The sequence below is a fragment of the Leptidea sinapis genome, chromosome 24 (genome assembly GCF_905404315.1).
Source record: "Leptidea sinapis chromosome 24, ilLepSina1.1, whole genome shotgun sequence".
In the NCBI taxonomy this organism is placed as follows: Eukaryota; Metazoa; Arthropoda; class Insecta; order Lepidoptera; family Pieridae; genus Leptidea; species Leptidea sinapis.
The window spans coordinates 8,587,100-8,659,188 of NC_066288.1; the positions used below are offsets into that span (position 1 = coordinate 8,587,100).

Here is a 72,089-nt window from a genome sequence, read left to right on the forward strand (position 1 = left end):
TCCTGGAAGGTAGCCAGGAGAGATTGAGCTAAGAAAGGATTAGTTAAGAGAGTTACAATGAAATGTACAACTATAAGTAATATGTTAAGGACTGATGATTCTGTACGTTTAATAAACAATCTTGTAACCCCTACAGGTTTGATAAGTGAGTCTGATTTTCTGTCCATCTGTTACACTCAAAGAACATAAAATAATCTATATGAACCTAAAAGCATTACCTTCACGTTATGCTACTCTTACTACAAAGATCGCCCACTCATCTACTGCCCTATGGTACTACAGTTGTCTATCGTCAGCAGGTTTTAACATTCCACTAGATGGCTCCTTGCTCATTTTTCCATTTCTAATAAAAAATAGTCTATGTCAGCTTAGGGTCACAGGACAGAAGTTAAAGATTTATTTTAATTTAGTCTGTTCTTCTTCTTGGTTACACTCTTGGCAGAGCGGGCATCATCACGAAGTGACATCTTATGGGGCAGATGTGATTCGCCCCACGAGCATTCACCACTTTTCCTTGCTGGCCGACAGTCCGGTTCAATGGACCCACAGCAGACTTAATTTGGTTGGTCCATTAATTGGACCTTCTTCGCCCTCTGGTGCCCCCTTGCACGACAAGGCGCTCAATTAACTCACTATCGCGCCGGGAGACGTGTCCGAAGAACTTAAGAATGCGACACCGTAACTAATAATACCGAAAAGCGTTGTCTATACTAGTCAACATTTAAAATATCTGTTTATAACCGTGCATTAATTACTCTGGTAATATTTGCTCTGAATGTTCGAGCTCCCTTATCCGAATAGAAAATGCTTTATTGAAATTTTCATACAGTCTAGTGTGACAAGTTAAATTATGAGCACTTAAAATAAAAAATATTATTCTTGTGGGTATTCTATTAAAATGGTAAACTGGGGAGAGAGCTGATAAAGGTTGATTGATTGAGTTTACCAACGGATTGCTTTCGAAAACAGCCATCAATTAATAGCCTGTCTACATCCTATCATTGACAAAAAAACAGAGCGGCATTTAGACTAATTCTTATTATTTTGTGATTCTAAGCATCTTTGTAGCGAACGATGCATTAGAAGTTTCTGAACTTTATTATTTTTACTAGATTATGTCAGAACTCAAAAATATGCATGAGTTTTGAGAAATTCATAACAACTTCACGTTGGTACGTAAAGTGAGTATGTTGCCTGTAACTTTATTAAATCTATCTTTGACGTAAATACGTCTTCAAATTCGCGTTAATAATGAGAGGCAATCCAGGGGTGATGATAACAAGAAACGGGTTTGGTGCAGTTATAGTTAACTTGTTTCATCCACATACAAAGTTCAATTATACCAAACGATAGCCAAAGGCATAAATGACCTTCCTATTAGATGGCAGCAATGTATAGATAATAATGGTAGTTATTTTGATAAAATAAATATTTTAAATAAAAAAAAAACTAATTGCAATATTTTCACACTAACCCCTAATAATATTGACACACTATTACACATTTTATTTTGCCCTAAACTGGGCATAGCCTGAACAGTGGTTGTATTCGATATATTTAAAACGATGTACATAATTAAACTTAGAAATTGAAAGAAGAATTTCAGGCGCATGGAATAAATTCTGGAGTCTAAACTCTACTCTACGCATTAAGAACAAAATCAGATCCTGCCAACGAAGTATGGAGAGAAGTATGAAAATTGTGAGAAAAATACAAAAAATCCCACACAATATCATACGGGGAAAGACTAGTCACAGATGCGCTTAAATTCTCACAAATGTTAAAATGGCGCTGGGCTGGCCATGTAGCTAGGATGAGCGATGACCGATGGACTTCAAGACTGACGTTGTGGCGGGGCCCTACTGGTGTTAGAAAGAAAGGTAGGCCAGTAACTCGCTGGGATAACAATATTATAAAAATAGCTGGTAAAAATTGGAAGACAGTTGCCAAAGATAGAGACAAATGGAAAAGTCTGGAGGAGACCTTCACCCTCACATAAGAGGGGTTCTTGCATGCCTGCATGTTAAATTATAGGTACCTTTGTAAATATTATATTATATAATTTAAATTTTCAAGTAATTTAACAAAGATTATACACATTACTATACTTTACTATACTACCAAAAATCTAAGTGTAAATAATATAAGAAAGTATGTCTGTAATCTTTAACTATTTATAATGCGAGAAATAAAAGGCTTTTTATTTTTTTTATTTTTTATTTTATTTATTATTTATTTACATAATTAAACGTACATAAAAACATCCATGACTCGGAATGTTAATATTATACTCGTACTTATTCTACATAACGAGTATTTATCCACTAAATATCCTTGTTTTTTTTTTACGAAAATAAGGGACGAGACGTTGGTAATCGATACGCCCTGCCCATTACAATGCAGTGCCGGCATTCTGAACGGCATTACAATTACACTCGTCACCTTGAGACGAAGTCTCATTTGCCCAGTAATTTCACTAGCTACGGCGCCCTTCAGACTGAAACACAGTTGGCTTACACATCTCTGCTTCACGGCAGAAATAGGTGCCGTTGTGGTACCCATACTCTAGCCGGCGTCCTGTGCAAAGGAGCCTCCCACTGGTAAAATTATATTAGTCATTTAAAATAAACATAAATATTTTGTTTCACTTTCCATAGTTAATTGAAAGCTAATCGCCATGTTCATTCATTTAAACTTGACATGTCAACGACCTTACACTCAAGTTACAGAGCAGATTTAACAGTTTCTAATTGACTACCAGCTATCCCTAGCTCGTAAAGCTACGGATTGCTGTTTGTTATCGATTAGTTTGTCGTAGCTCGAGTCTTCACAGCTGTTCAAATATTATTATAATTTATACGACTCAATATGAAAGTTATTTGATATGAGAGTATATTAAGTATTTTCAAGAGTAATCAAGTGAATGGATTCTATTTAAAGTGAATTATTTTTCTTTGAATACTTAATTATTTCAAATCCTTTTCGCATTAACTGTTGAGTGTAATTTATATTTTATAAGTAATACTTAAAAATATTAAAAATGTTAAGTGATTTTTTTGTCGGAACGCCATCATAATTCCATAATTCTTCATCAAATTTCATTGTCTCAAACACCAATTCAAATTCAAATTCAAGCAGTAATGTGTAAACATTACTGTGTTTCGATCTGAAGGGCGCCGTAGTGGAATTACTGAAACTACTTAACATCTTATGTCTCATTTGCCCAGTACTTAGAATGTTGGGTATTTGAAGAATCCTGAGCGGCACTGCATTGTAATGGGCAGGGCATATCAGTTACCATCACGTGAACATCCTGCTCGTCTCAACCCTTATTTTCATAAAAAAACACACATGTTAAAAAGCTTCGTCTTGAGACACTGTGGTATTTGGGACGAGAAGATGTTACGGAACGCTGCCCATAAAATATATGTAACAATCGTAGTAGTAGTATTTTGTACTATTCAAAAAGTATCAGTTATTTTAACTTTAACACGTGAACCACATTATACTTTTATTTAAATTAATATGCTGTAATGGATTCTAAAATGTTTTGGGTGCAATAAAATTCTTATGCTATCATCATTTTTAATATTACTAAGTATTATTAACGTTTTAAAGTCGTAAGGAGTGGAGATTTTAATTAAGATTATTAAACTATTGATGATCTGCTCCCTCGCGCATCTCCTGTCTGTTCTAATGAACAAACCTTACTTTCATTGTAACTGTATTGGAAGTGTTTGAGCCTTTTGATTCTTGTCCAATTTAACCCCCAGAAGACTCAAGTTTGCGCGTTTACCACTAAAAAAACCCCGTTTGTCGTATAACCACTCTTCGACAACACTTCCCTTATAGCCTCGCCTAGTATCGGCCATCTGAAGGACAAAGCCAAATTGGCTTCGAAGAAACTGGGCGTCATCAATAGAGCACGGTAATACTTCAAGCCGGCCCACATTCTAGCGCTCTACAAAGCGCAGTTCCGGCCACACATGGAGTATTGCTGTTATCTCTGGTCTGGCGCACCCCAGTATCAGCTCGATCCATTTTGACCGCGTGCAACGCAGAGCAGCTTGAATTGTCGGGGACCCAGTGCTCTATGAACGGCTGGATCACTTGGCGTTGCGTAGAGACGTCGCTTCATTGTGTGTCTTCTACCGCATTTATCACGAAGCTGTTTAACCTGATTCCTGCCACCGAATTACACCTTCCATGCCACGCCACAAGTTAGGATATCATCCCCACCATCTGGATGTGTGGCGGTCCTCCTCAGTGCAGTTTTCAAGGAGCTTTCTTCCTCGTACTACAATGCTGTGGAATGAGCTTCCTTGTGCGGTGTTTCCGGGACGATACGACATGGGTACCTTCAAAAAAGCGCGTACACCTTCTCAAAGGCCGGCAACGCTCTTGTGATTCCTCTGGTGTTGCAAGAGAATGTGGGCGGCGGTGATCACTTAACACCAGGTGACCCGTACGCTCGTTTGTCCTCCTATTCCATAAAAAAAACTACCAGAAACCCAAACTCAATGATTTTTAACTTTCCTCATCAAAAACTTTTCAACAATATATTATGGAAATCTGTGCTTATTGTGGTTGCTGAAGAATAAAATGTACATCGCCGTATTTGATGAGATTAACTTATAGCAAACTAAAAACTTTTTTAACAAAATGAAATACGGGGGACGAAAATGCATTTGCTATTTGTATGCAACGTAACGTTCCACGGGAGACCAATTCACAACTGAGCAGCAAACAAAATATAAGTACATTTTCTCGGAATTCAGATCCAACTTTATCTTGTGTAATGAAGTAATGAATGAATGAATAGACGATGTTTTTATTCCAGCACACGAATGTGAAGAACGCTGTTTATTATTTATTATTTTTAGGCCAAGGAAATGAACAATTGGAATTGAAAATACTAGTGCCTACACAATAAGATCTCTACCAATCATTTGGGAATAATACAAGTAGTCATAGAGACGTGAAATGCTTAAGCTCTTAAATAGCGATGGTTAGTGTGAGTTTTTGTGTAATTGTACCAAATACTTAAACATATTTTTTTAAATTAAACTGAATACTTTCATTAGTAGCCAACGGAAACTTTTCATGTTATAGAAAGCTATAGATAAACTATTTATGTTAGCATTTGTGTGACGCTAAACTATCTCGCTTTATGCGCCTAAAGAAGTTTTCATCTAAATAATTTTTTCTCACGATTTCCAAAAAAGTTCTAAGCACGACAGGAGTTTACAAATCATAAACATTTAGGATGGATAGTAAACAAATAAAATAAATAATTCAACAGTACAAATAACATATTATATATATGTAATTTTAAGTTATATAAATCACGACGCCTGCAAAGATTACTTATAATAAAACAGTCATAAGCAAGTCTTATGATGCTATGGGGTAATCCAACGTAAACATTTTCTTTATAGTGTTATATTGACGAGGCAATTATCTATTGAAAATGTGAAATAATATATTAAAGGTTTGACCAAACCCTTAATAGCCTTAAATCCCACGTCCTTTGACGATGACTCGATATTTGAATGTAATAAAAATCACAGCCGATCTGTTTATTCTAGCAAGGTTATTCTTGTCTACGAATCTAAATGTACATTAATTATTCAAAAGGTCGCACATGGAATATTGATTGTTGGGGCTAGAGTAAATAAAAAGAGGCTTATATTCTGTACTTCATGGTGAAAGTTATTCAAATTAAAATTCAAATATTTTTATTCAAAACAGGATGTGACATCACTTATTGAAAGTCAATTACCCATTCCAAAAAGAATGCCGCAGACCTGAGAAGAATGGGCGCAACTAACTCAGCGGGTTTTTTTTTCATGAAAAAATATATCTGTTTACAAAGTAATGTCGTACAATTAAACTGATTATTTAATAGCCTGAGGGTGGTCGCTTCATTCCGAATCTGTGGTATCATTAAGAAAGTCATTTAAGTTACAGTAACATTTACCACACAAACGTTTTTTAACAATTCTTTTGAATATCGTAATACTTTTCATTTGAACATTTTCTGGGATCTTGTTGTAAAAGCATATACATCGCCCCACAAAAGATTTACTAACTCGACTTAGCCGAGTAATAGGCATTATAAGTTTATGTTTGTTCCTGGTGTTAACATTAAGATTATGACAGTTTCTAGCAAATTCACTTATGTGCCTATGTACATACGTTACATTATCAAGAATATATTGATAAACAACAGTCAAGATGTTAAATTCTTTAAATTTTGCTCCCAATGATTCTTTGGGACATAGGTTATAAATAACGCGAACAGCCCTCTTCTGCAGCAGAAATATTGTATTAATATCGGAAGCGTTGTCAATAGTTTAATTATTTAATTGTTTCCCATAGCAATATACCATAGGACATAATACTATGGAAATAACTAAACTAATCGCGCCCTATCATTATCTGTTAATTGTCTAATCTTTTTAACCGCGTATGCTGCAGAACTAAGTCTGTTCGCCAATCCTTCAATATGGTGTTATCATTATAATTTGGAATCCAGAGGTATGCCAATTTTATCACCTCTCCGTTTAACAAAATACTACACACTGATTTAGCCTTAATCTCAAAGAATGTTCAAGTCATCATTGTTAAGTGAGGAAGGCCTTTAGCTGTCTCGTTTTAATTTGCACATAAGGTTATTTTTGATAAGAGCTTTATGTAGACAAATAAATTATCTTTAGAAAATTAACATTTAGCACACATTTACCAGTGGAAGGCTCCTTTGCACTGGATGCCGGCTAGATAATGGGAACCACAACGGCGCCTATTTCTGCCGTGAAGCAGTAATGTGTTAGCATTACTATGTTTCGGTCTGAAGGGCGCCGTAGCTAGTGAAATTACTGGGCAAATGAAACTTAACATCTTATGTCTCAAGGTGACGAGCGGAGTTGTAGTGACGCTCAAACTTTCAAGACGCCAAAACTTTCAAGAATCCTGAGCGGCACTGCATTGTAATGGGCAGGGCGCATTCATAACCATCGGCTGAACGTCCTGCTCGTCTCGTCCCGTATTTTCATTAAAAAAACATTTTAATATTCTGATGATATTTCAATTATTTATATGCCTGACTGTCGGATAAATAGCATATGCTTGTATAGACTTTGGTATATTTAGAAAGCTACATTAACTTTCCATCCCAAATCCCTACTTTGCGTTTACAAATCCTGAACAGAATAAGCTTCTATTGGAGGAAAATGTCAATATTAAATCTCGTTATCTCTTTGAATATCTTACAAATTCTGTATTTTATTCCATTTGATCTAGAATATAGAATTTTGAGTTGACTAGAATCTAGAATTTTGAGTTGACTATGATCTCAATCTACTTTATACAATCATATTTTTATTCTCTGTACCTACCTATGAAGGAAAATGTTAGAAAAATTAATTCCATATTTACTAGATAAAAAAATTGATTAAACTAGCAAGTAATTAACTTTATTTAATCTTTTCAAAATAGTGTTCGATCGTATCTATAGATCGCTCCATCCGATGGAACTACCAAGTAAAGCACTTTTACCACTCGTCCTTAGGAGTCTCAGAGGCGGACTTTTGAAACACAGCCACAGCTGCTACAGCGTTAATAAAACGTTTCCCTCGAACTTTTTCTTTTATTTTCGGGAATAAATAAAAATCGCAAAGTGGTGGCTATAAGGCGGGTGACCTAGGATACACACGTGTAACGTCGCCATATAGTCGATCGTTCGCCTGGTGGTGTGCAACGAGGCGTTGTCGTGGTAAAGGGAGATTATACTACGGAGGTCATTTCTCCTGAACTTTTTCCAAGAAATAACAAACAATTGTTAGTGTTCAGGTTGTCAGTAACTGTTTATCGACCTATCCTTTGGAAGTATGAGGCCACCATCTTTTTTCCCACTCTTCGGCTCACACGCTTCATTCAGTTCAGTTCCTCGAAAGGAAACACCCACTGAATAAAGTGGGCACACTGTCTTTAGGTTTCAGCTTTCTCTAAGATAATTGCAGTAAATTCTCGGCAATACTTCAAGCCCACCCACATTCTACAGCTCTACAAAGCGCAGGTCCATCAGCTCGCTCCATTTGATCGCGTGCAACTCAGAGCAGCTCGAATTGTCGGGGACCCAATGCTTTGTGAATGGCTCGATCACTGGGCGTTGCCTAGAGACGTTGGTTCATTGTGTGTCTTCTACCGCTTTCATCACGAGGAGTGTTCCGAAGAGCTGTTTTATCTGATTTCTGCCGCCGAATTCAAACTTCGACACGGTACAAATAAGGATATCATCCCCACCATCTGGATGTGTGGCGGTCCTCCACAGTGCGGTTTACAAGGAGCTTTCTTCCACGTACTACAAAGCTGTGAAATTGGCTTCCTTATGCGGTGTTTCCCTGACGATACGACATGGGTACCTTCAAAAAAGCGCGTCCATCTTCCTTCAAGGCCGGCAACTCTTCTGTGATTCCTCTGGTGTTGCAAGAGAATGTGGGCGGCAGAGATCACTTAACATCAGGTGACCCGTACGTCCACCTCTTCACCCGAAAAGAAAGTCTATTCAATAAATCTAGGAAGGAAAATAACATGAAACCACCTTGAAAATTGAAACCCCACTGAATCATTTTTAAAGTTGACTGTTATAGAAATGTAAAATTGTTGAAGTGACAGCGTTATGTTAAATTATCATTATTAATCCAAGCCAGTGTCTTTGAAAAATCAGTGGTCTTAGGATTTAGCACTTCTATGTATACTTTCAGCTCACGATCAAACCAAAATCATTTTTAAATTGATTAACGAAATGGCATAGATAGTTTCGAAATTTTGTTTAATGTGGACGATTTTTTTCATCAAAAACAAAGAACTATTTTAGCAGTAATAAAGAGCAAAAGTATAGACTTTTTCGTAGTTTAAAGATCACTTAGTAAATATATATTTACAATTGATGTTATAGGTGGAAGGGTATGTCGCTAACATATTGTGAACCACGTTAATCCGCCACCATTAATTTATATCTAGCTTTAATTTTCAACACTAATGATCACCGAACAAAAGCTCATCCCATAAAACGTCACTATTCATCCCTCTCGGATGTTTGGTACAGTTGAGTCATAACAATCTGCGCATAAGTGAATCAGCCCCCATCCGTTCTACGGCAGTTAGGGTTACCGTGCGATACGAATAAGCCGTGCGCTACGAGCTTTCGTTTGCTACGAAATATTTGCTACGAAGCCTAACTAAGAACTTCAATATTCTGGATCTAATGTGCTATAGAATAAGTTTTTTATAGTGTGTGTGAATATTTAAAGTGTATGAGAAATTAGTGGCAATTAGATAGTGAACTTATAATTGTTATAAAATGAAGTTTAAAAGTATGTGTATGATATTTAGGATCTTACTTCTGTTTTCACCACAAGGTAATTACTGATTTTCTTTGTGTATTAACAGTTTTTGTGTTTGTATTTTTAAGGTTACTGAAACATCTAGATAACCTAATCGTTCCTTGTGTTTATCAATTACTCAAATCCTATTTTATAAAGAAATCTTGATTTGTTATTGTTAATACTGAATTCTCTATATTATAATGTCTGCCTATACCATTTTGTGAAGATGCGTCAAATCCTAATCGTTTATTATCAGAAGAATTAGTATGTAAGGTATGTGACAATTGGCATTCTGTCCTTTTTACCTACTCAAAGTTTCATAAGTGAAAACTCTAAGTATTTTTATCAGTTTCTTCTTCGGCGTTTACCGTTTATCTAAATACATAAAAATACTTAAAATGCGTTTAGTAATAACTCAATTATAATATGAAATGTTTTATTTATTTATTATATTCTATTTCAATAAAACTATTACTACGATAAGTGTACCTAGAATGCTGGCAGCATTTCCAGGTGAGATAGCTAGGCTGATTTATTGGCTGTCATAACTGACAGAGATTGGGTTTCCTGTTGTTCTATTGAGACGCGTTGATGGTATCATGTAAAATATCCGCGCCTCTGGGTCTCAAAGGAACAAGCGTGTCTTGACATCAAACAGCTAAAAGATGTAAAACTCACTGAGACCGATTTAATGTCGAAGCAGCCCCAGCACCAAAGCACCAACTGAAGTAACCTGGAAATGAGAAAGAGCCAGACGACCTACGTTGCATCCCACACCAGTATCTTTCCCCGTGTCCAAACAAATCATTTGGTATAATTAATATTTTTATTGAATTAGGCGTTACTTTGCGGAAATCCATAACTATACAAATGATTTAAGTTTTTTTTAGTGTTAATTCCGCCAATATTTGTTTATAAAAACAATTCGACACGTGTTTCGCCTACACGAGGCATCCTCAGGACGTGTTGTCTCGCCAAAATCTGGCACGAGACTACTTTAGTCTCAAATTAACACTAAAGAAAACTTAAATCAGTTGTATATTTAATATTATTTATTCATCTCAACGTTTCGTTAAATTTCCAATCATGGATGACTCTTCTGTGTTCATTGAAATGTTTATATTAAGCATTTAATACGTTTCCAAAGTATTTTATTTTAAGAACTTCGTAATTCTTCGTAATTCTCAAGAATTCAAAATGTTGATTTTTTCCTACATCATTATTATAATATTATTATAAGGTATCTCACGATTAATTTAATTGCAAGTTTCTTCGTGCCAAGTGATTTGCTTTGGCTAAATGTTAAAGAAAAAAGACGATACATAATTATTTCATATCTTAAATGTGACAAAACCTATAATATATATAAATATATTATTTAATGGGTAAACTTTTTCATTTTTATGTAAATTTGTCCACTTTTTCGCTATTGAAATCATCTGAGTGTCTGAGCGTTCTCTTATTTGGTGCATGCCATTTTCTGCATGAGACGCATGCCTTTATAAACGTATCCCTTTAGAAATAGCAGCCAAAACGAATTTAAAAATTCACAGGCTTTCTATTTATAAATGCTTGCTGGAGTTGCATTTAAAAGTTGTTCTTCAATACCGGAAATGAATCATTTTGGTAAAGGATACTGAATTTTATTTTTGAAGTTAATTCATTAATATAAAGAAGAAATTAATAATGATTAGTCTACTGGTAGAAGTGTTAAGAGTCCAAGGGTTGGGATACTTTTCAAATAATACACATACAAACTAATCTTTCCGCTGGTAGCGCTCTTCTATGATACAGCGCATATCACTTGTTCTTTTGGACAGTCTCTTTAATAGTATTTCCTTGTGAACTTTAATCTCCTATTTCATGCCCATATAGGTCAAGGTTTCAAAAATATTCGAACAAGTGTTTATAAATGATTTCTTATCAAGTGCTTAAATACAAAGTTTCAAGGTTTTTATCTTCGAAATACAAACTACCTTCCATCCCCTATTTCAATCCTATGCCTATGTCCTTTTTCAAGCTCTAGTCTATCTCTATACTAAATTTAATCAAAATCGGTTCGGGGGTTTAGGAAAGCGAAACAAATCGACGTACATTCACATTAAGTATTATCAGTTGAAATTAAGTCCAAATCTTGAATTGGACTTAAATTAAATTTGAATCCTCCCAAATATATTATTTTAATTGATATTATGTGAGGGTTAGACCACGTTAAGTTATTGGTGGATGATAAAAAATGGATTTATTTAATTGTCTTATTGAAACTCGTTGGTGTTAATAAGTAGGGACGTTTTCAATTTCAATTCGAGTTCATATAATAAATAGGCATGAAAACAAATTGATCCAGGCACAAACAAATCAACTTCAAATTAACAAAATATGTTGAACAAGTCAAAGACCATGGACACAAAGACAGAACATAAATTCCTATGCGTTATATATTATATTATAGATCAGGCATTTGTTATTTCTATATAATACATCGGGCAAAAAGTTTTTTGCATTTCATATGAAAACTCAAGAGCTTGTTTTTTCAAAGTTTATTTACATTTGATTACAGTATATAATATAACTAGCTGACTTGACAGACGTTGTTCTGTACATAATAAATAAAATACTGACTGAATTTGTCAACAATATTTCATAACATAAAGAATTATTTCATACAATACGCTCCCTCTTGTTATAATGAAATTGTTTCACAGCAGAACTGTCAAACCATGCGTCAATAAATTCTCCCACAGAAAAACTGTCCATACAAAACAAATATTGGAAATAAAAATAATTTTGGTTCCCAAATCGAAATAAAAACTATCCTATCTCTCAAGTTGGACTAAACTGCACTCCATGAAGTAATCCCCATTTATCCGTTCATTAGTTTAGGAGTCCATCGCGGACAAACAACGTGTCACGTAATTTATATATATTAAGATATTGCCATCCTGTTCGATGAATTTTTGCCATCTTGAAGGTAGTTGCACCACCACGTTGCTGCAGAAATTTTGGCACTTCTGATAAAAAAAATACTACTATATAGTTTTGACTACACTCACAATTCCGAAGTGATCCAAACAGGTGAAAATCTGATGGTGAACACCTCCCAGCAAAACTATCTTAATTTTTGCTGAGTGGCTAATTATGTTTGTGGTCTAGCGTTATCGTGATGAAAGACCACAATTCGAGAACTTTTCTTGAACTGAAACTGAAAAAATTCATTTTTAACCTGAGCGAATAAATGATATTTGGTTTGATTATTATATGTATCCTTAGATAATTTTTACGTCTAGATAGTCTGTGACAGCTGTTTTGTTGACTATAATGCACCTCACTCTGGTTACCATGTTACGGATAAATTGAACACCATTTTCGTGAAAGTGGAGCAATATCAATAATATCAGTAGTTCGGCATAGTTGAGGAACTGGGAATCAACTACAAAGTTGTTTTGACACGTTTGAAAAAAGTAACGTACATAAAAACTCTAAATATGGGTGCTACTCGAGCTCTCTGAAAGAAACCTAATGTATCGTATACACATTTGCGATTCTTTATTGAGACTTATTTCAAGATATTGATAACTCATGATGAACTGTTGCCTTATGAAGAAAGAATTGTTGCTCAGAGGGCAATGGAGAGGGCTATGCTCGGAGTTTCCCTGCGAGGTCGAATCAGAAATGAGGAGATCCGCAGGAGAACCAAAGTCACGAACATAGCCCAAATGATTGTAAAACTGAAGTGGCAGGGGGCAGGGCACATATATACAATAGTTCAATGGACAGACGGCCGGTGGGGCAGTAAAATCCTGAAATGGCGACCACGTACCGGAAGACACAGTGTTGGTAGGCCCCTTACAAGATTTACCGACGATCTGGTCAAGATCGCCGGAATACGTTGGACGATAGCAGCAAAGGACCGGTCGTCGTGGAGATCTTTGGGGGAGGCCTTTGTCCAGCAGTGGACGTCTTTTGGCTGATGATGATGATGATAAACTGTATCATGTACGAATCTCAGAAAAAGGCTTCACAGACTGGCAATAAGGTGATGCTGCTTGAATGGTGAGCTGCAGCAGTTACTGCCTGGCCACACACAACATTTGGATAAATTATAATGTTGTGTTTTTATCTGGCACAGAGCAACACACTATACTCATTATCTAAAGACATCTTGGTAATATAAAAATGCCGATAACGCGAACGGATTATATTTTCAGCTACCAAAGTAAACGTACCTCAACAATTGTTCACTATAAAAAAGAAAACAATTATGTAATGCGTGAAAAAACGGTTATTTCAATATTACAAACAGACACTCGAATTTTATTTATATATATGTATAAATTATACCTCATTAACTATAAATTATATCCATTTTAATTCTTCTAAAACTTATAACTATATTTACAATACTACGACTACATAAAATTAAAACTATCATTACGTGGAAGCGTACCAAGAATACTGGCAGCATTACCGCGTTGGATAGCAAGGCTGATCCGTTGACCGAAATAGCTGCCAGCGATTGGGTTTCTAGTAGCCTTATTGAGGCGCGAAGATAGTATTTTGAACATTCTCCGCGCCTCTGGGCCCCACGGGCCCAGTGTCTCGACACCAAACGGCACAATCTTTGTGCCTGTGTGTATGACTCACTGAGACCAACATATTTGCGACGCTTGCTGTCTTCGGCAGTCGAAGCAGCAGCCCCAGCACCAACTGACGTAACTTGGACATGAGAAGGAGCCAGAGTGTCGACGCAAGTAGCGTCCCACACCAGCGCCCTTCCCCGTGCCCAAGCCACCAGCGTCATTCCATCAGGACGCTTGCCATCGCAGCGGTAAATACCATTTGGCTCTAAAACAGCTGGTATATTAAGAGCAGCAAATGCCCTGCGGATGACTTCATTAATGCTGGCGTGACGACTGATACGGCCTGCCGATTTTAGGCAGGATAACCCGTGGCGTCCAAGAGCATCTACATGAACGCCACATCTACATTGATGTGGTTCATTCAGTTTTATACCTAGCCGGAGTGATACGCATATTGACAATGTCATATTGTCAAGTAGCGTTCCAATCGGCGCAAAAGGCAAGGCTTGTAACCAAAAGCTCGACTCATTTTGTGTCACGGCCAAAAGACGAGCACGCTCTGTTATGTCAGTAGATGAGATCAAAAGATCATCAAAGGCTGACTCACAAAGAAGTGCGTCCCATGCTTTTTGACACTTTAAATCGTCTGAAAAATTTTGAATGTTTGCAATATTTAGCCAAGCATTGTTAGCTTCGTTCAAATACACAATCTCTGAGTTACCTGGTACATGATTTACAATTCTAGTAACTAAAGGCTGCGCACTATGAACTGAAGATAGAAATGCTGGTAAGGCAACGCCCGAAACTTTGCGAGTACCCAAACCACCAAACCGTATCGGTAAAGAGGCTTGAGACCATGCACGATCTGTAAACGCGCAATTCAAAACGGTTTCTAAAATATTTTTAAGTGAAATATCAATCACATCAAGCAAATTTGGAAATTTCCATAACGGGCTAGATCTTAAGAGGTACGTAAATTTTGGATCAAATAAACAAGACCGAATAATAGTTAAGGCCATATGAGAATTAATTTTCAATAATCTGTCTGAAACGTTATTAATTTTTTTAATGTGATCGTTTAAGATCGTTGGAATTGAAACAGGAAATAATGGAGCTCCAAGAAGGTGAAGTGAATTCTTATCCAAAACTTTAATATTGGGGGCTAGAACATTAAATTTATTGGTAATATCAACCCGGTCTGAAATTTGGAAATTTTCGCCGATAAAAAGCTCGCATTTCGAAAAATTTAACTCAAGGCTGATTGAGCTAAAACTTTTTATTACAACTTTCAAATCATCTAAAACAGACTCCACTTCACCACCCAAAGTTCCATCATCCAAGTACCAAACATTAAATTTTGATTTTAGTTTTGTTATGGCGGAATGAATGGCAAGGCTAAATATTGCTGGACCAAGAGGGTCGCCTTGCTGACAGCCAACGGAAGACCAAATATTATGATTTTTGAATAATAATTTGGATGGTAACATTGCCAAATATAATGATAGATTGAAGGAATTGAATTTTTAACTTCTCTCAACAGAGCTCCCCTATCAACAGAGTTAAAAGCATTTTTCACATCTAATTTTAGAAAGACATCACCAGAGTTCCTCTCCAAAAAAGTTCGCACAGCGTGGACTGCAGCTTCGCAACCACTTTTGCAGCCGAAACCCAACTGAGTTGGAATGAAATTAGTTGATAGGAAAGGAGAAATATGTTTACAACAAATTTTAGAAACAAGGCGTCGAAATGTGCAGCCCACGGCTATAGGACGAATACCACCATTTTTTTTTCTTAAGAGCACATATATTCGCACCATATAAAATTTCGGTAATTTCGGTATTAACTTTTCCAGAAAGCATGAGATTTACTAAGAGAACAATGTCCTCAAGCAACGCTCTACCCGCATCCCCTGTGGAAGGACATACCAGATCTTTAAGATGCTGGGGTGTCAGTCCATCGAGGCCGCCGGCAGAACCAGAACCAATGCATGAAAATATTTTAAATATCCACAAATAAACATTACAATTTGGGACAAGTACATTTTTAATGATATTTCGAGATCTTCTCAGACCAGTGATTGGTGACCATGACATAATATTATGGTATTTCATATGTTAAAGTAGGTAAAGAGAATTAAATAAACCGTTGTCGCCCACCCAAAGTACAGGCTATACCTAGTTTCATGATAAATAATTTATGCAACAAGGTAAGAATACCAAATACATGAAAAAAATTATTGAAAATTCAAAATGGCGCTGTGCACACAATGAGAAGTGTTATTGAAAACTGGTCGATAATTATTGTATAGTGGTATTTAAGACAAGAAACAAAGAAAGGCAAGAGATCCGATGCGACGATAATCCAATAAAAGTAGCTGGTCTAACTTACAGACGGAAAATCTTGGACAGAGTACAGTGGAAAAATCTGAAGGAGACGTATGTCGAAAGGCAGAAGTAGAAAGCAAACGAATAATTTAAATAATATTATTTTTATGAATAATAACACCAGAGCTCATACCCATACACATTGAAGACCGTAAAATATAATTCTGATGTCATTCATATTGAGATTTAAATATAATTCAACGTCATTGAAACATTACAAAGTAAAAAAACGAAAGAAAGAATACAGCTGAATCCACATTTCCTTTGAATGATAAAATAGCATCCAAAGTAATTTAGTATTCAATGCAAAGTGCAGTAGCCAGCCAAAGCCTGGAAAAGCATGAATCTTTTCATTTTTAAAAATTACCTTATCTTTTAATTTGGCTGTATATTTTTTAAATAATCCAGCTATAATTTAAGCAAGCGACAATAGTTACATATCTTCCAGCTATTATAATAAATTTAACAAAATAGATAGCTCTCTTATCTGGCGAGTGAATTGATGATTTTGTCATATTAATAGGGGATAAGTATGAAATTGTCGTTTTTTGTAATAGGTACTTTGAATTGACATAAAACCTTAATGGTTTGAGATTTTTTTGAGAGAAACTTGGTCACATGGTACATATGTAGTAGTAATTCAAGTGATTTTTGAATACGAGTTCCGACGCGGAACTAACGTAGCAGAAACAGCTCGCAATATCAATGTTGCATTTTGAGAGGGGACTGCTAATGAATGCACCATGTGATTTTGGTTTAAACGCTTTCGTGATGGAAACTTTGTTTTAAAGAACAAACCACGTGGAAGACCACCCACACAGGTGAATAACAAATGATTGAACGAGACGGTGGAATCTATTTTTTTTTAAATTGATTTGCTTACAATTCTTTTTGATGTCATTTTTAATATACTAGATACTACTTATACGGAAACAGACATATATTTTGAATACAGCCTATTTTTTTTTTCAAAAAGTCTTTAAATTATTTTCAAATAGCTCTCTACTTTCAATTCAATCTTCAAAGACACGAATTATTGCATTCACAACCTTTCTATTTTCAATCACATAACATATAATTGAAATTGTAGTGTCTGTTTATAATATTGAAATAACCATTTTTTACTACATGTATATGAATATATATACGGTACATACACCAAAATAACATTTATTAGAATTTTTGTGTGTCAGACAGACGTCTGTTTGCTCCGGCTATTCTCTGAAATTGCTGGACCTATTTTCACTGGGACTTTTATTGGCAGGTAGCTGATGTAATAAGAAGTAACTTAAGCTACGTGTATTTTAGAAAAAATAAAGTAATGTTGCAATGTCCAAGAAACGGTTTAACTCTAAAAATAATTTATATGGCAAAACAACGTTTGCCGGGTCAGCTAGTATGAAATATAAGTATAGCAATTATATCGCTGTCACTGCTAGGCTCATGACCATTACTGAGTGAGCACGGGTAGTTGAATGCTGAGCTTCATTATAATAATTTGTCTGGAATCAAGAAGATTTTCACATTCATTCAAGAAAAGACGTTCAATGATAGGGGCTTTGTTATGTTGCTGTTATGTGCAGGAATAAATTATATTGCTCGTACGGAGTTAGACTTCATCGAAAACGGAACGCTCACCGGACATTAGTTCATATATTATTCTCATCTCATGCACAACCCGCATGGCCCGCTGTCGTGGAAACTTAATTGATTTGGTGCACAAGACTCGAGCCCACTGATCTGTTGATGTGGAAGCGTATATTTTAGAAGTAGAATTTTGATCATTGTATCAAATCCCTTAAGTCCCGACGTCAGTCCCATAGAGCATATCCGTAATGTTCTGAAGCTGAGAGCTAAGGAATGTAGTAATATCATTCATATATGCAAGAAATATAAGACATAATACCTACTCATGTATGCCCAGAGACTCTCTGATTTAAATACTCTATCCTGCTTTTTTGATCCAAAAAAACCGGCCAAGTGCCAGTCGGTCTCGCCCATGAAGGGTTCCGTAAAAAAGACTAGATTTCGTTCAAACCGTGGAGTTTTGCATGGTAATGTACATCATATATTTTTTAGTTTTATCATTCTCTTATTTTAGAAGAAACGGGGGGGGGGGACATTTTACCAATTTGGAAATGTCTCTCGCGCAAACTATTCAGTTTAGAAAAAATTGATACTAAAAACCTCTATATCATTTTTGACGACCTATCCATAGATACCACACCACAACCACGTTTGGGTTTGATTGAAAAATAATTTTGAGTTTTTGTTACATGTATGGAAAACCGCAAAATTTAGTAAATAGTTTCTATTTTACATAGCAATCTGTTACGTATATGTCGTAGGTATATTGTGAAAGCTGCGTTATTACATTTCACTAGTGATATTATAATAAAACGGTAGATTGTCAATTTAATGGCCTGGTTTTAGTGACATTGTAATGTCACGGGTACTCTGTAGTGATATTGTATGACAATGATATTTTGACAATCTTACGGGTCGTTAGTTTATAAGGCCGGCTCTGATTGGTCTGTTTCTTGTATTTATTGTATGATCATTATTTTGTAATTAATTTAAATATACAAACTTAATAATCTTGAGTCATGAAAGCCAAAATATTCAAATTAAAATTAATTTTAAATGTTGTAAATATCAGAGACATTTGTCGTGTCATTGTCACCATCTTTTTTTATCTAACGCGCATTACATAGCAGAATGTTACGACATAATCTCATTTAATAACGACAAAATAAATTTCACTGATATTTAAATTTTACGAAACATAGAGCAGTGTCGCGTTGCCACTATAGCTCAAATCCCAAGCGAGTAGCGGTCAACCGTACCTCTTTATTCATGCTTCGATAATTTTGTATTACGTAAATATGTTAACGTGAAGGATAATACGGCTGGATTAAATTATTTCTTGTCCCCTAAGCAGCTTCCCTATGGACTATTAAATTGTTTTCCCTTCTCGTAACGTCCACAAACCCCTGACACTAGCCGGAAGTATACACAGATAGCATCTTATATAATATCCGGCCTTTGTAGTTTAGCATTGTTTATTTTCACTGTTAAAATATTAAGTCTCGTTAGTTTTTGTTTGTACAAACTAAATAATATTTTGTCTGTTTTTTCTATTAGGCAACGTTATATTAATTTATTTTTTATAGAATTTTTGATGATAAATGATTACAACAACTGTCAGCTTTTTTAAAGGCTTTTAAAAAGGGATCATTCGCCATATGAAACAAACAATAAAAATATTTTGTTCACTTATGTCAAAAATGACATTATGATTGTCAAAGATACGTTTCGCGTTTTGGCCCATTCTGTAATCGCTCAAACAGCTCTCTTCTGCAGCACAAAATCAGAATTTGAGCAGCATTACTCTATAACAATATACCATACGAATTAATGCTGAGAAAGAAGCTAAATTACACTCATTAGTTTTAATGTCTTTTAGTGTTCGAATGTCCTTTATAAGAATATAATATATAATAATATTAAGTTTATCATTATTGGGTTGCACAATGATTGTCACTTGATTATCTTTTGATAAAGTGAATTTGATATTGCAATTGTGATTCCCTCAGAATATTGGGTTCAATCAAGAATCCTGAAGTTCATTGCATAATCGAATCACTTTCCATCATCCGTCATTCTCTTCCCGTAATTTTTTTTTATAAAAAAGGCCATAATCAAACATCAGTTGTTGAACATCCCTGTGTAAAACAAAACATGTGTGTAATAAATTATTATAGAGGAAATGATGGAGTATTTCTATAAATATATGCTATATATGCCTAATTTGGGGCAAGATAATTTTTGTAAAAAGTGTGTCATTATTATTATTATTATTATTATTTCATTCAAAATTAACTTTGCAAAATTTTTACTAAATTTGACAAGTTCAGATGTTGGTCTAGTTAATGAGGTAATTCTAGCAGGAGTACAATTGTACCATGTTTTGCTATGTTAAAATAATAGCCTTAGTAAATTCATATTAGCCTTTACAATAACTAAAGGCATAAAAGGCATTTATTTTCCCAAAATTGATTCCTTTAGAATTATTTCTGATGTTATTTCTAATATACCAGACTACTACCATTACGGAAACAAATGGCGCAAGAAAATCTCCCAGCATTTTTTTTGCGCTCTTTTCAATAAAACTATACAATATTGCACAGTAATTTCTATCGCTATAAAATAATCATAATCTAGTCCGAGGCTGTCCAATCACTGAGATATACAACTGTGGAGTTATAAATGAATGAAAGGGGAGAGAGAAGTCTTCAGGACATGATAAATCTCCTGAAGGTGACCGATCCTGACGACGTACCGTCTTTCGTGGCAAGGAACTTGAACAAGTTACCGCCCGTCACCTTCGACCATGTCGACGTCACCAGGTTGCTGAAGGACATCACAAACCTCAAGGCAGGTCTGGCAGAAGTAGTGTTGAAATTAGAGGCATCTCAGAACACCATCAGGGACCTGCAAGCTGAAGTTACGACTTTGCGCAACAATACTGTTGTAAGTAGGTCAATAGAGGCCAATAACATCAACACACGACGTGGGGCTTGCATTGCTTCGCCAGCGACTATTAAATCAGCAAAATTCGACTCGACACCAGCCTCTGCGCCCGCACGTGTAAGCCGTAGTGTACTTGCCGCCCGTCCCTCACCTCCTCCCCTCTCGGAGGTGTCGGCTGCTGTCGTTACGTCAACACCTCAACGTGACTATGCTGCTGCCATCCGCCAGCAACTCAGAAAGTGGACAGTGCTGAGGACAGAAAGTGGAAGCGGGCACGCGCGCAACGAACCCGCTTGTAGAGCTGTGTCGAAGGGTCTGACCGACTAGGATGGTTTCATTAAGGTGGAGCGGAAGAAGACGAGACCTCCTAGTCATAACCAATGTGGCACAGCACCGATAGGACAGAACCAGCTCCTGCGTCCCGTAATCCCAGCGACGTATATCTACGTCTCTCGCTTTCACCACACCACCAAGGCCTCCGACATTGTTCAGTACTTGGTGGAGAAGACAAGGTTCCGGTTTGGGGTCGAAAAGTTGGTGACGCGTCACGCAGTAGACTTCAACTCTTTTGTTGTTCGTGTCCCGACATAACATATCTCAACCTTCCTGGACGTGCAGCTGTGGCCGAAGGGGGTCGTGTTCCGCAAGTATCGCGGACGTCGCCGACCGCCGGAAACTACCGAACCCGCGCCTCACATCGCTGCGAAAATGTGACGTAGATTTAAGTTATATATCATATGTATGTTAGACTATAAGGTATTTATTTTATGGGCCATGTAGCCTGAAATAAAGGAATAATGATGATGATTATTATTATTATTATAATAGGATTTACGACAGAGCCATTTTTTTTATAAAACATTTAAACTTATTTATAGATAATGCCTGAAAAGTGGCTGGGACTTTATTATAAAAAGGTATACATTTACCCTTAAAGCTATTATGTATCTTATGAAGTCTACTAGAATTAGTTGCAATCCCTTATTTCTAGTGGTATAATAATGAAAATCACTATTAAGAGCAAGAAGGTGACGATTTTTGTGAACTTATATTACTTTTTTTTTATTTTATTTTCATAAATCTACTGACAATGAACAGTCACAATATTTATTCCTTTAAAGTTTTCTTTGAGAGATTGTCTATAACCAAGCTGAAATAAAACACGAACAGCTCTCTTTTGCAGAGCAAACACTATATCAATGTCAGCAGCATGACCCCACAGTAAAATACCGTACGTCATGATGCTGTGAAGATAACTGAAGTATACTAGTCTAGCGGTTGCAACATTCGTGTACTCTCTAATATCTCTAACATCATATGCCGCAGAGCTGAGTCTATCTGCTAGTTGGGCAATATGTGGACCCCACTGAAGCTTTTTATCTAACGTGATACCCAAGAAGACCATAGTGTCCACAAGTTTCAATCTCTGGTCATTTATAAGTACGCTGGTATGTACCTCCACTGTGTTTGGTGTAATGAACCGAAAACACTTTGTTTTTTACTGGTCAAGCGCAGATTATTCGTTTCAAACCAACGCACTATCTTTGACAGTGTATTATTTACCTCGTCATCAATATCTACACGTTAAAAATAAGTGAAGTACCATCAGCAAACAATACAATCTCATGGCTATCATCTACCACAAACGGTAAATCGTTAGTATATATAAGAAACAAGAAAGGACCGAGAATAATACCCTGTGGAACACATAGGTGTTGGAATAGTCCCACAGGTTTACCCGAAGACCGTTTGCCATTTACTTCGACTATCTGAACTTTTCTTACGTTTAAATATGATTTGAACAGATTGAGAGAGGGCTCTATTTCACTCCATAATGCTTTAGTTTTAGGGGTAAAGTTTCATGGTAGACGCAATCAAAAGCGTTGGACAAATCACAAAAAATGCCCAACGCATCCAGTGATTCTTCCCAGGCGTCAAAGATGTGCTCAATGAGTCTAGTACCTGCATTAATTGTTGATAACCCCTAGTGAAACCGAATTGATTTTTGTTTATTAATTTAATATATATTATAGTTAATAATATAATTATTATGTTTCTGGTGTAACAAGATTAGCAGATATGCTCCACAGATCAAAATAAATTTAGACTAATATCACATTTATGTATTTTATCATGCAGTAAATAGAGAGTGGAGGCAGATGATGAGTTCAATGATTTTGCTGTGGAAACAGATACTTTTGTAAAAATATTTTCAAGCATTTTGTTGAAAACTGGTAATCCGATTTCTGCCTGTTAATACTATGGAAGGAAGTTTATTTTGTTCTATGGACTTGATCCCGTGTCTCGGGTTCCCGAGACCACTATTATTAGACCACTCAGCCAGTTTGACTTGGAAGCAGTTGTTGAAAGTAATGATTAAATTTCTGGGACGGGGTCGTGATGGAAAATTCATTGAATTTTCGCCAAGCTCGTACCGTGCGATAAGGAACTTCGTTCCAAAAAAAATCCACACTTTGGTTGCACGTGAAAGAATATTCCTTGATAATCCATACGAAGTATCCTCGCCACGTCGTGTACCCAATGGAAATGTGTAAATTTTTCACAACTTTTTTTTAGAAAATATTTGAAAACCGCGTGTGTTACACATTTAAATAAAATACTTTTTAATGGATTCAAACTCAATAATTCTTTTTATTCTGTTGAAAACTACAACTTGATTCAAAACAGAATCTAACCTGCAGTAGCAAATTGTACAGTCGTATCACAAAGGGATTGCCTTTAGAATCTTTAACAAACTGTTCGTGCTTTCACTTCAAAAATAATATTACAAGAACGTTTGTTTCATATTTATAACTTGATGCTTTCATGCATATCTAGGTTATTTTTTGCCTGTTGGTTATATCTGACCAACAGGCAAAAGAAGAAGAAGAAGGAGAAGAACGCAGAAGGCTTACAATGATTTGTGTATTCAATATTATAATAACTCTTGGAGGATATTGTTGGGGCTGTCTCGTTTTTGTTGTGCCTCAGCAATGTTCGCGGAAGCAAGGGTGGATGAATTCTATGCCATCTTGCGGAAGCGATCGGCTTCATTGAGGCGTAGATTAAGTAGATCAGACAAATGATGGACCCTTTTTGGGACACTGGGTGAGTGGACTTGAGTGGTATTTATGCCCTACTATAAGAGCCTCTAGTATTAATTATTGTAATATAATTGTATACTAACCTAAATTTAAGTTATTTTACCAACATATCTTTTGTATGGATTTTTGTGTCTGATATAAATAAATTATTATTAATATATTATTATTATTAAAGGTTTAATTTCCTAATTTAGGTGTATCAGTTTGTCGAAAAAAGTCTGATATTTATCTAATTAACATTTGTAAAAAGCATTTATATTTTCAAAATGGATTTCTTTAGAATTAAGAAAATCAAGTTTAAGTTATTGAATATCAAAAATCCAGCTATGAATTGACCTTAAAATAATAGATACAACATTTTTTTATCTCTCTCGACCCACGCTTTACTAAGTTATGACTAGAACCAGTTAATATTTCAAGCTTATGCATTACATACAATCTTATCCCAGCTTAATAAGGGCTCTGACCTCGCTTGACCAAAAAGGGTCAGCTGATAACTTGTTACTTTCCTAACGATATCTGTTTATCTGCCTTTCCCAGAGCTCTGTATGATGATGATATTTTATTATAAATATATTAATGATTATGCTTTTTACATCATAGAACTATAATTAAATTATTTATTAATACGGCTTTACTCACGTTTTTGTCGGTGTCGCTACCGACTAGTTTCGGGGTGCACAGAATGTACTCACAATGTCTACTACGTGATCATCCGCACTATGGGTCTTATTGCGAGACGAATAATAATATTTTTTGTGTCAGCAAACAATTAAAAAGCAAATTGATATAAGGTGATTTCCCCTCGCTCATTATATTATAAGTAATGAGCTGCAAATCGAGTACTGGGGAGATTATCACAAACTCAAGTCTTTTAATGCAATTCACTTACAGATGTGTTGCAGTTAACGAATTATTACTGTTCTCAAAACTCTATTAATAATACAAAATCTCAGACGTAGATATGCAATATATAGGTATGCAATATTTTTGAAGACATCAAATAGCTGGAATTGTTAGAATCCTTTGCACATCCGTATTAGGTGCTAGATATATAGAAAGCACCTAATCTTCCGTTAATTTGTGGAGTGCAATTACCATTCTCTCGTATTCGAAGGACATTGTTTTTTTTTTATGAAAATAAGGGACGAGACGAGCAGCACGTTCAGCTGCTGGTAATTGATACGCCATGCCCATAACAATGCAGTGCCGCTCAGGATTCTTGAAAAACCCTATAAATTCTGAGCGGCACTACAACTGCGCTCGTCATCTTGAGACATAAGATGGTAAGCCTCATTTGCTCAGTAATTTCACTAGCTACGGCGCCCTTTAGACCGAAACACAGTAATGTTTACGCATTACGCTTCACGGGAGAAATAGGCGCCGTTGTGGTACCCATAATCTAGCCGACATCCTGTGCAAAGGAGCCAGTGGATGGCTCCATGACGTGGGTAGCGCTTATTAACACATTAAGAAATTAATATAATAATATTGCTGACAATAACTTATAAACCATAAATGTGTAAAACTAATTATTAATGAAGTAGCTATAAAAGTGGGTTAACGTGTATATTTAGAGCAGTGCATTGACTTAAACTAAATGCTACTGCCAGAACTTGCCCACATTATGTTACGAGTACGTATTTATTTCTAACTGGGTTAGTTACTTTGCGTGCCAACTACGGAAAGACTATTTAGGACCGTAATGGTGATTGGCGAGGGTTGAAATATTTAATAGCAGAATTATGTTTAGCCTCTTCAATTTAAATATATGACGTAATAAGGTTTTGAAAGTTTACCTAAGTCTGTGCTTATATTATGTTCTTACATACTTGTACTTCGCTCTGTCAAAATTAAATATTAAAAATTAAATAAATATAACGTAATATCCGAATGATCTCTACAATAAGTGACAATAACATACAAAAATAAGTTTCGTAGACTCCAATATTATTATAAGCTTGATGATAATCATTTTATACTTTCCATACCGGTACCGCCGCAACCGCTAACGGCCGTTCCCAATATACTATCTACAGAGATAAATTACTACCTTATACTGTCAGTAATTAGCTGTCAATAATCTGAAGCTGTCCCAATATACCCGATAAGTCATTCTTATCGCTTTATATAGGGCCGCGTGAATTGCAATTTCCATACAAACTTTATATCGTTGGTAAACTATACATCGTCCCATTTACAGACAGCATGAACACACCTTGAGTTTTTGTCGATAAGTTTATTGAGACAGAATAAAAAACTTCACCTCTACACGAGGCATCCTCAGGACGCGTTGTCTCGCCAAAATCTGGCACGAGACATGTCTCGTGTCAGCGCGTGTGGAGTTGTTTTAAAGACAAATATTGGCGGAATTAACACTAAAGAAGACTTAAATCATTTGTATGAGACAGAATAGTCAACGATAGTTACGATTTTTATCTCAAGTAAGAGATAGTCTGAATATTGGGAACAGCTCTAAGTCCCTGCATTTTAAATCTGTAATATCTTCGAATATATTCACATAAATTACATGCCATATTGATCTATATTAAATGCAAAATGTATATAATTTACGTAATTGGATAAAGTTTTCGTAAATAATCCACTATTTCTCTTAAAAAGTAAAGGATAAAAAATGGTTATTGTGGGTTATTCATAAGAGATAAACATAACTTTTTTGTAGACCTTTTTAAAGTGTACAATACTGTAGTACTTTACTTTAATTTATCTCATAGGTTTAAGGCAGCGTTCGAAATTAAGCGCAAAATGTGTTTATTGGCGACATTACATTAGAAACATCTGAAATTATCAGTTTCTCTACTACATTATGTATGTAAGCCTTCCTCTTAAATCACTCTTTCTACAAAAATCGCATCAAAATCCATTCTCTAGTTTTAAGCATACATAGGGACTGACAGCGGGAAAAACTTTGTTTTATACTATGTAGTGATATAGAATTTAAATTAAAATGGTAATGACGGTATATTATGTTGATTAAAATAATTATAAAGCTAACTTATATGTATGAAGAGAATCCCAATTTCAAAGCAAAAGTGTGATTCGTTATAAAACAATAAGAATTAAAATAAAATCATATCATTTAAAATGCAAATAGCTTATATAAAAACATATGTAATCTATATCTCCACAACACTGAAAACTTTAAAAAAATGCGTAGATATGTTTTTAGTTATTTTATTATTAATTTTGTGTATTGAGATACGTATATCTTTAAAACTATGTGGTAAGGAATATCTAAATCATATTTACCAATGGGAGGCTCATTTGCACGGAATGCCACAACGGCGTATTTTCCGCCCTCAAGGCGACGTAGCTAGTGAAATTACAAGGCAAATGAGACTTAATATCTTATGTCTCAAGGTGACGAGCGCATTTGTAGTGCCGCTCAGTCTTTTTGGGTTTTTGAAGAAACCTGAGCGGTACGTAATTGTAATATGCAGGGCGTATTAATCACCATCAGCTGGACGTCCTGCTCGTCTCCTCCTCATTGTCATAAAAATAATTTATAGTTATTATTGCTTCGAGTGCAACCAGTTGATAATATATAATAGTATTTTGTTCTCAGGTTTGATTTTATCACCACCAAATATACATTTAATTATAATAGTACAATGAAAATATGATAAAGCTACAACCAATGATTATAACTACGTAGAAACAGATCAATAATTGTCAGATGGAACGTGATATTACGCTCAACAAACAGCTCATTATAGCAGATAATTTCAATATTAATATCACCCACGACACGATATAATTAACATACGCTTGTTTATTATAGAGGTTCTCTGTCTGTTTTGTATATCGAAGCAAATCATCGTTAATTATAGAGTTATTATTTCAATAACTTACTTCTACATATAACCACACTGGAATTAATTACTACTACGAGTGCTACTACTGCTACTAACCGTAGGGCCAGCTACGATCCATGCGTAGTTACTTGCCTACGATAAGTTGCATTGATAATTTTTCCATTGCTTACATATTTCTTTGGTTTAGTGAAATATTACTTATTAAAGTTCAATAGTTTTTCAGTTTGTCCATTCCATACTCCCAAAAAATTAATCCTTTTTTCTTTTTAAGACTGAAACTTTGGATTCTAAGTCGCAATTGATGGAATACGTTTTTTTAATGAGAAAGAGAGACGCCCTAACAACTACCTACTACCTTATGGGCACATTAACATGTAGTGCAAAACCGAAAATCGTAGCGGCACTGTGCTTGCGCTCGTTACTCCGAACCATAATTCACTAGTCCAGTGGTTTCACAAGCTGCGGCGTCCAACATACACAAATACCACCTTTACCAGTGCGAGGGTCCTTTGGACCGGATGCCGGCTAGATTATGGGTACCACAAGGGCGCTAAGCATTACTGTGTTTCGGTCTGAAGGGGCCGTAGCTAGTGAAATTACTAGGCAAATGAGACTTGACAGCTTATGTCTCAAGGTGACGAGCGCAATTGTAGTGCGCCGCTGTGTTAATCCATTAATTAATTAATCCATCGTGCTATCAATGAAGTTTCCTATTAGAAAAAAAGAGTTATAAGCAAATCAAGTTACTAGACAAAAACTTTGCGTACAAGAAATATCAGAACACGAACATAATACATACTTATAATGTATGTGTGTGTTTGCGTCGTAGGTATATTGTCAAAGCCGTGATATTACAATTTCACTAGTGATATTATAATTAAACGGTAAATAGTCAATGGACTTCATTTCTTATTATTTAGCGGGCTGGTTTTAGTGACATTGTAATGTTACGGGTACACTTTAGTGATATTATAATTAAACGGTATACTATCAATCTACTTCATTTCTTATAATTTAACTGCCTGGTTTAGTGACATTGTAAGCCAATGATATTTTGACAGTTTTACTGGTTGTTAGTTTATATGGCCGTCTCTGATTGGTCTGTTTCTTGTATATATTGTATAGTCATAATTTTTTATTTATACATTGGTGTGATCAAGTAATTGTTATCTAAGCGAATTGGCCTTTGTTCACTTGTAGGTCGGTATTGGTACTTGGCGACACTGTATGTGTAATAAATATGTTATAGTCATTTGTTCAATCATTCAGTTCTGCATTGTGAAAAACAGATCTATTGCACAAGTACTAAACGAGTTTGTTCGAGGTCTGGCAATAATTTAAATATTGACAGGATTTTCTGAGTTTGAAACTTTTTGCTTTCCGTTCGAACACAGTTTTTTATGATGCAAAAACTTTTCATGCATAATCAAACACTTCACTTCACACAAATGTATCATGAAATGAAAGTTTTGTCATGTTTTTTTTTTTCATTTTTCTTTTTATTTTAAGAAAATAAGATAGGAAACGAGGAGGATGTTCAGCTGATGGTATAAGATACGCCCTGCCATTAAAATGCAGTGCCGCTTAGGGGTCTAGAAAAACCCAAAAAAATCTGAGCGGCACAACAAATACGCTCGTCACCTTGAGACGTAAGTCTCATTTGCACAGTGATTTCACTAGGTACCGTGCCCTTCAGATCGAATCACGGTAATGCTTGCACATTATTGCTTCACGGTAGATGTAGGCGCGGTTGTGGTACCCATAATCTAGCCGATATCCTGTGCAAAGGAGCCTCCCACTGATAAAACGGTCTATTCTTATCATATCTATTTCCTCTCGTCTTTGAAGATACCATATCGTAACATAATATGATACAAAACATTGATGAATGTGAGCATTACACATTTGAATTCATTACTTGTGATGTTAAAAGGCAACAAAACGTTGGGTTAAATAAATATGTAATTTTCACAAAACATATTATGTAAAAATTCATCGATAATTCCGTTAAAGAGTATTTTCTTTATTATGTTTGATCTTAAAAGGCAGTTAATATACAGAATAATTTTTGATATAAAAAACAATTTTATGATTTGTTAAATATATTTTTATTTTAGGGTCACTCAGTCTCCGCAACGTGTACATGGCAATACCAGAAGCCACCGAGCGAGGCAAGCCAGTAGCCATCAAATGTATGTACGACTTAGAAAACGAAGACCTGTACCAAGTGAAGTGGTATCGAGGTGATCGTGAGTTCTACCGGTATTCACCTCGAGACGTGCCGCCGTCGAAAGTTTTCCCTATCCATGGAATAGAAGTTGACGTGAGTTTTCAATATCCATTTTTATAAAAAAACTAGCTCACCCAGCAAACGTTGTATTGCCGATATTGAAATCGCGATACAAAAGTAACTGTTGATCGTAGATGGGTGAAAATTTGAAGTTGTATGTATTTTTAATGTCAACATTCATAATCAAACAAATTAAACAAAAAATGTCAAAAAAAAAATCGTGTGGACCACCCTTAACATTTAGGGGTATGAAAAAGAGATGTTGTCCGATTCTCAGACCTACCCAATATGCACTCAAAATTTCATGAGAATCGGTCAAGCCGTTTCGGAGGAGTTCAAAGTTTAACACCATGACACGAGAATTTTATATATTAGATATGATTTTTAATCAAACAAAACAAATCTTGTAACTACACTTACGATATTATTATTACATTAAATTAAAATTATCGTTACGCGGAAGTGTACCAAGAATACTGGCAGCATTTCCACGTTGGATAGCTAGGCTGATCCGTTGACCGAAATAGTTGCCAGCGCTCAATTCAAAATTTCTTTATTTGAACACAGTCATTTACGATTACATATGGAAACTATCCTGATAGATTTAGATAATCTGTGTTAGAAGAGAATCGTTCATTGGAAGTTAAACAAAACAAAATTAAAAACCTATAATAATGAAGTTATTGTAAGTTAGTTAGTATAGGAAGCTTTTGGAATTCTGTAAATATCAAGTCTTTTGTTATGCTTATTGTAAAGTTATACCGCTTAACAGTTTTTTTAATTTGGTTGTACTGGTAGGGCTCTGGCTGGGAATTAAAAATAAGTGACGGTGATCTTTGCGTAGGTAATTTAAATATAGTTTTAAGCGATTATTTATGAAGTTTTCTAGAATTTTACTTAGTACTGAAGTCCTGAAATCGGCCTGTTGTAATTGACAACGTCCCCATTACCAACCTTGTCAATTATATTAATTTTTTATTTTATCGTTTTAGTAAATAAAGATGAAAGTTAATTGAAGTTATCTTATATTTTCTTCTTATATATCTTATTATTACCTAAAAATCAAAATATAACAAATTGAGATCGATTTAATTACCAAACAAGTGTTTTTACATTAGTAAATAATACTTGTTTGTGACATCAAATCTTTTTAACGACTGTTAAAATGTATTCGAATAAATCAAATGTGCCTATTTTTACAAAGGAGTCTATAAATGCATCACACTCGGGACAGGGATTTTGACAGGTTTCAAAACAGGATATACATAGCTTATTGCCTCATTATCAATTCAAATAATTTAGTCGCGTAGTCCTGGAAATTCGATTGAACTTCTGTTTGGGTATACAGAGAAGTGTCATTGGAGATTATTGAGAATTATTGCTGTTATATATTCAGATCATTATCGAATCAAGTCTACAACGTACTAAAATAACAATTGCCAAAAAAGTGGTGTAAATTATTGTCATATATAAGCAAGGCCATGTTGTGTTTTAAAATAAAAGGCTAATATAGAAAAGGCTAATTTCACGCTGAGGAAAAAGCCGTTACAGATAATATGTCTTAAAACTGTAAAGACATGTTCCTGCGTTTAGGTAACAATAAGTTATGAGTGTTCCAATAACTACATCCATTCGTCGCCCAAACTAAAGCGTCAGAAGAAAATAGTTTGCCCTGTCTGCACTCCAAGAACAAGAACTAAAATAATAAATTTTCTCTCGCAATAGGAATATTGTGATAAATGACTGTGTCACAAATCTCGCGGGATTCTCCTTTGTTATTCATACTATGCGGATTGGAGATTTGACTTTTAGTTTTTTTTAAATAGTTACTTTAAACCTCTTAAGGATTTTACATCTTTATTTCCTACACGAACATTTTGCCTATTTTTCTGTCCATCAAATTTTTTATTAAGATCTTTTTTTAAACTTTTTTATACATACAAGGGCCTACAAAATATTGTAGAAAAAATATTTTATTTTTTCATTTTAATTACCTTAGATTTTACTTTTTAATTTAAAGAGACAAAAAATTTACGGGGATATCATAAAATACTTATAACTATGCATGTTTATATCTATAAAGCGCATTATTTTTTTCTTTGGATCATTTTAGTTTTTAATATAATTTATTTATTCAAACAAAGCAACTCCTATAACTTTTAAATTGAAAATGGATTTTTATACAGAATTCTCGCACTCACTCGGCCCAGTTGTCGCGTCAGACTGAAGGAACTTTCGAAGCGAAAACGCATAGTTTGAATACCATTCTGAATTTCATAATATGGTAATTTCATAATCATTTCATAAACAGAAATTTTTTATGTTAAAAATCCCACATAGAATATGTTATACAGTTAAATTAGTCAATCCTTACGATTTGGCCAGTCGGGTGTTTTTGGGGCGACAAACGGATCTAGGCTAGGTCACATCTCTGTGTAAACGTGTATCCTCGAGTTTCCATCTCGAGCGTAGCTCGGTCACTCAATATTCTTCTGATAAACATAGCTAAGAACAAAATCATGTGTTAGACAAAACAGAATGGTTCAATGATTATTTTAAAATAAGAATTTCAGCTTTTCAATAGAAGTTAGTTATTTTAGTATAGGAATAATATCTATATATATAAAAAAAAAGTCGTGTTAGTTACACCATTTATAACTCAAGAACGGCTAGACCATTTTTTCTGTTGTTTGATTTTTTGGGTTACTCTTAGTCCGGAATAGGATAATAAGTAATAAAATATCGAAAAAATCACATAAAAATATTATTAAAAAAACATTTATTTTCTCATACATTTTATATGGATTGACATTTTCATGACATCTCGAGAATAGAAAGAATTCAATGAAGTTTTTTGTTAGTTTCACGCTACATGAGTAATAAAATACAACTGACAGTGCACGTCATTTTATCCAAGTTGACTGGTGGGTGCAATGACGTAATATAACATTCTAAACATAAGATGTATAGAATATCATTGGGTGGGTGTGTTTCTTTCGAGTTTCTATTAGCTTATTGTGCCATCTTTCCCGACATAGACGTAATGCAACTAGGATTCGAAACATTGCGAATTGGACTGACGAAGAACAAGAAATTGCAGGTAAAAAGCACCGCATTAGTATGGGCTCGACGTTGTGTTTCTGAATCACAAGAGCAAAGCGAGTCAGTCAGTAAACCTCAGAGATCAACAACTAGATAATTTTCGACGCACAAGAAGAAGTTTATGAAGTACTGATTTGAATCGAGCAGCGTTTCGATACGATTGCAGTACTGATTACCGCTTGCATACTAGCGTTCACACTGGGTCGATTGACGTTGTTTGCAAGTATTTTCCGGAGAAACGCCAGGATTGTGCTGCCTTAGTGGGAAACTACCAAATCACGACATTTTCTAGCAAACACTCAAAAATACAACGTTTGTTTCCAAATGTTCTCATGGGGGGCAGACATTGTCTAAGAACGACGATTTAATCCGATATTCAGGGTATTAATTTATTGTTATTCCTACACACAATACAGTAGAAGAATAACATACCTACTTTACTTATTCCTATGTATTATGTATGCTAATTCTAAAAATAAGTGTTAACAAATCAGTAATACGGACTTTGCTTTTGATTTTGTAGATACAAGGACAGATTCACCATTGAATTGGATCATTGCAATCTCTCGAAGATGCACACCAAAAATTTTAACAATTATATTTCATAATAGCAATTCTTCATGATCTGCAGCAACTACTTCATGAACATTTTGCATGTCGAGTTAGCCCGCAAATCTTTAATTTCCGATTCATCTTGCATTCGCCATGACCTTTTGTGGTCTGAATCTAGAAAATCCATTTCCCATGGTCAAATATCTCTGGAACCATAAGGCGTAGAGACTTGAAATTTGGTAGGAATATTCCTTTCGTCGAGTAGAGTCAGCTAAGAACGGATTTTACGAAATTCCATCGGGGAGAGTTTTTTTTAACAGAACCACGTCTGTCGGGTCCGCTAGTTTAATAAAAGAATTAATTAGCACTGAATAAATATAAAGCATTATTATATATCTAGCTAGTTCGTTATCTATTATTGATATTCACCAGTCGGTTATTCACCTGTGTTTCGGTCTGAAGAGCGCCGTAGTTAGTGAAATTACTGGGCAAATGAGACTTAAAAATCTTATGTCTCAAGGTGACGAGCGCAATTGTAGTGCGACCCAGAATTTTGGTTTTTCAAGAATCCTGAGTGGCACTGCATTGTAATGGATAGGGCGTATCAATTACCATCAGCTGAACGTCCTGCTCGTCTCGGCCTTTATATTCATAAAAAATAAGCTAGAAAGTTTCTTTTGAGTATGTCTGTGAGCGTGCTAGGTGCCTTCTTTATTATTATAACTGTAGAGCTTACATTAATGATTATTTAATACAGCGTGACGAGAGTGATGCAATGCGGTTGACGATAAAGGCAGCGACGCAGGAAGTCAACGGGAGGTATACTTGCGAGGTGTCCGCAGACGCGCCCTCCTTCCTCACAGCTCAGGTGCACGGAACTCTGAGAGTCGTAGGTAAGTTTATCGTAGATTTATCAAAGTATGTAATTGGAAGTATGGATTGTCTGTATTCAAAAGGTGATGCTTCTTCTATATGGTAAGTGCTTCAGCCAAACGCGCTCGCCGAACATGTAGAGCACTCCGAATCCGATCCTATAGGGCCTGAAGGAGCTTTGATCTTAATAACTCCTAATAAAAATATAATTATAATAATGATCAATTACAAAAGGTATGCAAAAGTAAACAAAATGGACAAATCGTAAGTAGAGGTGCTATCAGGTATTTAGTGAGTATTGCTTAGTATGTAGATGTTCATTCATGTGTATATGATGACATTCATTGTTGTTATTTGGTTGAGTTCTGGTCCATGCTCGCTTTAAAGACACTTCTAAAATACATTATAAAAATAAGGTATCTGTACTTATAATATTTATTAAGAAATCGAACTTAACAAAAACATTATATAGCTACTATATACAATATTGTTCTGGGAGAAAGGCCAATAAACAAGTCTACCTGACAATCGTGTGAGTGGTAGACACTTGGCCGTTTACCCCTCTTATATTAAAAAAATGGGGGAACAAGTTAAATTCAATAGTCATGTCGATATTTTCATAAGCAACTCATAGCATTATAAATATAAAAAAATCAAAATATCCATATTGAATTAAATTAGAAGTAAACTCAAGGAGGTGTCCCAACTAAATACTTAAGTTTATTAGAAGCGATAAACGGACAAGTTGCTCAACGTATAGAAAGTTAGAACGTGTTCTATGGACATCCATAATAACAATTATTAAGAGATGCTTTACCGGACTTAAAATTGGCTGTATGCTATATGTTCAGTGATACCGCAGCATTTCAATAAACTAGCTGTCATCGTCATTTTAGCCGGAAGACGTCCGCTGCTGGACAAAGGCCGCCTCCAAAGATGATGATGTACCATGATGATCGGTCCTGCGCTGCCCTCATCCAACCTATTCCGGCGATCTTGATCAGATCATCGGTCCATCTGCCAACACTACGTCTTCCGGTACGTGGTCGTCATTCGAGGACTTTAGTGCCCCAACGGCCATCTGTCCATCGAGCTATGTGCCCTGCCCACTGCCATTTCAGTTTCGCAGCCACTGGGCTATGTTGGTGAATCTCCTCATTTCTGATTTGATCACGCTGGGACAGTCTGAGCAAAGCCCTCTCTATTGACCTCTAACCGACCATAAGGTTCCTCATAAGTTACTGACCACGTCTGTGTTCCTTATGTCACCACTAGCATAACATACACTGATTAAAAACTTTCGTCTTCAGACACTGGTATTATTATGCCACAAAGTGGCTGTGCCAGACAAGAATTTTCATGTAGAATGCCATTATTAAGTATTAATTATATTCAAATACAAATCAACATAAAAATCTAAAGTAAAGACCTTTAAGAAGTTGTTAATATAAAAGTTAAATGGAACTGTTGAACACATGCGTCTGAATGAGCCATAAATTAATTCTAATCTACTTAGCAATATAATGCAAGTCCCTAACGAAATTTTAATTTCGGCTTAAGTAGCAGATTATATTATCGTAAATAGTATTTTTTATATTCAACCATTGCTGTATTGAGACAATCAATACTTATAGTTCTACAATTTTTTTCTTCGTTAGATTTACTTCACTTAATGATCTGCAATTATCATAAGACTAACAACTTTAATGTCAACTGAAGAAAAAAACTTGTAAATATAATTTGCAAAGATGCTGCTAGGTATATGTGGTAATTTTCAATTTTCTTTTCTGCTTTTGCTTCTCACAACTGTGTTTTTTTGACGAAATTATAGTACGGTAAACAATGCTTTTATAGGCCGTAGAGTATAGACTTCATCAAAGACTCAATAAAGTCGTTTCCGACTCGTGGTCACACCTGTTTGTCACACCAGTGTGACTACGAGTAATTTTTAATTTTAAACATGAAAGTTTTAGTGCAGGCACTCCACTGCACACTAAACAAAATAATTAACAAAAATTGTGTGTCTTAAATGAGGACGTGCAAATTATTGGCATTGAAAAAAGCCCAAGGAAAAAGAGGCAAATTGAAAAAGATAAATTGTTTATTAATGCGTAAACGAAATATATATCTTTAGGCCATTTTTATGGAAATACTACGTTAGTTAAAATACTTATGTACAAATGTTATACATCTTGCCTATTTTGGCAGATTGTACTTATCACACCACTAACGTTAACATATAAAAAGTGTAGTGAAAACCGTGGTGTGAAGACGAGGAAAAAAACATTTTCCGTCCATAGTCATTCGTTATCTAAACTATCGAGAATGTCGAGATCATGAGAATATAAATTGACACATCACTTATATCAATTACCAATTATTATGATTTAATAACTCAGAACTGCTAAGTGAGACTTTTCTGTCGGCACTTACTAAGTGATCGCCTCTTTCCGCTTGTGCAACTTATGTATCGCAAACTTATTCTACTTATACATTTTTCACTTACTCTGCTCACGCATTTTTCGCTTAGCGTTAAAAATAGTAACGCGAATTCCATTCCATTACTATAAAATTCAAAAACTAAGCTTAATAATAAGAGTTTATCAAAAAATCATATATAATATGATAATATCCGGACGACCGAGTCTTGCTCGGATTTTTAAGAAAGCACAAAACTTGAACAAAAACAAAAACTAATAGGACATCTGGATTCGAACCGGGGTTTTCTGTTTTCTGGATCACCCAATGTCCTATCTGAGCTATTATAGCCTTGTACATAGTGGCAAAATTTACCTTTGCATTTTAATGTTATTGTAGCTGTTTCTCATTAAAACACGGTTAAAACCACATGTTTTAAAATTGAAACCTAGTATGATCGATTTTACGCCCCCGAAATCCCCTGTACACTAAATTTTATGAAAAGCATTGTAGCCGTTTCCGAGATTCAGATTATATAAATACAAGAATTGCTCGTTTAAAGATATAAGATGATCAAGATAAAATCATATGATTTCAAATTTAATTAATTCAAGTTATAAAAATATATGTGAAACATTTAGGACACGTGCCTTGGGAAGTTGCTTGTGGTTTAAAGGTTAGTCGACAGTTGTGAAATTTCGACAGCTGTGTACTAAGCAAACAATGCTTGTTGTGCAGAAGTTTTGTTTTTGTTTCGCTTGGACGTTAACCGAAGATTGTTCCTATAGTAAAGTTGTATAACAATTACGACATGCTGTTTAAAATGCAGCGTCATGTACCGAGTCGGCTTCTCTCTCCCTCAAATATATGCGAAGGGAACGATGGCTGGTCCATGTGTCAACTCTCTTCTCTGATCCGATTACAAATTATCACAGTCATCAAGTAACAGAGGACCATCATGATCACGAAGACACCTTACACAAACATTGAATTCAAACTCTAAAGATTGATGCATCCAATATACGATAATTTATATTTATATAGGCTATTCTTTATTACTTTTTATGAAATATTTGATATTTAAAATGGTTTTCACTTTGCACACGATTCATACACATATTGGATCAGCACCTTACCAACTAATTTGTTTCGTAAACTACTCTATTGATTGAAAAGAGTGGCCGTTGAGTTTATTATATGTCATCTCACGAGCTGTACTTTTTACAACATATGGTAGATTCAGTAATTTAAAATAAATATTTATAGTTACGATTCAAAGGGCTCAGTTTAAGCCTAATTGAATAAAATTTATTTTACTTTGACTTAAAATATAAAAAAAAAACAAAATATGTAATTTATAGTAATGTAGGAATAAAATTTAGCGCGCTTTTCTCTCGTCAATTGGTGTAATTGACTTTTAAACGACATTTATTTATTAGTCTATGCTACATTGCATGTTGTTTAATACAAAGATTTTGAAGCGATTTTTGGTTTCAGATCTTCCAAAAGGGGATCCAGAGTTGAACGGCTTAAAGCCAAGTTATCGGCCAGGGATGAAGCTCAAAGCAGAATGTATTAGTCGCGACTCCATGCCACCGGCTAATCTGTCATTCTTTGTGAATAATGAACCCGTAAGTATTGCAATAAAACTTCTTCTGGGATTAAGCAATTAAAATTGTAAAATACTAAAATTTACGAACCATAAGTACTCGAACGGCTGGCTCAGTTGGAAAGAGCGCTCTGACGGAACCCAAGAGATCGCGGATTTGAGTCTCACATCGTTTATAAATTTTGGTTTGAAATTTAATTTGTATCTTTTTGGGATGTTTTGAATTGGTTTTTATGAAACGAAAACGTATAATAGTAAAAACAGACAACTAATAACGACAAATAAATGTATTGATAGATGATATGCGTTTCTATATAGTTTCCCTATCCTTCGTCTCCTTTTTGTGCTATCCCTAGGTCACTGGTTCTAACCCGGCTTGAAGGACCACTTTCATGTTTGTTTTTTCTTAATCTCTGTAGTCACTGAGGGTGCACTGACTACATTAAATTAGTTTTTTCACTGTATAACATGATTGAAATAAAGATGGCCAAGGCAGAAGTCAACGAGGTTGTAAAAACTATGTAATACCGAAAGTGTGCGATTTTCGATAAGCATATAACAATAAACAGTTTGTAGCGTCCTTACAGTCTACAGTCGTATTTGGACCAAAAGCAAAATTTTTTGGCATTTATGTTTCGGTTCAGAAATACAGCAGGCTCGGCTTTGCGAGGTAATTAATGTATCTAGCGAAACGTGCAGGGAGTGCAAGTTCGCATTTTTGTGTAATTACCGGTGGTGTCTGCTACTGGTATTAACGAGAACAACTCCTGTAAGTAACGCTGAGTGGGGTAGTGGGCTTGATTAACTGCACGCCTTTGAAACACCAGAAGAAACACAGAAACATACGTCATCCGCCTTTAAGTAAGTTAATAAAGTAAAGGTACTGACAATGAACATATAAGTATGTTTATGTAAATTCCGAGTTCCCTAAGAATTTCCTCCAGCAAACCACCCAGGCCTTTGGTGGTGCGATTTCTACGCCGTGAAACCCGTGAACAATTCTATAAATCTGCTAAGTCAAGACGATTATCGACCGCGGATGTTGGTGTTACTGGTTCACCCAAAAATATATATGTGAATGAGCGATTGACAAAAGCCAACCGAATCTTATTTCGTGAATGCAGAAAACGCTTTAAGGATGCTGGATTTAAATATTGTTGGACAAAAGGAGGCTCTATTTTGGTTAAGAAGATTGAAGGTAAAGGCAAAGGCTCCGAAGTCATTAATATTAAAATAATCGAAGATATTGATCGCGTTCTCGGTTCTCAGAATTTGCTTCCAGACCAACAGCAACAAACTACACAGTAAGCAGTGTATTTCCCTGACATCATTGAATAAGTTCTTCGTGATCTCTTTATGTACTTTTGATTTGCAAAGTTTATTTTTGGCTTTTTATTTTGTTAATTACTTTTTCAATACAAACTATACACGAAACACACCCACAACATATAACACAACACAAAACACTCACGCTACCTTCCAAACACCAACTGTTTTATCACATTTAAATATTCACTTCACCTGCTATATCTCTCATAAATACTTAACCGAACTAGTAAATTTAAGTAAATTACATATTATATATTATACTACATCTGGACTATCTTGGTTCAGTATGGATATTTTTCAAAATCTTATGATTGATAACCATGACAATGGCTAATTCGGAAATTCTTAGAGAACTCGATACGCCCGATGACTTTTGCCATATTGCACATAGTCCTGACTGTTGTAGAACTCTTGTTAACACTAAATTTGATATTAAAATTCTGACCTTTAATATCAGAAGTATCCAACGTAATTTCGATAGCTTTTTGGTGACCCTGTCTAGATTTAGTATGCTCTTTGACGTTATAGTATTGACCGAATGCTGGATACATGAGGACACTACCATACCCCAAATAGAGGGATACAATTTTTTTAGAACTAATAAATACATAAATAGAGCAGGAGGCGTAGTTGCTTATGTAAATGAACGTTGGTCACCGCAAGTTGATGAGCCCGTTTTTGAAGATTCAAATTGCTTAAAAATTACTTTAAAAAATCAACTTGTCGTACTAGCCCTATATCGATCGCCGTCATTTATAAATACATCGCCTTTTCTAGATTCTCTAGCTACAGTAATCCAAGATATTAAAGATGCTCGTTGTGTAATTGTTGCTGGGGATATTAATATTAATATTTGCTCTAATGATGATAGTCAAATGGCTACTTGCGCGAAATATCTGTGTTTGTTAGCAGAGCTAAACCTTCAGCCTATCGTAAATAAACCGATACGAATTAATTCGTGCCTAGATCACATTCACGTAACTTCTAAGTACCACTCGGAGTCAGTTATTTACAAATCAGATATTACAGATCATGATATTGTAATTGCCGGAATAGTAACTAAAGATACCAAGAGCTAGAGCGCATTGTAGAAGAATTAAGACAGGCTGACTGGACAGAAGTCTATAATAGCATTGATATAAACAAAGCAGTATCTGTTTTTGATACTATTCTAACAAACATTATAAGCAAACATTTAGAAGAGAAACGAATAAGTCGATCCAGAATTACTTTCAAGCCTTGGATGACGCCTGGTCTAATTAGGTGTGCTAGGCACAAAGATCGCTTACATTTACACTTACGTAAGAATCCCAACAATAACACGGTCAAACTCATTTACACACGTTATCGAAATTTTTACTATGATCTTTTGCGAAAACTAAAACACAAACATGAGTCATTTGAATTGGAAAAAAACAAACACGACCCTAAAAAGCTCTGGAAGAGTATAAGAACAATTTCCCACACCAAGAAAATAAATCAAGTACCACTAGAACTCACCAATATTAAAGATACTGTAACGGAATCTCTGGATTATTCCAATGAATATTTTGCAGGCATAGGTAAAACTCTTGCAAACAAGATACTCACAGCATGCAATGAAACAGAAGTTTCACTCGCTAGTAAGATAATACTCGAAAATACTCCAACGCAATCATTTTTCTTAGGACCCACTGATGAACGAGAAATTGAATCCTTGATAAGTAACTCTAATCTTGACAGTGCTCCTGGACTGGATGGAATATCAAACCGCCTTTTGAATATTAGCAAAAAATATATTACTCCCCCCCTGACGAGCATATGTTTTAATCTAAGTTTATCTCAAGGCATTTTTCCTACTGCCTGGAAAATGGCTGCAATTGTTTCTATTCATAAGTCGGGTAACAAATTGAATCCTACGAACTATAGACCGATTTCTTTATTAGGATCATTCTCAAAAATTTTGGAAAAACTAGTACACAAGCGATTGACAAGTTTTCTTGACGCACATAAAATAATATCTGACAGACATTTCGGGTTTCGCACTAAAAAATCAACGGAAAACGCTGTAGACTTAGTAACAAAAATTATTTCTTCCAAACTAGATAAGCAGCAAGCATGTATCGGTGTATTTTTATACCTCGCGAAGGCTTTTGATACAGTCTGTATTCCTATACTTTTACGAAAACTTGAGCTCCTAGGTATTCGAGGTAATTGCCTGAACTGGTTCAAAAGCTATTTAATGTGCCGAACTCAGTGTGTTATAGTGGATCATAAGAAAAGCAATCCAAGTACAATAGATTTTGGCGTCCCCCAAGGAAGTATATTAGGCCCCACGTTATTCCTTTTGTATGTAAATGACATCAAAACTAAAGTATCCAGCTCTGACGTCATCTGTTATGCCGATGATACAGCTCTTTTATTTTACGGGAAAAACTGGGATACTGCACTACACACAGCGGAACAAGGAATGAGGAATATTGCAACTTGGCTACAAAATAATCTTCTCACTTTAAATCTCACTAAAACACAGTACATCTGTTTCCATAAAACGAAAACTTCATCCCCTTCCCACATTTTTGATATTAAAGTCCACACATGTCCTGTTGCTCTATCTGGCCCTTGCTCTTGCAATAGTTTAAGTAGAACTACTCATATAAAATACTTAGGAGTCGTCATGGACGAAAACTTAAACTTTAAGCAACATCTTAATACAACAGCGAAAAGAGTCCGCAAGCTGATCTATATTTTTAAGAACTTACGCGCTTCGGCATCTTTAAATCTGCTAAAAACCATTTATTTTGCAATCGGTCAATCTGTATTATCTTATTATCACCGTATGGGGAGGGGCGGCTACTTCACACATGATACTCTTAGAAAGAGCACAGAGAGCTGTCCTTAAAGTGATTTTTAAAAAACCTATTAGATACCCAACACATAAACTATATAAAGACTTAGAACTTCTTTCTGTCCGAGGTATATTTATCTTGCGTGTTATGACAAGCATGCATAAGGAGGTCTTGAATTTGCCTAATTATAAAAACCTACTAGATAGCCGTTCGTACAAGATTCCAACACCAATAATAAATACAACATTTGCAAGTAGATTTAGCCCATTCTTACATACATATATATACAACAAGGTAAATTTAAAATGTTCTATTAAAAATTTCTCGGTCCATCAGGTCAAATTTAAAATAAAGAGATGGTTACACACACTCACTTATGCAGACATGGAAGCTATTCTTAAAGTGATAGCTTAGCATTCATATAATGTTAATACTTTGTAACATGATTAATCAGATACTCACACTCACTCACACCCACCCTCACACACACACACACACACACACATACACACACACTCAGAGACACACACGTGTACACACACACATATACAGAGTGCACTTTTTGACCTTTCGGTACATATTGTTAACCTTAGGATGTAAATTGGTTGCCTACAGGACAGGCTACGCCTAGTGTAGGGACCAAATATAATGTAATATTATGTGATAAAGTGTCTGTATATAATAAATAAATAAATAAACTATAGATAAATAAATTAAAATAAATAAATATATCGTTGTACCCATAGCACAGGCTATGCCTAATTTGGGGCAATATAATTTGAAGAAAAGTGTGTCAATATTATTATTATTATAAGTCGAAGTCAGTATTATTAGAATAAAACCGCTGATTATAATATTCCATCGCAATCGTTAACTTTAAATTGTTAAATTGTTATTTTAATCCATCTATGATTGATTTACGGCCATTTTCAATTACCTATCTATCCTTAGTTTAACTTACTAGAGGAAGACAAATCTATCCTTTTACGCTTACTTACGGCCGTTCCCAATATTCAGTCTATCTCTTACTTGAGATAAAAATCGTAACCATCGTTGACTTTTCTGTCCCAATAAACTTATCTACGGTAACATACCTTATTCGTACACCCTGTCTGTCGATGGGATGACGTATAGCTTACCAGCGATAGAAGTTTGTATGGAAATTGCAATTCACGCGTCACAATATAAGGCGATAAGAATGACTTATTGGGTATATTGGGACAACTTCAGATTATTGACAGCTAATTACTGACAGTAGAAGGTAGTATTTTATCTCTATCTGTAGGTAGTATATTGGGAACGGCTGTTACATTTTAATAACCTATCGACAGATAGCATTGGACTATAACTAATAACAAACTATATTGGACATAACTATGGATAGATAAGATCTTGTCATTAAGCGATAATAGCAATCTATCCGTAACTAGAGATACGTTATCGAAAACGGCCGCTATGGAATGTATAATAATTAGTGATCTCTTTTTTTACCATTTATGGATAGCTATATTTATGCTTGAAATTGATTTCTGTACATCTTCATGGGTCTATAGATTGAGGAAATAGGCATAAATATTCATCTTCGGAATCTTTTGTCATCATTCTCAATACTTATGAATATTATGTTACCACGAATCACACAAATAAATTTCATTTCACTACTTTTTTAAGATGCCCTAGATCTGAAATCCAATCAGGATTTCATTCTTACTGTTTGTTTGACAATCTTAAAAGAAACTTTAATGATCATTGCATTTTTTTATTTTAATTCATAAAGTAAAACAAGCTATTGTTAAATGTAAATTGTTACTCGTTTCAGATTTTTGTGTTATTTATTTTTTATGATTGTTAATTAGAGTGATACAAACTGCCAGTGTACCAACAGAGGTTACGCAATGTTTTTAGCGAAAAGCTCGACTCTCGATGTTTCACGGCCTATATTTTCATTGATTGTAATACTTTCATGAAACTATTTTTTGTTGACAAATTATTTAAATTTACATACAAAACTTTATCCAAATGTTGTGAGCACCTTTGAATGTTTAAACCGCTAAGATTTGTCTTTTAATCAAAATGACACTCGTGTCATGCCAGAGTTTAGTGAGTCAACATCTCCTGATGCCTCGTGTAGAGGCGAAACTCGATTGAGAGCTCACAATATTTGGATAGTTATGGTTTTCCGCAAGATAACGTCTAAAAAAATGCACAAAACTTTTGTAAACAAACTAATACGGAAACAATATGTTATGATTTTTTTTAAAGTGATAACCCTCACTTCTAGGATTAATACACAAATAAAATTTGAAAAACAAAATTTTATGAACGATGCGGGATTCGAACCCACGACCTCCGGCGTTCCGTGCGGTGCTCTAACCAATTGAGCTAACCGTTCGAGTACCGCCTCGTTATAAAATTCTGTTTGCTTTGTTCAACTCTCAGGCTGTGGCTTGAAAGAGTTGAACCTGAGAGTTAGCTCAACCGGCACGGAACGCCGGAGGTCGTCGGTTCGAATCCCGCATCGTTCATAAAATTTTGTTTTTCAAAAACTAATACGTGTGCTAATATAAAAAAATAATTTAATAGACTTATTAAAATGTGATTTAATTTGCAGTTTAAAATGATAAATGCGATAGTAAAATTTTTATGAAAAGTTTTATGCCCACTGCTTCATTTTGCTCTTATGTAAAACCAGACGGTTCGCCAATTTTATTTCGTACTAAATCCTTAACGTCACATGACAAAAAAAATTAAAACTTCATCAATGCGAGGTTAATAATACGAAATTCTTATGTTTTCAGAAAGTTTAGAAGTTTACAGAAAAATATTTATATAAATATTATTGTATAAATGATTCTGGTACTTTTTGCTTTGATTGATCACGGTCTTTTAGTCGATCTGAGCTGACTTTACCAAGCGTTGAATAGCGAAGTGTGATAGCTCGTGACAAATCGGAGTGGGAGGCTTCTTTACATAGGATGCCGGCTAGATTATGGGTACCACAACGACGCCTTTTTCTGCCATGAAGCAGTAATGTGTGAACATTATTGTGTTTCGGTCTGATGGGCGCCGTAGCTAGTGAAATTACTGGGCAAATGAAACTTAACATCTTATGTCTCAAGGGATAAGAGCGCAGTTGTAGTGCCGCTCAGAATTTTTGTGTTTTTCAAGAATCCTGAGCGGCACTGCATTATAATGGGCAGGACGTATCACTAACTATCAGCTGAAAGTCCCGCTTCTCAGGTCCTTTACTGTCATAAAAGAAATTCAATAACCACAAAATAAAGTAAAAAAAAATTTCGTGAGCGTGAAAATTCTGTATTAGCTAAATATTGCAGAAAAGTGCTAGAAATTATTGAATTAGAACATTGCGTCTTGTTTTCCCCGTGTGTTCAAAGTTAGAGCGCTTTCGCACTACGCCCGATCTGAATACGATCTGTACCCGTGAAAATACGGTCGGGTGTAGTCTACGGATGACGGACGAAATCGGATGATGGAAGCCAGATCTAGTGCGTAAACTACCATAGAAATAGTTCTACGACTACATCGGACCGTTTTTTCACGAATAAGGATCGAAATCGCATCGGATTCGGATTGGACTTAGTGCAAAAGCGCTCTTACACTTTTTTGTGTGACAGGCACTCTCTCAACACGTGTGGCATCGCGTGGGGGCGGGCGATAATGGAAGCTTGTGGACCGCCTACAGTACAATACAGTTTGTTGTACAGAAACACCACTTCATTAGGGGCAAAATTAAGGTAATGTTTAATTTACCACCTATCTTAAAATAATATTATCTATGTATTAGCGCGTGCGTAGGAAAACATATGATATTAAAATTGCAAGTCAGTTATGGATAAACCAATCCTGAGCCACAAATACATTTCAATTATTTCTAGTTCTAAATAAATTTCTTTTTTTAAAAGTTCGTTTTTAATATTCCGTCTAACAGCACGAACTGTGTTGCTTGGTGACAATTTTGGTTACTGGGCAAGAGCCAATTGGCCTTAGATTAGCCACTCACATACCAATGCGTCTGTTGTGTATGGGTACGTTATAGGTTATCACGGGCTACTCCGCAACTCGACGACTACAGAGCGCCTAATTTGCATGGTGAGGTGGGCGGCTAATCCTGCCAGACCAGCTCCTTAAGGTAGTGTATCAGACCTCTGATGTCAACCATGACCTCGGGGAGAGTCCTCTGTCACCCTAGGTGTTTGGCCCGGTATGTGGCCACACTCCCACACTCTGTAATGAAGGTGCGGTTGATTCTTCTGCCTCCATGCAGGCTCAGCGCAGTGAACTGTCGGTGACACCTAGGGCCGACCCGTTAATACATGAGTTATTTTACGTAACCTAGGTCGTGGAAGTTTAACCAGCTTGCGAGAGAGCTTGGAGTCTGTTTGAGGTAGAGCTTCTTCTGCTTGTCTACACCCACTCACTTCAATCTAGTACTTATTATGTAGTTCCCTGGTGTGTTGACGTATGATCGTTGCAGGCCAACTAGACAGGAGAGGGATAGTTGGTTCTGGTCCTGTTGCTGTCATCGCTGAGACCCTCCCGGCCAATTCATCAGTGGCATCGTTATTATGGGTATCTCTCTATGTTTTTTTTTTCTACAGGAAACGTCTGCATTATCATTTGCCTTAGCAAAATTACAAGAAAAGTGAATAGATAATTGTGGCGCATCCAATCTATATTATATTATTATATCTCCAAAATTATTATTTATCACTGTGACAAATTCATTCGTTCTTTTCTTAGTATTATTTACTGTATGTGTATCTACAGTTATCTGATCAACTAAAACTTTTCCAGTACAGATTGCCTATTTCGTGTTATGAATTCTCGATTTTGTATATATAATTTTTTTGTGGTGTTCAATAAAGATATATTTAATTTCATTTCATAATATATCTCATAATCTCCACATCACTAAACAACACAAAAGACAGTATATTTTTAAATCAAAAATTCTTTTTATTATGTTTTATTCAATTACGTAAAAAAATGTTGAATAGTAAATTCGTCAAAAAAGCTTTTCTCATGAATAATCTTATTTAAGAATATTATTTTTATAATATCCTTAAGTATTAGATTTATACTGTGTTATTACAAAATAAGTAAACATGTGTTGAACACTTGTTTTAAACAAGTTCTTTTACAAATCTGTGTCATTCTGTTGTTTAGAGTTAAGTATCTTTAGATATTGCTTATATTTATAAATAAACACGAGTCAAAGCTTGTCTAAGGTGTGTGTAGCGGATCGATCATATTCATATGGAAGATTTAGATTATATGATGACAGATAACAGCTGACATAAAGTTAGTTCCGTACCTTAAATTAGTCCTGTACACTTCAGTCTATGTTGTGTAACGACGTTTTAGTTAAAGCTAATACTGTTTTGTAGTAGAAAAGATAAAGTCCATTTTAGATGTTATTAAAATATGTTATAATAAGTTTACTGTTTAACTAAACACGTGTCTAACCCCTGTTTAGATTATTTTTTGTAAAAACTCCGTAAAAATTAGATATTAATACAATAGTTTAAAACTTAATTTAAATTTAAACTCTATTGTATCGATAAAATAGTTAAGAAAAAATAATAAGAAAAATTATATGTATCTTCCGAGGTGTGAGATTGATTTGACGAGCCTGCGTTTTAATGAATTTAATAATGATAATGTAATTTAAAACTGTAGTCAGACTCACCCACAGAGGGTTCCGTATAGGAACGTATTATATATAGAACGTTTTTAGCGGCCTTAAACGGCCATTTTTTTACATTGACTTAGAAGTTTGATTTTTTTTCCAGCTTCAAGAGACTATAGTCTTATATATATATCGTTTTAATTTTAACTCGATACCTTTACGCGTTCCCGAGATAAAGGATCTCAACCGACAGATGAACGGACGGAAAGTCAACAAAGTGATCCTAAAGTTGTGCCGATGTTTTCGGTAGCTTGCACGCCAACCGAACAGAATGCCTGGCGGATGCGCGTAAAGTCATTCAATGGCGTAAGATATTTTTGTTGTTGACGGATCGCAATAAATTTATTTTTTTTTTTATTTAATCAGTCTTTTTTTTCATAATAAATCATTTAAAAAGTTAAACTACCTAAGGCCAAGTGCTTTGAAACAAAGAATACAGGCCAATAATTTGTTTATTTGTAAATATTATTTAGGAAAGAGTACCTATTTCAAGCGAAATGGCCAATACGTATTTCAACCTACTTTTATTGAATAAGGAAAAGTTATGATAAAAAAAAAATTTGAGTAGAGGCATTTCGAATCAACGAAAGTTACAAGATAAATTAAGCTCATTATTAAAACTTGAAACCCTTTTATGTGTGTAAAGTAGACTTCATTGTTAGCAAAAGCTCCATTTTGACGGCGAAATCTTACAAATTCTTGCCATTTCAATTCATTGTACACAGAAATAATTAATTATGTAAATTAATTGCTTTCATCGTAGATTATATTTTAAGGCCCACGATATCTGGATGCCTTTATTATAGATACAATAAATTTAGCAATAAGAATATTAATTTCACTCTAACTTTCAAAATCTTTGAAAATGTGTGTTTTTTATTTCTAAATATTATGACTGTTCATTGTCAGTTTATGAAAATTTTATATACGTTCACAAAAATCGTCACCTTTTTGCTCTTAAAAGTGATTTTCATTATTATAACACTAGAAATAAGGGATTGCTTGTAACTAGTTCTAGTAGGCTTTATAAGATACATAATAGCTTTAAGGGTAAATGTGTACACTTTTATAATAAAGTCCCAGCCACTGTTCAGGTATTTTCTATAAATAAATTTAAATGTAAATCTTTGTTTTATAAAGATATGTACTGTCGTAAATCCTATTACTTCACAGCTAAACATCTAAGTGATCGGACAGCCTGGGAATAGATTATGATTATTTTATAGCGATAGAAATGACTGTAGAATATTGTATATTTTTATTAAAAAGAGCGCAAAAAAAGAATTTTTGGAGAGTTTCTTGCGCCGCTTCTTCTCTCTCAGAGTGCCATTTGTTTCCGAAGCGGTAGTAGTATCTAGTATATTAGAAATGACATCAAAAGAATTCTAAAGGAATCAATTTTGAGAAAGTAAATGCCTTTTATGCCTTTTATAACCGTTGTATTGCCTACAGATCCGGTGTGCAGCGTATATATTCTCCGTGTACTTCAGGAGTTACGAGAAGTCGGCTCTAGAGGAAGAGATGATGACGACAACCATATCAGCATTGCCTGAGACGAAAGAAGCCATTGTGTATCCCATTCATCGTATATCTGACAATAGTGAGCACAGATATAGCTTTTTTCTTAATTTATGTCCACATTATTAAAAGAATTGTATTACGAAATGAATGGAGCGATCGTCCTCACGCTTTTAAATAATAAGTTTTATTGTACTTTGTAACCATATTTTTAATGAAAATAAAAATATGCCCGCTGAGTTTTGTCGCCCGTTCCTCTCTGGTCTGAGGCATAATTTTTTCGAATGGGTGAGTGATATTATATCTTATTTTGAATAAAAATATTTGAATGTGAATTTAAAATTACCGTGGAGCGACCTCCAGTAGGGCGATGTAACGCAACACGTCTCTGGGTACCACGCTCCACAGTTAAGTGTAGATTGTCTCGACGAACTCTATTTCACATTCGGACTTATACCAGTATGTATAAGTATACTAAAAATAAATAAACAAGGGTGGCATATAATAATATGAAAATTCCTTTAATACATCGACGATTATATTTTGAAGTTACAAAAAAAGCAGTGGGAGGTTCCTTTGCACAGGATGCCAGCCAGATTATGGGTACCACAACGGCGCCTATTTCTGCCATGAAGCAGTAATGTGTAAGCATTACTGTGTTTCAATCTGAAGGGCACCGTAGCTAGTGAAATTACTGGGCAAATGAGACTTAACATCTTATGTCTCAAGGTGACGAGCGAAGTTGTAGTGCCATTCAGAATTTTTGGGGGCACTCCATTGTAATGGGCAGGGCGTATCAATTACCATCGGCTGAAAGTCCTGCTCGTCCCTTATTTTCATTAAAAAAAGTGAGTTGAATTTAATTGTGGGCTGTATAATAATCAAAGAAGAATATAAAAACAATAGCACACAGAAATAAAGGAATTTTTCTTCAATAAAAAATCAGAAATGATCTGTAGGAGAACTAAAGTCACCGATATAGCCCAAATGATTGCGAAACTGAAGTGGCAGTGGGCAGGCCACATATTTCGACGGACAGATGGCCGTTGGCGCAGTAAAGTCCTCGACCACGTATCGGAAGACGTAGTGTTGGTACGCCCCCCTCAAGATGGACCGACGATCTGGTCAAAATCTCCGGAATACGAGTACGTTAAGGCAGCGCAGGACCAATGGTCGGAATCTTTGGGGAAGGCCTTTGTCCAGCGGCGGTCGTCTTCCGGCTGATGATGATGATGGAGGAGGGGGTGTTACTAGGCTGATTCATCAGTAAATTTTATTGTATTGATTTTTTTTTTAAAACACCGATCAGTTACCATGAGGCATATATTTTCGAATGGGTTATACAATGACGTTCTATACATATGGACATATCACTCGCAGTCTGATAACGGAACGGCAAAAGTGTGCTTAAAGACAATATAAGCACACTTTTCTCCTCAGTCGTGTGTCAATTGTGTGTCAATCAACAAGCCTGAATGTCTATAAAAAGTGCTTAAATAATACATTAACGACTCAAAAAAAAGATGGTGTGACTTATCAACGGTAAGGTTATTTTATTTATATAAGATTATATGCAAAAAGCGGAAGTAATTTAATAAAACGGATATTTTTTCATTGAATATGGTACAATATTATTGACAAGCCCCAGAATGGGACAGATGAAAGGAAGATTCAGAAGGCAGTCAAAAATGAAAACATAGAGTCGCTCTTTTTAACCGACTTCAAAAAAGGAGGAGGTTCTCAATTCGTTACCTCAGTGCTTCGACTGGGTGAACAGATTTCATGAATCTTTTGAAGTGAAAATTTTATTTGAAAGTTGTTGCTTCCCATAGCAATTTGGTCCAGATCTGATACTGGCAATCACGAGAAAACCACCAACCATAAGTCTTAAATTCGCAACAAATTTACGAATAACTCAATATCGCGCCGGCCGATATCGATAATTATTTTTTATTGGAAAGGATATAATTATAATGAAATGAAATATAGTTTGATGATAGTTTTATAATTTTTTAAAAATAATAAAAGTATTTGATGATTAATCGAACTCCTTAACGACTTACAGTAAGGGTGCGATCTGTGGCAGAATTTTCTGTCTGTAATAAAATTACAATGCGCGTACGTTTTTTGCTGCATTGCAAAATTTAGTAGATCTACACAGGTTTAGACAAATTATTAGTTACTGTACTACAGACTCACTAGAAATCTAAAAATAAAAAAAGTAACAAAAAACAACCGACTTCAAAAACACTACTCCAAAACAATAGATGCAATATGCACTTAAAATTATAAAAATAATTATGTATTTCTATACAATATATTTAATTAATCGAATTCTAGTAACGATTTATGTTATTTTTGGAGTCAGTTGTTTTTTTGTTAATTTTTTTTTAAAGGCCTCGTGAACAATGATTAGCGATATTGTATTTTGTGTAATGTGAACGGCTTACAATACGTGAATTACATACTAGTGCTATTCACACGTTATAACAGAAGTATCGTTACCTAGTGATAATTGATACTTATTTACATCGCAAATATGTAAAATCTACAATTTTTCAGCTTTCCCGTACACGATATAATGAAAGAGAATTGGCGCCAGTTGGAAGCAAGAGAGAGATGTGAAGAAAAATTTACAAACCAAATAATCATATTTATATTTCACCACTAAAGGATTTAAGTGTTCTTGGATTTAACCAAATTTAAAATTTGACAAAAGCTGTCATACAAATATATGTTAATGTATATGAGAAAGTGTGTACATTGCTGTTTATTGACTAATAAAATTTTAAAAACTGGAGTAAACGCAGAAATGTATAAACATAGCAGTTGAAGCTTATTATGGTGTCATTTGTAGCATGTGCCAGATTTCGGCTCTCATTTTGTATAAAGTGCATTGTCTATATGTATAGAACGTTTTTGGGATTATAGATTAATTACTTAAAATCCTTTTTGAATAAAAAAATATTTGAATTTGAAAACAATTGAACACATACCTGTTTTAATATTATTTCTCTTTTCAGGTGTACCTGGTAATAACGGAATATTACCGCAGGTGATAAATAGCTGTCTAGGAATTATTCTAATTATTAGCTATGTTATTAGATAAGTAGAATGATATAAACTGGAACAACTTACCTGTCTAATCTCAATGTACATATACAAAGCCCTCAATTTTTGATGCATTCTTTAACTTCTGGTTTACATAACAAAATAACGCCATGTAAAGATTAATACTAAAGGAATTCGTTATGAATTTTTTTTTAACATGATTTGTAATTGAAACGGAAAATGTGTAAATATTGTTTATTAATAAAGGAATTTTTATTTTCATTGATTACTTATTATTCTCCTTTTTCGTCTGTCTCTCAAGATCTATTATCAATAACGTAAAAATAAAATTAAACAGGAAAAAATCGTTAATGTTTCATTTAAAATAGTCTATCGAATTGTTTACTGTCTATATAGAATACTATAGCATAAGAAATATTTAGAGATAAATTATATTTTTATAAATAATGTTGCTACTTAATTTTAATTTGATTTAAAGAAACACTTCTTTGTATGTGAATTCAGTCTTATATATAAACCATACCATATAAAGTACTTTAAGGCAAAATTAATATTCTCACTGTACAGACGAACACTTTGTATTATATTTGAAACTAGCGACCCGCTCAGGTTCGCATGCATAATATGCATATATTATACAGATATCTACCCCTTCCTCTTGAATCACTCTATATGTTGTTGAATACTGCACTAAAATCCGTTAAATATATTGAAAGATATAAGCTAACAGACAGCGGAAGCGACTTCATTTTATAATATGTAAAGATTCGTACCGAGTATAATACTTTTAAAAACATTCAACCGTGCACTTATAACTATTTTCGGATCAGATGTTTTCTAAAAACACATTTTATTGAAGTAGTAGCTCTTTAATAGACGCTAAGTGCTTTATTGGTTGAGTATCTTATGAGACTGAGCAGTCACGCTTGTTCATGTAAATTCGGTACAACTTGAATAACTGTATTGTCAAACACAAATGCGAACCGAAAGTGAAGCGTTGCGGGACGCCACTAGTCTCAAAGTTTTCTAAATAAACACAACCGTCTCGCTTTACTCTTGCTTCGCGTGTCTGTGTGATGTGATGCATATGTCGTAGGTATATTGTCAAAGCCGTGATATTATTACAGTACACAGAAAGATTAATATTTTGTTTCGAATGCTCGACGACTGCTAACTTAATTTGTAATACAATAGATTTATTATAATATGTAGTATACTCGTGACATTACAATGTCACAAAAACCAGCTCGTTAAATTGTAAGAAATGATGTCGATGAATATACCATTTAATTAAAATATCACTAGTGAAGTTGTAATAACACCGCTTTGACAATATATCTGTGACACATACCAAGCCAGCTTATACAACTGTCTCGCTCACGCCTTGCTTCGCGCGCTCGATTTTGATTTGTCATGGCGTGACACGACTTTCGGTTCGCCACGTATTCGGTTTGAGTTCGCTTTTCTATGTGACTAGATTCAAACGAGACTATACGGTTCGCTGTCTGTTTGACAATAGCTTAACGGATCGCGGTAAGTCAGATTACAATTTAATAGAGTAATTTAAACACTATAATTTTATTCATTGAACGTTATGAATATAGAATAAAAAATTATTGATCTTCGTATCACTAACCTCATATTGATGAAATTTACAGTTTAGTGATTGATGAGTTAAGCCAAAATGCCAGATATCTTCACTTTAAAAATTTCGTTGTTTGCAATCTCTAAAATTTCTGGACTGATTGTTAAATTTTACTAAAAGAACAATACGTTTACAGGATGGAGCATGATTTACATTGTGTATAAAATTGGAATCTCTTTGTAATATTTATATTTTTTATATCAATTATCAATGGATGTGTTATGAAACTTCCATTGATGGTGGTGATCCCCGTATAATTTATATTTTATATAATCCACTATCCATCGCATTAAAAAAAACTGCTTTACATTATGCTAAGTAAGTTTTATCCGATAACTTTTACCCTCTTTTGTTATGCCGCTGATGTGCATATCGTAGCGATTATTTGCTACAACTACGCGGTTTGTAGCAAGTTGCTACGAGCTACACTACACTTTACGTTATGCTTGTATAATTATTATGAGTGAAGTTATTATTCAATTTAGTAAAACACAAGTTTTAAATGCTTCATTGAATTAATTTCTATGTTATACTTATGGCGAATCTTTTAGTTCTCCAATGTTAACATGTTCATCATTTTATATATTTATTTTTTTATATTAGAGGGGTAAAAGGGTGAGTGGCTTATCTAATGGCAAGTCAACAAACCAGGAGCCCATGGACATCATAAATACCAGCGGTCTTGAGTTTGCGGCTTTTGAAGTCTAACTCCTCTAAGGTTTAAAGCGTTTCAGGAATACTGCAGTGAGACGATTCCACAAAAAGGCTGTGGAAAGCAAATTGTTTCTTGTGTGCGGTTAAAGAACGCGAGACTTCAGCGTGAAGCGGGTAAAACTTCACATTAATTTAAGTGCCTCTTCAGTCATGAAGTTGGATATTAACTTGTAACGATGTAGACCCCGTCTACTTCCGGATGTTCGGTAGCCAGGACTTCCTTAGTCCAGAAAATGACTTTTCGTTCTCCTTTAAGTCGAGACGAGTTGTCTTCCCACCCCCTACGTGAGGGCGGAAGGAGAGAGGGTATCAGGGCTGAGCCCTATGCCCTGGTTCTTCTTCTCCGAATACGTTGGACAGTCATTGGCTTCATCTCTAACTCGCAATAAACACAAAATATGTTTTTTTTGCAGTTGTGTCATAGCTTTGTCAGTCAGTCTGTATGTCAGGAGGGATTGTTGTTCTCCTCTTCTATGTATTCTCGCGATTATGCCTTTGGCTTCCTTATTCATCCGATTCCTTCTTCATTCGGGGATCTCGCGTGTAGTCGGGTGATCCTTTCCCATCATAAAGAGTTTAAGTAGCTTATAATATTATGTATCTATCGTACCTGAATACACCTCTGTAATACTACATCTAGCGCGATTTAATACACAGCATTTTTATTTTCTGAAAATAAGGACTTATGAACACGTTGAAGTACGGTTTATTTCCTAACCTTTGACGTTCAGATAGTGCGTTCTGTGGAATAATTCCACAGAACTTCTTTACAGAGGCCTACACACTCATATAGTGACCCTTTTCAAAGTTCACACTTGTATTACAACGGGCCAAATATAACAATGAATTATTCTCTAATCTTAATGTGCGTTAAGAAATCTATGTTATATGTATCAGTAGCGTTCTTTTCTGTGTGCGAAGCCGTATTAATATAAATTCTATACTACCTAATGTATATATAACAAAAAGCAAGTTAACATATTTTTCATCAAAGATACATGTTCACTTTTGTAAATTAATTACATTTAGTTTCTTAAAGAAATACCTGTAAGAAGTGCTCCTTATCTTTGTAACCATCCGAAAATATAGAAGCGTATTTTTCAGGGGGATACTAATATTATTCATATTATTATCTGAATTCAGAAACTGTCGGCATGATTTTAAAGAAAAACAAAAATTGGGATATATATATTGTGATTATTTTTAACCTCTATTGTTTGTCTTGAATTTAAATGTTATATTTTATTAACTAAATATTAAATTTTTACTCGCAAATGATAAAATCTATTGAAAAAATAGGTACGCAATATTTATGTTAAGAATTATAATCAATGTTGATATTTCCATTGTCTTATATATTGAGACGCGAACTTTATATATATAATGTTAAAAAAAAAATTTCTTCATTTCATGGTTTGTTGAAGCTTACCTTCATAAACTCGATACTATATTACCAACATAGGTCATTTCATCGATTACCTATATATACTAAATACAAACTGAAATTGAACCAGACATATTAAGGAACACTTCTAAATCATTTTCTATTATTTAAATATTCAAATTCATAACATACTCTCAAGCTCTTTGCTCAAAAATGCCTTAATAAGAGAAAAAAAAAATGTTTAATTTAATGTTTGTTATTTGAATGTAATATTGTATTTTACTTGCACTTAGCTATAATTAATATTTTATTATAAAAATGGAAAACACGTAATTCAATACAAAAGTTATTAGTTACCTTAATTCAATTGTAAGTATATAAAATGATTGTTGGCAAGTCTGTGTTGAATTCGTTATTAATAATATTATGTATCAATTTTTAATATTATATATATTTAAGAACTTCATTAATGCGTTTATTTATTACTTCTAATGTACTATAATTATTCTCGAAACAATTGTGAGTTAATATAAATAAAATACAACGCCGTTTATCAAATGCAGTCACTTTGTTAATGACAATAATAAATGCATTATGTAAAAAATATTGTTTAATTTAGTAGCTGTATGTGTTATAATATAGGTCCAATTTCGCGGAAGAAGTCACTCGTCAAATCCAACTTGGATGGGCAACGTTCGGGAAGCTCCGTAATATCTTCTCGTCCCAAATACCACTGTGTCTGAAAACGAAGGTTTTCAACCAGTGTGTGTTGCCAGTGATGTCTTGACGCAGACGTGGTCGCTAACTATGGGCCTTATGAGAAAGCTCATGGTCGCTCATAGGGCTATGCTCGGAGTTTCGCTCCGAGATCGAATCAGAAATGAGGAAATCCGTAGGAGAACCAAAGTAGCCCAAATGATTGCGAAAGTGAAATGGAAGTGGGCAGGCCACATAGTTTGACGGACAAATGGCCTATGGGGCAGTAAAGTCCTCGAATGAATGGTGACCACGTACCGGAAGACGCAGTGTTGGTAGGACCCCCACAGGATGGACTGACGATCTGTTTAAGATTGCTGGAATACGTTGGATGAGGGCAACGTAGGACCAATCGTTGTCGGAATCTTTGGGGGAGGCCTTTGTGAAGCAGTAGACGTCTTCCGGCTGATGATGATGATATTGATGGTGTGTTATTAGCATTACGTGTTTAGAAACATTTGAATCCGCCCTGAGTATAATATTGTGTGTGCATATATTTTGTTATAATTTTTAATACCATTAACGTATAAGTGTAACTTAAATTGATGGTAGCCGTTTCACGATTTTCCAGATGATGTTGTCAATGTTATGCATTAATTTTTGACCTTATACTTTAACTAGGAACGAGGGAACTCAGAAACGATGTCATTCTCACCCGCAGAGTATTGACAATCGCAATCGCGGGTGGCAATGTCCTACTTATCTCACGAGGAGCGTATATGAATTTTTCCCATCTCGATGAAAAGATCGCCTTTAGTCATTGGTACGAGGGACAAAAGTCTTCTTGCCGGGAGAGAATCGGCTACTTTTCTCCCTGGTACCAAGACTGAAAGTGAGCTTTTCATCGAGGTGGGAAAAAAAAATTGTATACGAATACATAGACAAACCTTTACTAATAACTCTACAGAATAGGGACCAACGCTCTCATATATTTCACAATCACGTATCGAGCGATGCCTTGGCATGGACTTAAAAGAAGATAAATATTTGAAATCAAAATAACTGTCAAAATGTCAAAATTTTAATAACGAAGTGTAAGTACTTCAAATCAAAATAACACATTTCAGGAGTCATATTATACTATCATGATGATGGTGAAAACAATTTAAACTCTGATACTATTTAAAGCGTCATTTAACTAGTTTTATGGCAAGGGGTTTTAATAAATATATTATTTATTAAGAAGTAAGAAGAAAGGTGCCTCCTTAATTCAACTTCTTTTCAAATTGGCTGGCACATGTCACCTCGACGTCTGCGCGGCGGTCCAGTCACCAATTTTTTTCAACTGTTTTCTTTTTCTCATACTGTAGGACGATTTTGACGCTTGCGGGAGACGCTGGGTGAAGCTAGAAAAGCAATTTTGAGTTGCCGTAAGTCAATTCGATTAATCTATGTTTTTAGTGTTAGCTCCCACTGATAGCTTCATTCTTTAATTTCTTTAAGTGTCTGTTTTAAGACCGCCGTAGCAAGCGAAATTGCTGGGCTAATTAAGTGTAACATCTCAAATTGGCGAGCGCAATTGCGATGCACCGCATTGTAATGGGCATTTGTCTCATTTCTACTCATAAAATAATCTTTACTTATGCCTAACGGCCTAATTTAAGTATATTTTAGTATTGATACAAAAATTTCAATACCAAATTCAAATATATTATTAAACATTTCAATCTTTCCAAAAATGCAACCGTTACAAAAATTAAAACTATTTTTAGCACAGCCTTCCCAAACTATTGCAGTTTCGCACAAAAGTATTATGTCTAGTACAACAATAATTTTCGGAGTGCTATTTATGTAACGATAAAAGATCCCCATGAAAAATGTTCGGCGGAGGGTGGACCCCTTCGCAGTTACGATGTATTAAATTAAAGCAATTTATAAGTCAGCTTACTCGTACCCTCAACGTTGAACCGCAATGCGACGCGGTTATAAGTCGGGTTTCACCTAATTTGGTTTGGATTCGGAAGATTTGTACATAACCACATTATTTAAAGAGGCACCATTCATATAAATTTAAAAGCTCGAGATAAAATTAATTATTCTCATTCAAATACCTATATTATTATTACGTACTCCTACAACTTTCTTGATTCACGTGGATATAAACAATTAACAATAAAATAGTATGCAATGATAGAAATATTCGGACAGTTAATTAAAGTTAAAAAATAAATCTTATTTAGCTAACAATAGTATTTATTGAATATAATGATGATATATGAAAAGGTAAAGCATATCTAACATTGACTATAAATCCTGTTACAATTTACAATAGACAATTACATTTGTATCTTAACTTGTCATTCTCTTATGAATATTTATTGCTCTATCTCTTTTGTTTTATATATAACTGTGATATTAAAATAATATATCGTTAATGTCAAATTGACCTCGTTAAAACTTTATTTGACATTTCCGTATAATTTCAAAGTTCATTTTATGTTAAAAACGTGTACTTTGAGATTCATGCATATTTCAATAGCATGAAAAACTGTTAGGTACGTTAAATCCTTAGATCATTTAATACGTCTAGATAGACTATGACAGCGTCGATAAAACTTGAATTAAGAATTTAGAGCTCTATTTTGAGCAATTCACGCACACTAACACAAAGTGTCATACAAATTGCGGGAGTAAGACGTAGCTTGTCACGCACACTAAACTAATATTCCTGGCATGTGCACCCCAGTATCAGCTCGATCCATTTGACCGCGTGCAACGCAGAGCAGCTCGTATTGTTGGGGACCTAGTGCTCTGTGAACGGCTGGATCACTTGGCGTTGAGTAGAGTCGTCGCTTCATTGTGTGTCTTCTACCGCATTTAGCTAAGAGCTGTTTAACCTGATTACTGCCGCCGAATTCCACCTTCGCACGACACGCCACAAGTTAGGATATCATCCCCACCATCTGGATGTGTGGCGGTCCTCCACAGTGTGGTTTTCAAGGAGCTTTCTTCCTCGTACTACAAAGCTGTGGAATGAGCTTCCCTTTGCGGTGTTTCCGGGACGATACGACATGGGTACCTTCAAAAAAAGCGCGTACACCTTCCTTAAAGGCCGGCAACGCTCTTGTGATTCCTCTTATGTTGCAAGAGAATGTGGGCGGCGGTGATCACTTAACACCAGGTGGCCCGTACGCTCGTTTGTCCTCCTATTCCATAAAAAAAAATGTCATAATGGTCCGACTTTATTTAAACATAGCTGTTGTTACAATCAGTATCAATAAATAAATATAAAAATAGCCATATGTTTTGTTTGATTGTTGCATTGTATAATAATATACTCCGCCTGGTATTCTCTTCCTTATAGCTGGGTCATGTGATTGGTCTAAGAATACGTCATCAGATGGGAATAGTTAATAATTTATTTTATTTTCATTATCTCACTGAGAACTTCCCTAAATTTAGTGAAAAGTACACATCAATGGTTACACATATTGTGACGTAATGTTAGGCCATTCTGGGAAAAGAATACCAGGTGGAGTATATTATATATTATTATACCATGGATTGTTGGACCTTTCCTTCATCACGAATTTATATCTCACCAGTGGTTGGTTTATTTTCTTTGAAAAGTCATAAAAAAAGCAAGAAAACTTTCCCCGATAAAGTCTAACTTTCCGTCGATTTTGCAACGCACAAGTTTTTTGTATGCAAATTGGTATTTCTCCTTCGAATTCGCTGGCATATTTTCAATCAATAATTTCGCTTCCTTTTGAATATCCGGCAATGCTTGTGTGTGTGTGTGTTGAAATGAAGGATTCGTCGCGTGATGAGATTATTTATTGTAAATTTTTTTTAATATCGAAAATTTATGGAATATAATTAGACTAATAATAAAATATTTCACCGCATTTTTTGTATTAAAAAGTCCTTTATTTACTGAGCACTTTATTTTGTGGGAATTGAATGAGTTTGAATGAATTCAGCTGAACTTTATCAGAGTAATTCATGTACAATTATAAATTAAGTACCTATATTGTATATGTGAATACTTTATGAATATCGAACAAAAAATTGTTGTATTTCATATTATAACCTCGCCTAGCACACACACGCCTCCGGGATGTGGATAGCCAAATCCCGTCTTTATTAGATCTTCTGCTGACTACAAATCCCGATAGTTACCAGGACTCTGTCGACGCCCCTCTTAGGATATCATCCGCACTATCCGATGTGTGGTAGTCCTCCACGGTGCGGTTTTCAAGCAACTACTACACAGCTGTGGAATGAGCTTCCTTGTGCGGTGTTTCCGGGACAATACGATATGGGTATCTTAAAAAAAAGCGCATACACCTTCCTTAAAGGCCGGCAACGCTCCTGTGATCTTTGGTTGCAAGAGAATGTGGGCGGCCGTGATCAATTAACACCAGGTGACCCGTACGTTGGTATGTCCTCCATTTCCTTAAAAAAGCACGTCGTTTGTTTAACTGCCTGTACTAGATAAGGCAATACAGCAAAATTCCGAAAAAAAAAATTTTGTAACTGATAGTTTATGAAATGAAACTTAACAGTAAGTAGATTATTAGCATTAAAGTAAATATTAATTCGTTAATGAAAGAAGTTGCATGAAATTAAAAAAAATTGTATTTGAGTGTCGTGGAAAGGTCATAAAGGTTCTTAAAGAAGGTTATTATTATTATGACCACAATACAATCATTTTTGAGTTAAGGTAATTAGTATTGAATTATAGGTTATTATAAATCTCTGCTATGCTAACACGTCCGTTAATTATCTATCTGTACTCTGTGGTATAAATAAATGTCTGCTCGTATTTTTATTTCGTTCAAGAGTCATGTGATAGTGAAAATAGTATTTAAATATTCTTCTTATATTATAATAAATCATTTAGTTCAGGCTACAAGGTCCATAATATAAATACTAAGGTATTTACACATTTTCGCGGCGATGTGAGGCGTGGGTTCGGTAACTTCCGGCGGTCGGCGACTGCCGCGATACTTGCGAAAAACGAGCCCATTTGGCCACAGCTTCACGTCCAGGATGGTCACTATATGTTCTGTCGGGACACGAACAACAAAATATTTAATATCTACTGCGTGACGCATCACCAAATTTTCGACCCCCGACCGGAACCTTGTCTTCTCTACCAAGTATTGAACAATGTCGGAGACCTTGGTGGTGTAGTGAAAGCGAGAGACGTAGATATACGTCGATGGGATTACCGGACGGGGGAGCTGGTTCTGTCCTATCGGTTGTTGTGCCACATTGATTACGACTAGGAGGTTTCCTCTTCTCTCGCTCCACCTTAATGAAGCCATCCTTTTCGGCCTGGATGGGTGTATCCGCTTCCACTTTGTGTCCTCAGCACTGTCCGCTTTCTGGGTTGCTGGCGGATGGCAGCAGATCCTAGTCACGTTGAGGCGTTAACATAACGATAGCAGGCGACACCTCCGAGATGGGAGGAGGTGAGGTACGGGCGGCAGGTACATTACCACTTACACGTGTGGGGACAGCAGCCGGTGTCGAGTCGAATTTCTCTGATTCAAAACTCGATGGCGAAGCAATGCACCACGTCACGTGTTGATGTTATTGGCCTCTGTTGACCTACAGTTGTGAACTGTATTGATGCACAACGTCACTGCTTCTCTCTCCCCTTCCATCCCTCCTGTGGGACGGCATCTGGTCTGTGTTCTTCGAAACCTCATACAGCAGCGTCTTGGCGCGATCTCCTCACTTGTGAAATGACGTGAGTGATGCACAGATCTGGATAATACTGATCTCGTCCATACTATCAATTGCATGCTGAAGGAATGCCAGTAATTGGCTATGACTTTTTAGAATATAAATTACATATGTTCAGTGAGCATGTACGTTACCGAGCGCACACGGAACTGAGGTTATTGTATTTTGGTTTGAGCTGATGGTCTTGTTACCAATACTCAAAATAAATAAAACATAAATCAACAATCATGACACAATATCGGTGTTTACATAAACATATAATTTTGATTTCAAACACATTAAAAACAGCTACTCCACCATTTCTGTTTAATACGCCCATAACTTTTTAAGTATTTATAAAAACGTTTATGACCTTCTAAGTCTACGTACAATGAATGTCTTATTTCTTTATCTTGTATGTACTATGCACACATTTCGTGTGTATATATATCTAGATTAAGATGTCGCAGTATAAAAATATTAAATTAACTTTCATTAGTATTGTAAGCTGATTCTTTATACATGATTTAAACACATTGTACGAGTATTAAGTTATTACTTTTCAACAGCCGTCAAGATTGCAGTGAGTTTGTTTTATTTTTATTTCACAGATCAATTATGTATAAGCCAATCTTAAAAGTATAAACAACAGCTATTGATATTTGAATATAGTGATTGTGTACACTTTTTGTGGTAGATGACAGCTATGAGATTGTATTGTTTGCTAATAATACTTCACTTATTTTAAAGTGAAGCGACGTGCCGATATTGATGACGAGGTAAACAATGCACTCTCAAAGATAGTGCGTGCGTTTGAGACAAATAATCTTCACTTATACAGTAAAAAACAAAGTGTTTACGGTTCATTATACCAAAAACAGTGGAGGTACAAACCAACGTACCAACGTACTTATAAATGACTAGAGATTGGGAACTTGTGAACACTACAGTCTTATTGGATAACACGTTACTTAAAAAACGTCAGTGGTTCCACATATTGCCCAACCAGTACATAACAGACTCAGCTCTGCGGCATATGCCGTTAGAAAGATTACACGAATGTTGCGACCGCTAGATTAGTTATACTTCAGTTATTTTCACAGCATCATGATGTCTCATACTGATGACATTGATGTAGTGTTTGCTTTGCAAAAGAGAGCTGTTCATTCTAAATGTCAGCTTGGTTGTAGACATTCACTCAAAGTAAAATTTAAAGAAATAAATATAAGGACTGTCTACTGTCAGTACATTTATGAAAATGTAATATATGTTCACAAAAATCGTCACCTTTTTGCTCTTAATAGTAATTTTAACTATTATAACATGAGAAATAAGGGATTGCTTGTAACTTATTCTAGTAGACTTTCTAATAACTTTAACAATAAAAGATTATTTTATAAGAATAACAATGACAGTACAATATTGTATATTTTATTAAAAAGAACGCAAAAAAAGAAATGCTGGAAGAGTTTCTTGCGCCGCTTTTTCTCTCTCAGAGCGCCTTTTGCCTCCGAAGAAGTGGTAGCGCTAGAAATGACATCAAAATAATTCTTAAATAATAAATTTTGAGAAAATAAATGCTTTTTACAGCTTGTTAGTATTTGATGCTAAGAATGTTTTTTAATGATTGGTTCATAAAATTTAACAAAGGTGCAACAAACGGAATAGGCTTATAATTTAACATACGCCAATATTTATATTCAATCGAAATCCTAAATAAGCCAGCCGTATTTGATATTTAAATCCAATATCATCTATTCAAAAAGCAGGGCTTTTGTCGTTCCAATAACTGACCTATGGAATGTACATTTTCAATTCATCGATAGGATGACAAATTATGTTATTTTAGCTTGGTTTTTCTATGAATGTAACAGATAAGCAATTTTCTGTGTTTTAAAGATTTAGAAAATAAGATATCAAGATTCTAGATTGAATAACGAATGATATTCGAGTAGAGACAGTATATTAAAAGCGGTTGATAGGTACCTTGAAATTATTATGATACACAGATTATTGCTACATGATTTGTCATATGCTTAGATTAAGGATTGGTCTCCGCTGAGCTCCAGCTAGATACCGCAGGCCTAGTCGCAAAGTGCGGCAACTAATACTACACCCAACTGCGCGTACTCGAGCCAGTCTTAAACAATGTGTGACGTTGAGGTGTCCCACATGTTCTGTCAAACTTTACTAATAATGGAAAATAAAATGCCGGGTTGCGTAGTAAAACTTTGTAAATATAATACAACAAGAAATAAGAATGGCTCTGGTATCATATATCATCAGTAAGTATTTCGTATTTTATTAATTTAAATGTAAAATGTAAAAGAGTGTCACGCACACAAGCATCTAATAGTGCCCGTAATAAAAAAGCTTAGCGTTCTTAGTTAGTGTGGTATCAAGCAGGAGCGCGGCGGAGACCAATCCTTAATCTAAGTGTTAGAGTAGAGATAGCATATTGAAAGCGCTTGATAGGTACCTAGAAATTATTATGATACACAGATTACTGCTATATGATCTGTCATATTATGGCTAATAATTCCTTAAATAATTGAACTCAAAAATCAACACACATTTTAATCACTTCTGGATATAGAAGCTTGTGTTGTGTAAAATATGCGGAAATTATATTGTTATTTTAAGTTTCATCAATAATTATTGAGTTAATGTTATCATATTGTAAAAGTTCATTAACCATGAGATTTCGTTCAGGGCTTTAGTAATCTGAACGTTATCTAATTTATCTATCGTAATCTATTGTTATCTATCGTTATCTATCGTAATCTTTAAAATGTTATTTTTTTATATTTCACAGGATTCGAGTTATGAATAGATGTAATTGCAATAGAAACTTCTAATGTTGGATGGTGGGAATCAACTTTATATATAGGCTTGGAACATTCATTAATCTTTACTATTTCGAATTTACAAAAAACTAAGTCCAAAATTCTAAATTATATGTACTAAGTAGGTTTTGAGTTAAGGTTAATTGATGTTTAAGTTATGTTTTAAGTAAGTTAGTCGGTATAAAATACTTCATAATTGTCTCGCGAATTACCTTTAACTGAATTAAATTAAAATATATAAATACTTTATTCGGTTAGAAATTAATCAATGAAACATTAAAGTCAAACATGATTAATTATTAATCAAAATCTATATTGGAAGTGAATAAAGTTACGGGCCTTTGAAAGTCATTCAATTAATCTGTTTCATTAAACCCACGTTGTGATACGGCAAAATGATAAATATATCGAGCCATTCATGATAATAACCTTCAGTTTATCATCATAATCACAGCCTTAACTAGGCTTTAAAAGTGCTAAATACTTTGGTAAAAAATTTTGAAGTGATCACTTCTTATGGGAGGAAACCCGCTTCATAACGTAACGCGTTTGGCTTTCCTTTCTCTCTTGCATACTGCTGCGGTAGACTCAGACTCCTTCTCTCTCACTCTAACCAATATATAATACATTTATAATACATTTATAGGATTAAGTAGTGATAATAATGTACATACACAAAATTTTAACGCACATATTCAAGAATTATTTTTCAACATTCTCGATTACAAGAACCGCCGTTAAGTTTATGGGCAAGAAAAATTCGTAATGTAGGTTACACCTGCATTTTTTTGCTTATTTTTCATTTTTCAATTTAGCTCTCAAATTAATATTAATTTATTATAAATTATAAATTAATATTAATTTCAAATTATGCTAATTAATGCTATTTTTACTCGTAAATAATCACATATTCTCAAATAATTACAATTAGCCAGAGCTTTATATATAAAAACTTTTTTTCGCAAAACTTTCTAAGTGGTCAAGTTTATCCAGAAGTTTATGAAGAGAGACCCCATATCTATAACAATTGCAGAACAATATTGTTAATATCATTAAAAATAGCGCAAAAAGAGAATGCTGGGAGTGTTTCTTGCGCCCTTCTTCTTTATCAGAGCGCCATTTGTGTCCGAGCGGTAGTATCTAATATATTGGAAATGACATCAAGAAGATTTCTAAAGCTTTGTACCAGTGGGAGGCTCCTTTGCACAGGATGCCGGCTAGATTATGGGTACCACAACGGCGCCTATTTCTGCCGTGAAGCAGTAATGTGTAAGCATTACTGTGTTTCGGTCTGAAGGGCGCCGTAGCTAGTGAAATTACTGGGCAAATGAGACTTAACATCTTATGTCTCAAGGTGACGAGCGCAGTTGCAGTCCCGCTCAAAACTTTTGGGGTTTTTCAAGACTCCTGAGCAGCACTGCATTGTAATGTAATGAGCAGGGCGTATCAATTACCATCAGTTGAACGTCCTGCTCGTCTCGTCCCTTATTTTCATAAAAAAAAAAGCAATCAATTTTGAGAAAATAAATGCCCTTTACACGCAACTGACTTGATTGTAGGATGGTTATTGTACTGGTAGATCTATATCTTTCATTAAAAAAAAACTACTAAATAACTTTCTATTTATAATAACAATATTATGGTCTTGTGTTTTATACAATATATAACTTTTTAATGTTTTGGAATGATACTACCTGCTTTTAGTTTTAATTAATATAATTATCTTTATTTGCGAAAACTGCCACCATTTTTTTTACAAATACAATAGATATGAACAATTAGCATTATATGAATAAAAGAAACAATAAAAAAGAGATACCAAAGCTATACTAACATGGAAGGATTATTTTAATAACTTAGATTGATAACAAACGAGGCAGCAGCACGTTTCACATAAAGGAAAGTTCTCAGCAAACGTTAGGACGTATATTCCTAACACTGATATTATGAACTTCCTAGATTTTTTTCCGTGCAAGCTATCGTATCAGTAATGTGTGAAAAAAAAATTATAATATTTAAATATTTATCGTATCCCATATCCAACAAAACTCTAAATTTAATAAATTTATAAATCTTTAAAGAAAATCATCACGTAGTGATTTTAAAAGATTAATAACGATGTAAAAAGTAATAACGATGAGACCGAAACTTAAATTTTAAACATCCAACAAACAACAAACTGCATTCGCAAAACTCAAAAAGAAGAAAACCAGTGGGAGACTCCTTTGCACAGGATGCCGGCTAGATTATGGGTACCACAACGGCACCTGTTTCTGCCGTGAAGCAGTAATGTGTAAACATTACTGTGTTTCGGTCTGTAGGGTGCCGTAGCTAGTAAAATTATTGGGCAAATGAGACTTAACATCTTATGCCGCTCAGAATTTTGGGTTCTTCAAGAATCCTGAGCGGCACTGCATTGATAAGATACATAATAGCTTTAAGGGTAAATGTATACACTTCTACAATAAAGTCCCAGCCACTGTTAAGGCATTGTCTATAAATAAATTTAAATGTTTTATAAAAAAATGGCTCTGTCGTAAATCCTATTAGTCCACTGCTGAATATCTAAATGATCGGACAGCCTGGGACTAGATTGTGATTATTTTATAGCGACTGTACAATATTGTATATTTTTATTGAAAAGAGCGCATAAAAAAAGAATGCTGGGAGAGTTTCTTGCGCCGCTTCTTCTCTCTCAGAGCGCCATTTGTTTCCGAAGCGGTAGTAGTATCTAGTAGTATAAGAAATGACATCAAAAAGAATTCTAAAGGAATCAATTTTGAGAAAATAAATGCCTTTTATGCCTTTTATACCTTTTATGCCTTTTATTGTAATGGGCAAGGCGTATCAGTTACCGTCAGCTAAACGTGTTGATCGTCTCGTCCCTTATTTTCATAAAAAAAAATCACACAATGTATCATACATATATATTATGAAATATCTATTATCTCGTAACAGCAAAAACGTCTAGGAATTTATAGCATTTTATTCTGAGGACGGGATTGCTGCATTAACAACACTGCCAAAACTCAAAATAAATATCTGTGGGAACCGACACATGACCAATCTTGATGCTTTAAAATATTCGAAATTTGAAGTGGTTTACGTTGTCAAATGGATTTTCTGTTATCTATAGGTTGTTTTTATTTTTTAGAGGGGGCCGTTGAGAAGCTAATGGTTTGATTGAAATGTACCTAAATGTGCTTAGTTAATGTTTGTACTGTTAATAGTTCAAATAAAGTTGCAGCATATCAGGTATATAATAAACTGGAATTATTTTTTTAGTGTAATGAATAAACATAAAAACTTGACAGATTTTAAATTAAATCAAATCAAATCAGAAACGCTCTATTTCCTCTAAAATTGGTAAATTTAAGTGAAAGTGACAGTTGTTTTAATCTAAAGTAGTTTGGTAATCTATATAGTTATAAATTTTACAATAAGCTCAATGTGTCGTTTATAGTTACGATAAGTTCAGTATGTCAATTACTTTTTCTGATATGAGAAAGCGTAAACATCCCATAAAAAATTCTAATATTATGGAGAAAACTATATCACATTAATAATGTATGATTCAGTTTTCATTCATGAAATGTTCCAGTGCCCAAATGATACGTGGGTAACACTGAGAATGCTTAGATCTGGCCAGTTAGAAACATTGCTTATGAAAACTTTTTTTGAATTTCAATTTTCGAACTCTTTGGTAACCTAATGTAGTATATTGCATTCATTTGTCATTTGTTTTTGTGAATTGGCGGCAAATCTAAAACTCTTTTTACACGTGAAAACGAACCTAACGCGAGACAATTTTCGGTCAATAATTTATTATGACTTTCGTCGTGGGCTTACTCAACATCAAAACGATGATAGGCTGCCATAATGAAGCCCCATCTCGTGCCACTAATTACAATTATTGGTTTAACGAGTTTTAGCGTGGACGTAGCAATCTCAATGATGATCATTTTTATGATTATCATTTTCAGTGTTACTAGGTACTGTATGATTGTCTCTGAGTATGGTAAAATACTTTGTAATTAAGAAAAGTTGTTTTTCCCAGTGAATATATTTTTAAACATTCATTCATTGGATGGATGGATATATTATAAGTTAGGGTTTTATAGTTTTATCATATCCGATCTTAGACATTTTTTATGTTACAAATAGTAAATATATAAGGTAAGATTATCAGCAGAGCGTTATTTTTATAAAACATTTACGTTTTATTTATCGATAACGCCTGAAAAACGGCTGAGAGTTTATTATAAAAGTGTATTTGAAAAACGCCTCTACGCGTCGACTCAGAGTTTCCTAGTTTCAGCATATTTAATAGTCCATCAACACTTGACACGACCTCAGAGCTTACAGGGCATGACGTACCTCACGAACGAACATATTACCTCCTTGAATAATATAGGTATACCCGCAAGCTTGCATCTTTTTACTAAACACTCACATGAAACATAGGCAGGTTTTCAAAGTAAGCATTCGACTTATGTTTTGAATACTATCATTTATTATAATTATAAACTTATTGTATTTAATAGTCGAAACACTTGTGGCTGTAATCGCGACGGCCACCTTCATGAAGGTAGCTACTGAAAATCAGTGTTGGGGTATACCCAACTCACAGACATGGATTCAAATAGATGCAAGGCAAAGCCAAATTGGCTTCAAAGAAACTGGGCGTCATTAATAGAGTACGGCAATACTTCAAGCCGGCCCACATACTAGCGTTCTACAAAGCGCAGGTCCGGCCACACATGGAGTATTGCTGTCATCTCTGGTCTGGCGCACCCCAGTATCAGCTCGATCCATTTGACCGCGTGCAACGCAGAGCAGCTCGTATTGTTGGGGACCTAGTGCTCTGTGAACGGCTGGATCACTTGGCGTTGCGTAGAGACGTCGCTTCATTGTGTGTCTTCTACCGCATTTATCACGGGGAGTGTTCCAAAGAGCTGCTTAACCTGATTCCTGCCACCAAACTCCACCTTCGCACGACACGCCACAAGTTAGGATATCATCCTCACCATCTGGATGTGTGGCGGTCCTCCACAGTGCGGTTTTCAAGGAGCTTTCTTCCACGTACTACAAAGCTGTGGAATGAGCTTTCTTATGCGGTGTTTCCGGGACGGTACCTTCAAAAAAAGCGCGTACACCTTCCTTAAAGGCCGGCAACGCCCCTTGATTCCTCTGGTGTTGCAAGAGATTGTGGGCGGCGGTGATCACTTAACAACAGGTGACCCGTACGCTCGTTTGTCCTCCTATTCCATAAAAAAAAATGCCGCGAGTGTATTTACTTCGCGTGTCAAAAAGAGGAGCAATGCTCTTCCTTTGACGCTTTTATTTTATTTTTTATTATGATTTATAATACATTGACAATTTTAGTAATAAGCAATACTATTGATGTACTGAAAACGTCAACTAACGATGAGGTGAGTGGCTAAGCGTTAGGCTCGATGCATTTTTAAAGACGTCACAGGTACAAAAAATTGGGCATGCTTGGTTTTCATACAGACGGAGGGATTTGCGTTACCTACTTGGATTTATTTCTGTGACCCAACTAATATGCTGAGTAGCAAACCTTTTTGGGACCTAACACTGCAAACACCAGCTTATTATGTTGATCTAGATAAGCTTACTCACTTACTTGTACAGGTTTCATACTCGTACTCGTTTTGAGTAAGGGATCTGAAATTGAATTGAAATTTCGAGTTGTGTTGAGAAAATATGTATTAAAATGGTTTGTTACGGTTGAGTCGTTACTTATATTCGGTTGAGTTTATATTTTGAGTAATGAAGCTTCTGGGGCTGATAGAGAAGAGAACACAGCATTTTTTTTTTAAATTCAAGGTCGTGGAGATAAAATATGTAAGACAGGAGACTTGTGTATCAAACACAGACTAATTTTTTGAGTGTGAAACTTTTTCACACGACAGATAGA

At 35.0% G+C, this 72,089-nt stretch overlaps 1 protein-coding gene across 1 annotated transcript; it reads left to right on the forward strand.

Moving 5' to 3' along the window:
* Positions 1-9,189: 9,189 nt before the first annotated feature.
* On the forward strand, positions 9,190-53,388 carry LOC126971805 (uncharacterized). The gene is made up of 7 exons (XM_050818231.1): positions 9,190-9,422; positions 29,944-30,149; positions 34,528-34,663; positions 38,559-38,692; positions 46,463-46,582; positions 49,990-50,137; positions 53,079-53,388. Exons 1-7 carry the CDS (start codon positions 9,365-9,367, stop codon positions 53,162-53,164), a joined length of 888 nt encoding a protein of 295 aa, XP_050674188.1. The 5' UTR covers positions 9,190-9,364; the 3' UTR covers positions 53,165-53,388.
* The last annotated feature ends 18,701 nt before the right edge of the window (positions 53,389-72,089 follow it).

Excerpts from the sequence above, each read along its gene's own strand:
- LOC126971805 (XM_050818231.1), top strand. The coding sequence starts at position 9,365 with ATGAAGTTTAAAAGTATGTGTATGATATTTAGGATCTTACTTCTGTTT. Across the intron at positions 30,150-34,527 it reads TCCATGGAATAGAAGTTGAC|CGTGACGAGAGTGATGCAAT; the intron begins GTGAGTTTTCAA and ends TATTTAATACAG. Across the intron at positions 46,583-49,989 it reads TCATTAGGGGCAAAATTAAG|ATCCGGTGTGCAGCGTATAT; the intron begins GTAATGTTTAAT and ends TATTGCCTACAG.